This window comes from Phyllobates terribilis, unplaced genomic scaffold, assembly GCF_046119375.1.
Source record: "Phyllobates terribilis strain yellow unplaced genomic scaffold, ASM4611937v1 Scaffold_2__4_contigs__length_985480577, whole genome shotgun sequence".
Lineage (NCBI taxonomy): Eukaryota > Metazoa > Chordata > Amphibia > Anura > Dendrobatidae > Phyllobates > Phyllobates terribilis.
In genome coordinates, this window is record NW_027362762.1 from 329,392,550 (window position 1) to 329,464,164 (window position 71,615).

General features: G+C 46.0%; 1 protein-coding gene across 2 annotated transcripts; it reads right to left on the minus strand.

The window, feature by feature from the left end:
* Window positions 1-317: 317 nt before the first annotated feature.
* Window positions 318-33,066, minus strand: PLCXD1 (phosphatidylinositol specific phospholipase C X domain containing 1). Of its 2 annotated transcripts, XM_073664439.1 has the most exons (7): window positions 32,774-33,065; window positions 26,138-26,267; window positions 21,991-22,127; window positions 17,630-17,755; window positions 13,800-13,955; window positions 6,643-6,823; window positions 318-4,147 (listed from the first exon to the last, which is right to left on the minus strand). In XM_073664439.1, the coding sequence occupies exons 1-7, from the start codon at window positions 32,843-32,845 to the stop codon at window positions 3,882-3,884; spliced, it is 1,068 nt and encodes a 355-aa protein (XP_073520540.1). In that variant the 5' UTR covers window positions 32,846-33,065; the 3' UTR covers window positions 318-3,881. The 2 variants fall into 2 exon arrangements, with proteins under 2 accessions (XP_073520540.1, XP_073520542.1); XM_073664441.1 differs by lacking the exon at window positions 17,630-17,755 and having other exon boundaries at window positions 32,774-33,066.
* Window positions 33,067-71,615: the final 38,549 nt, after the last annotated feature.

Sequence of the window (71,615 nt, forward strand, 5' to 3'; positions counted from 1 at the left end):
ATGTCAGGTCAGCCCCATATATGAAATATATATTAAGTTAGGTTCCCAGCAAAGAAGGTCGCCTTGTGGATGACTGTTGACCACACATGAATTTATGCGCTAAGCATCTCATTTTTTAACTTTTCTTTTCTAGAACAGCAATGCCATTCCAATTTCATATATTTCATGTTTGCATACTATAGCGTTACAGAGTGCAGCTTTAATTTGTTAGTTACATATGGAAGTAGCTCTTTTAGCTTGCACCTGTTCACACCTGTTTTTCTGTTTGGAAGTGACAAAAAAAACACGATTGTTGGAAAAAAAAGTAAATTTATTGCTCTGCAGAAGTAGTAAAACATAAAACAATTATATAAATGCTGTATCAAAAGATGCAAAACTACGGTTATTGATACTGTACAATAAACAGCAATGTCAACAGCAAAAAATGTTTTTGTTAATGTGGTTATTTGGTTTAAAAACAGCAAACCTAAAAAAAAAAAAAAAAAAAAGGTACAGCATACCACACTGCTATTCTCCTTAAAAACATACACCTTTTAAGAAATATAGTTAAACATAAGTATGATTGTATTACGTCTGACTGTTACGGTCTGTGGCTTTGCTTTTTCAATACGTTTTTTTATTTATTTTTTTGCGATTTTCAAACATGCTCACTAGAAAGGTGCATAGATCGTAAATGTGAACAGCCATTGTTTTCACGGCCCAATGTCGTAACCTTCTGCGAATCGCCTGTTTTGTCAAAATGCTTAATAGAACCACAGAGGAAATGATTGAGAGATGTAGTGTTCAAAAATGATGGCCACTTGTGGGGTGTTTCTGTTGTTCAGGCACCTCAGGGGCTCTGCAAATATGACCTGGCATCTGCAATCTATTCAGCCAAATTTGTGCACCAAAAGTAAAATGACACTCCTTCCCTTCATAGCCCTACTGTGTGCCCAAACAGTAGTTCATGACCACATATGCGTATCAAATTGTGGAGTTACTTACCCTTAAAAAAATGAAAAATTTGTGGCTAAATTAGTGGAAAAAAATATTTTTTCACTTACACATTCCATTGTGTTAATTCATGTGAAGCAACTGAAGGGTTTACAAATTTTCTGATTGATGTTTTGAATATCTTGAGGGGAGCAATTTTTTTTTAAAATGAGATCACTTTTGTTTTTAAAGGGAAAGTGCCGTGATTTTAATTTTTGTATTAATAATTACTTCAAAGTGAACAGCTCTTGGAAATTCCCTTGGAAATATGAAAAATTACTGTCTTCTAGTGTCCTCACAATATAAAGAGGGTTGAAAAATTATACCGATGAAAGTAAAATGTGGTACATGGAGTTTAATAACTTTTTTTGTGTGTGGTGCAACTATCTGGTCTATTGTGCAGTCAGACTGCCGTATTAATCGTGCGATGATCGCATCGCAATCCTCAGACTGGCCGTCGGCTCCCCTGACCTGAGTGTGACAGCTGTAAAGAAATAAATGCTGTCACGCTCAAGTTAGTAGTGCCACCGGCCAGTCTGAGCATCGCGATGCAATCCACTCGTGAGTATTATGGCAGTCCTGCACCCTAAGGCTAAGTGCCCACGATGCAGAAATGCTGCGGAGCGTTTCTGCATCTGCCTGGCAGAAAAAAAACGCATCCGGATTTTACATGCGTTTTTTTTCTGCCAGGTAGAAGCGTTTGTGAAGCGTTTTGAACATGCGATTTCACATGCGGGTTGTGAAGCTCTTTTCCAAGCGATTTTAGCATCACGTGGAAAAGCAACCGGCATGGATTTATGTTGTGTGACCAAGTTACGATGCTGCAAATGCGGCATCAATAGTATAAAAAAATAAAAAATTATACTCTCCTTCCGATGGCCCCCGGTCTCCTCCGGCGCGTCTGGTGTCTTCGGATGCTCGCGGTGGTAAAAGGACCTTCCATGACGTCATTTAGTCATGTGACAGGTCACGCGACCGCTGACGTCATGGAAGGTCCTTTTACCACCGCGAGCAGCCGAAGAGCCAGCAGCACCGCCAGGAGCAGACAGGGGACCATCAGAAGGTAAGTATATGTTTTTTATTTTTTTTTATTTCTTTAACTACAGCTACTATGATACCCGGGTCTGGAGAAGTCTCCTCTTCTCCAGACCTGGGTACCATCCGCGCATTGAACCACATAATATCCGCATGCGGATGTTATGCGGTCCAATGCAAGTCAATGGCGGCGATTTCGCAAAATTAATAGTCGTGCTGCGGATTTTTCCGCAATGATAATCCGCAGCGGAAATTCCCGCAGCATGTGCACAGCACATCCGGATTATCATTGGGAAACATGGCAGACAACTTAACATGCGTTTTTAATGCGTTTTCGCGGCGGAAATGCAGCCGCGGAAAAGCATTAAATCCGCATCGTGGGCACGCAACCTTAAAGGCATAAAACTTCAAAGTTTGAAAATTAGTACTTTTTCTACATTTTCAGTAAATTTCAGATTATTCATCGATCAATGCAAAATATATTGACCTAAATTTACAACAAACCTAAAGTACAATTTGTCATGGAAAAAAAGCAGTCAAAGAATCACTGCGCTATGTAGAAGCATTCTTAAGTAATTACAATAAGGTGACACATGTCAGACTTGAAAATTGGGGCTTGGTCGTAAAGAGGAAAGACGTTAAAGGGAGAGTAGCCTCAGAAAATTACTTATAACACAAAACGCTGATTTAAATGATGATGATGATTATTTTTAATTTAGAATTTTTTTATTTTTATATTGCAAATTTTTATTAAAAAAAATAGTAATCTTGCAGTTTTCTCTCAGGAACAGTTTATAGCAAAACTCCATATTATCAGAGGCAGGATTACAATGTACAATGACAAAGAACACTATACACAATAGGCAATGTCAGAGTTGACACAATGACCTTTGCACATGCTCATTAGATACATCCGTACAAAAGTTAGGGTTGGGATCAAACCACTGTGGCTATGTACATGTGTTATTTCCTGAAACAATAGGAAGTTGGAGTCTAAGAAAGCCCCAGTGGCCAGTGAGAAAATGGCAAGATTTCTATTTTTTATATTGATTGATTGCGAGTTGTTTAAAAAAAAAAAATCATTTAATACAAAAACCGGATTAAAACAATAGGTTATTGTCTGATGATGGCTTCCCATTAGAGCACCATTCCAGCATTTTTTTTTTTTATTTCCACGCTGCAGTGGTGCCACTAATGTAGGTACCCTTATCCTGGTATTATATTTCCAGCAGCCATTACTGGCGCTACTCCAGGCCCGGAAGTTGGAAGGAACGGTCACAGGCTCTTATATTAAGTCTATGAGAGCTTACATTGAGTTGTGACTAGAGATGAGAGAACCTGAACTTAAAAGTTTGGGGATCGTACCAGACAGTTAGTGTCCGCAGCTAAACGCCGAACACTGACTTCTCCCGGAAGTCTGTTGCAAAGTGTAGAGTTCAGGGGGAAGTCTGTTGGGGGGAGCGAGAGAGAATTTTTTTTTTCCAGGTCCAAAGTTCGGAACTCCATTGTTTTCAATGGGGTTCTGGTTCAAGTTCAGGTATAGTCCTGGTACCGAACCGAACTTTGGACTAAAGTTCGGGTTGGGTACCAGAACTTGCACTTCCACAGGTCCGCTCATCCCTAGTTGTGACTTCCGGATCGCCCAGCAAACACTAGAGCAATCTGGCATGTCACAACCTGCAGAAGATCCAGAGAACCGTGGATAACAGATGAAGACAGCAGCTGGTAAGTATAAGACTAGGGGAGGGAACTTGGATTAGTAGCACCACTCCAGCGTTGCAATAAAAAACCCGCTGGAGTGGTGCTTTAATAGGTGATATTGCTATCCATACATACAGCGTATTTAACTGCATAGTGCAAAGTACTACACCATTTCAAGTCTTGTAGCTAAGCAGTGCATCAGTTCTGTCTAAAAGCTTCATATTGAGCTTAATCACAGCAGAAACAAAGTCATCAGATCCAATAAGATCTTCTGCAATAATATTGGTGGCATCACCGCTCCCTCCTGGATGTTGCTTCTGCACCCACTTATACAAAAATGGAAGTTTAGGCAAAGTCATGCTTTTCATGGAACCAAATGGATGTTTTAAGATGTAAGACCCATTCTCCGTTAAATTAAGACCAGCCACAAAAAATCCATCTGTAAAATATATAGTACAATTAGGATCAAAGATAAAAAACAGAATTTTTTCAGTTTTTTTTTACTGTATTATATACCATATTGATTATATAGTAATCTTTAGCAACTAGACAGATTCAGAATTTTCTATCAATGTTCTTTAGCTATTTTTAAATTGTTATCCCTTACCAAAGCCCAACATATGGGATTTCACTGCCTTGCAAGTGGATAAAACAGGTGGAATCTTTAGAGCATGTTCACACGTCGCGTTTTTTTCCCAGCAAAGTGGATGAGATTTCTAAAATCTCGATGACTATTCTATATATTTGTTTCTTGCAGATCTGCAGCATGTAAATGCTCTGAGTTGCAGTAGCTTAGGTATCCATAGTGACCTATATAGTGACAGTGGGTGGTTAATGGTCGTAACAATGGATATCCAAGCAACTTGCAATGGCCTCCACATGATGTAAGGAACATAGGTTATCAGGAGAACTATACTAAATTTCTAATTGGAGGTATTTGCCAATATTATTATTATTACACCTACTACATATTGGGATAGGATCTTGAAGATGGGAATACCCCTTTAATGTATTTAAACATGTAAAGTGAAAATGCAGGCGATAAAAATATTTTATGTAGAAAACTTTTTTCTTTTTTTAAATTAAGTTTGTTTTAGAAATTTATTCTTCGAAATGGAAAAGATACCCTGGGGATGGGGGAGGGGGTGACAGTAGAATAGATCTCATCATAGCAGATTTTTGTTTTGTGCTACGAAAAAAGGGAAATGGAAAAAACGACAATGCTTAAGAATCCAATCAGATTTTCCATGGTTTCACATTTTAGATTTTTGTGTGAAGTAGCACAGTTTTATGTAGCTGCAGGCCTAAATACACTTTCTAGACCTGCTTTTTAAGTGAATTTTACGTTTTGAAAACCAAAGATTCATTAATTTTTTAGGCTGTTTTTTTTTTGTTTCGCGATATATTGCAGTACGAGAACAATATACAGGGTGGGCCATTTATATGGATACACCTAAATTAAATGGGAATGGTTGGTGATATCAACTTCCTGTTTGTGGCACATTAGTATATGGGAGGGGGAAAACTTTTCCAGATGGGTGGTGACCATTTGGAAGGTGGCCATTTTGGGTCCAACTTTATTTTTTTCAATGGGAAGAGGGTCATGTGACACAAACTTATTGAGAAATTCATAAGAAAAACACTGGTGTACTTGGTTTTAACGCAACTTTATTATTTCATGAGTTTTTTTTACAAGTTTTGACCACTTATAAAATGTGTTCCAAGTGCTGCCCATTGTGTTGGATTGTCAATGCAACCCTCTTCTCCCACTCTTGACACACTGATTGCAACACCGCAGAAGAAATGTTAGCACAGGCTTCCAGTATCCGTTGTTTCAGATGCGGCACATCTCGTATCTTCACAGCATACACAATTGCCTTCAGATGACCCCAAAGATAAAAGTCTAAGGGGGTCAGATCGGGAGACCTTGGTCGCCATTCAACTGGCCCACGACGACCAATCCACCTTCCAGGAAACCGTTCATGTAGGAATGCTCGGACCTGACACCCATAATGTGGTGGTGCACCATCTTGTTGGAAAAACTCAGGGAATGTGCCATCTTCAGTACATAAAGAGGGCAACACATCATCATGTAGCAATTTCAGATATCCAGTGGCATTGAGGTTTCCATTGATGAAGAATGGCCCCACTATCTTTGTACCCCATATACCACACCATACCATCAAGTTTCGAGATGTGCAGCATCTGAAACAACGGATACTGGAAGCCTGTGCTAGCATTTCTTCTGCGGTGTTGCCATCAGTGTGTCAAGAGTGGGAGAAGAGGGTTGCATTGACAATCCAACACAATGGGCAGCACTTTGAACACATTTTATAAGTGGTCATAAACTTGTAAAAAACTCATGAAAGAATAAAGTTGCGTTAAAACCAAGCACACCATTGTTTTTCTAATGAAATTCTCAATAAGTTTGATGTATCACATGACCCTCTTCCCATTGAAAAAAATAAAGTTGGATCCAAAATGGCCAACTTCAAAATGGCCGCCGTGGTCACCGCCCATCTGGAAAAGTTTTCCCCCTCCCATATACTAATGTGCCACAAACAGGAAGTTGATATTGCCAACCATTCCCATTTAGTTTAGGTGTATCCATATAAATGGCCCACCCTGTAGGATAGAATAATATAGCGCAAAACAAAAAAACAGCTTAAAAAAAATTAAAAACTGGAAAAAAAAAATAGGCACAAATGCAATAATGAGTGTTTGTTTTTTTATGTTTTCAAAATGGACATGGGATATTGCTAATCCAAGGATGCCAAAAGGTGTCGCATAATATTCCCTAAAAATGTCAGAATACAGTGGATAAAATACTGAAACCCCCAAATTGTCTCTTTAGGCTAACAATAACGTTATATAAACACCTTAAAGACATGTAATTTGCAATCAGTCTAAGAATAGAAATGAAGAACCAGATACCTGGCCGCCCACTGTGTTTTTTCATCTCCAGAAAGTGCAGCAAGTAGTGTGTATTGGTTGTGTTTGCCCACCAGTACGGCATAGATGGCCAGAGGTAGTCAAATATCAGTGCCTGGGGATGATCATAGCACACAATGACTTGATAATTTTGCTTCCACAAGTTCCTCAGGGTTGGCCGTTCCTGGAAATTAGAGCGAACATTCATAAAAATATTCTTACAGATGTTTACAAGTTCACATTAATCTGGCTGACAACTTGCATTTTGCAGTAGCCTTAAGGCTATGTGCCCACGATGCAGAAATGCTGCATATTTTTTCCGCTTCTCCCTTGCAGGAAAAATGCATGCAGATTTTACATGCGTTTTTCCTGCCAGGTAGAAGCGTTTGTCAAGCGTTTTTGCATGCATTTCTGCATGCGGGTTATCAAGCGCTTTTCCAAGCAATTTTGGCATCACTTGGAAAAGTGCTTGACAAATTGTGACCAAGTTAGTTAAAAAGAATAAGAATGGTAAAAAATAAAGATTATACTCGCCTTCCGATGTCCTCCCAGTGTTTTCTCTGCTGCGTCCGGTGTCTTGGGCGACTCGCGGTGGTGTGAAGGACCTGCGTTGACACCATTGAGTCATGTGACAGATCACATGACTCAATGACGTCATGGCAGGTCCTTCACAACAACGCGACCCATACAGCAGACCAGACGGAGGGGAGAAAACACCGGGAGGACATCGGAAGGTAAGTATAATCTTTATTTTAAATCCTTTTTTTACAGTTTCTATGGTACCCAGGTCTGGATGAGTCTCTCCTCTCCTCCAGACCTGGGTACCATCCGCACATTGAACCGTGTGATATCCGCATGTACAGATGCAGTGATTGCGGATGTCACGCGGTCCAATGCAAGTCAATGGCGGCGATTACGCTGCGTGTCCGCAAAATTAATGGACATGCTGCATATTTTTCCGCAATGATAATCCGCAGCGGAAATTTCTGCAGCATGTGCACAGCACATGCGGATTATCATTGGGAACCATGGGGCACGTATTGCCTAGCATTTTTTAAGTGTTTTCACTGCGGAAATTCCGCGGCAAAAACGCATAGTGGGCACGCAGCCTTAGTGTTGTCACAATGTGGAACGTGCACCTTTTTCAAATAAAGAAATGGAAAATTGCATTATCTTCGTAAATATTTGTAGTGCAGAGTTTTTCTTACTCTGTCAAAGTTACTGACATTATACCAGAACCCATCATAGGTCAATGAGATCCGTTGGGCACTGTTGGAATAGGTCGTTCTACGGATTTGACATGGCTTTGAAGTTCGGAGTATAAACTTACAGGCTGACAATAAGATTAGTTGAACATTTAGTTGTGCCATTGTTACAGTATGATTTGTCATGGTCTCGGATATCTGTTATATATCTATTGATATCCACACAAAAAAAATAACTGTGAAAAATGGGTAATCTGTTATGAGGTACTGTTCTGCCTGGCTGAGTGCTTCATTTGCGGAAATGTGAATAAGGCTGTTTACAGATAATAGGAGGAAAATCTATAAAAGTGGAAACTCTGGATTCCTCAAGCAAACTGGTACATAAAAACTTGTAGATATTGCACTTCTGTGAATTATGCCCCCCACATTGAAAGGGAATCTGTCATCAGATGTTTGCCATGTAATCTCAGAGCAGCATGATGCAGGGGGTGATAACCTGATTCCAGTGATGTGTCACTTACTAAGCTGTGTGTTGCTGTTTTCATAATCGCCTGCTGATAAAACACTGATTTTATCACTACAGGACTAGGTGTCTCGTGCCTCCTAGTCAATTGCTTTGTGTAACCCCACCCCCACTGCTAATTAGCAGCTTACTGCCTATGCACAGTATACATAGAAAGCTGCCAGTCAATGGTGAGGGCTGGGTTATACAGGACTCGGTATGCTGAGCACGGCTAGATCTGTTGTAAAGAAAACTGTGATTATATCAAAATGACAGCATGCAGATCAGCAAGTGACACATTAATGGAATCAGGGTCTCTGTCCCTACATCATGCTGCTCTGTTTATATAGCATGTTTGTTGGTGGCAGGGCTGTGGAGTCGGAGTCGGTATAAAATGGACCAACTCAGACTCCTAAAATATATAATAAATTGGGTGCAGTAGTTCAATGCAGTTTGTGGGGAATATTTTTTCATATGAATTTGGGAAAGTTATCAAATGTCCTATAAATGGCTGTTCTATTCCTGATCTAAGGCTACATTCACACACAGCGTTTTTTGAGGATACGTTTTTCAGCTGCAAAAGCAGATCAGCTTTTTAAAAAACCGCATCACCTGGAAGGTTTTTGAGCTCATAGATAATGTTTTCAATAGCCAAAGCAGATTAGAAAAACGCCGAACAAACTGACATGCTCATTCTTAGTGAGGATCCGTTTTTGATCCCAAAAACAGATCCTCACAAAAACGATGTGTCTGAATGTCATATCTTGAAACCCACTGACTTTACTGGGATGCCCAGAGACACTGCATTTTACTGCAAAAAATGGATTCGCAAAAATGCTGTGTATGAATCATGGCCATAGCCAGCGAGGGGCAGCTGCCCCCACCCCTAGAAGCAGAGGCACGCACCTATCAAAACTCACTTGTATGCTGCAATGCTCCTGTCCTGCACTGGCTCCAGATTGCAGGGGGTAATCTCCCCTCCTCTGTCCTGTCTTCTGCCGTCTTCACCAGAGAGAGGAGGGGCGCCTGCCCTGCACAGGATCCAATTCCTGGGCCCCGAGCTGGAGAAAGTGAAAGTACTACTGCTCATCTCTGTCACAGGAAGGTAACTAATGCTAATATTGTAGGTGATTATTATGTGCTCTCTGTACAATGTGTGCGATATGTGCAATGTACTATTTGCTATCTGTAGCTGTCATCTGTCTATCACACTCTATCCCGCTATCCATCCATATGGCTATCTATCATCTATCTTTCCATATATTTATCTATCCATATCTGTCTATCCATATCTTATCTGTACCAAAAAGAATGAAAGCCGGGTAGCACACAGACTAGCACTCCTTTTTTTTTTTTTTTTTTAGCATCAGTCAGGTACACCTCATAGCTGCCCAAAAGGACGCCCAGGGCAGGCAATGCTCATCTTCAGTAACACATCAACATCAATTGATAGTTGGAATAAATAGACTGCATTCACCACATATTCTTAAGGTGCAGGCTTTATTTTCAAGTGTAGGGGTGTGCAGTATGAGGTTCTGCCCCCCCCCCCAGTTTTGATCCTGGCTACGCCCATGGTGTGAATGCAGCCTGAGGATCTAGGCTTTGTCTTAGCTAAGATAAGTCTGTCTGCACTGTATCCAGCACCAGTGAAGCTCCTCCTCTACAGACAAGGGTAAAAAGTAAACACACTCAGAAAGAAGGAAGGTCTGCACTCATCTCAGAAGAATTGCTAGAGTGAACAGGATAACAAGATTAAGGTAATTACTTCTTAAAGCATATTTAAACTTTCAATAAACTGTGCATAAATCAATAGTCCAGTATACTGTATGTTCTCTGTATGCTTGATGCTTGTTTGTTTTTTCTTTGAGCTCATATACTTTTGGGAAGCTAGGCTACTATACAATATACAGGGAACATACAGCAACAGGATTGATGAGGACTTATATGAGGACTTGTATAGGTATAGAAGCCAAAACATCAAGTTATTAGCTCTGTTATCAGTTTCTTTGTTCCTGGAGTATGATACACAACAAACTTGCTCCCTCCCTCCTCCCCTCTTCATAGACTGTGAAGCATTTAGTGAGCTGTACCCTAAGAAAAGCCTGAGATTGTAAATTCTAATAACATATTTTACAAACTTTATATTTGTCATCTGTACTATTGATTTATGCAAAGTTTGTTTTATTTCTATCTAAAATTATACAGTGGGGAAAGTATGTATTTGATACACTGTTGATTCCCACCTACAAAGAATGAAGAGGTCTGAAATTTTTAATCGTAGGTACAATTCACCTGTGAGAAACAGAATATACAGGAAACGTCTGACCTCTGTATTTGCAAACAAAGGTTTCTGTACCAAATATTAAGTTCTGTTTTTCTACTGTATCAAATACGTATTTCATGCACTAAAATGCATATTATTTAAATCATACAATGTGATTTTCTGGATTTTTTTAGTCTGTCTCTCACAGGTGAAGTGTACAATTGCAGACCTCTCCATTCTTTGTAGGTGGGAAAACTTGGAAAATTGTCAGTGTATCAAATTCTTATTTTCCCCACTGTACATGGTTCCCTGTTCTTGCTGGAATTATAATATACATTATTTTATAGGACAAAATGATTTTGAGAGTGAATTTATATGATTACAAAATGTCTAAGAAGCTCCCCATGAAGTCAGCTGTATTTGAGCATTTCAGTGACTCAAGATGAAAAATATTTTGGGTGTCAATGTATGACAAGTGACCCAGAGGAAAACAAATGCTGTGAAGCCAAAATCAGTGCATAGTCAGGCAGTGATACAAATGCTCCTACAAGCGCTTCCAATCTAAAAAAGACCTTTACAACGCTTCCACCCAGAAGTTTTCAAAGCTGTGACTGAGAAAGATAACAGCAGCACCAAGAAACCAGCGCCCAGTACTTCCCGCCAGGCAAAGGAGGAGGAAAGAGCATCTCAAACATCATTAACAAGATATTTTGTAAGTGACAAAGTTACTGTAACAATGACAGCAGATATGTTTAAAAGACCGCTCATACAGCTAATTGTGAAGGACGGTGTACCATTATCATTATTTGCACGACCAGCTTTTACAGCTCTTAATGGAGAAATGGCCCGCAAACTTGATGTTTCTCTGGAAAGAGAAAGTATTAGAAAATTAGTGATTGAAGAAGCAAACAAAAGGAAGATCTTAAAAAGACTCTCAAAAGACGTTTCATGTTTCTTAAAAAGGATGCCTGCACAGATCACGGAGTGAACTATTTTGCCATCAATGTTCGATATGTTTGTGACAACAAAGAAATTGTTACCAAGACACTGGCAGTAAAAGATCCTAAAGCTCATCACAGCAGCCAGTTTCTCCAGGCCTTAGTGGAAAAAGTTCTTTTTTGAGTTCGTAATCTTGCAGAACAGGTTCTTGCTATTGTAACGGACAATGCTTCAAACATGATAAGTACAATTAAACTGATGAATGAGAGTAATGAACAACAGCTAGAAGAAAATTTAGGATTCAGTATGTTTGAGATGGAAGGCCACAGTGCTGTTCATGTAACTGAGGAACAAACAGATTACAACAGAAGAACAGCAAAATTATACTTTAGAAATAGATGATCTTGTTGAAGCTGCTTCAAAACACTTTTCTATTCATCACATGCGCTGTGTTGTGCACACGCTGAAGCTGGCAATAAGAGATAGTCTGCAAGAGGGACATGCTGGAAATCTGATTGGAAAAGTGAGGAAATTGGCTATTGCTGCCAGAGCCCCTAAAATTGATTCCATCTCGAAGAGACGTGCTGGGAAAGGGGCAATTGTCGATCAAGCCACTCGGTGGGGCAGCACTTATTTAATGATTGAGCGATGGCTTGAACTAAAACCGTTTCTTATAGATATGGTGAACCCTCAGGTAACCCTAAATGAAGGTCAATGGACACAGGTGGCTGAGTTGCAGGAATTGCTTAATCACCCATTTACCGTGACTAAAAAATTACAAGCTGAGGATTTAACTCCTGGCATTTTCATAAGGGAGTGGAAGAACTTGCTATTTTGCCTGTCCCAAAGAGGAGGTTTAATCGCAGATGGCATTTCTGCTTCAATGAAACGGAGAGAGACACAGCTATTGGAAAATTAAAATTTTTCTGGCAGCTGTTTTATGTGGACCCAAGTCATCGTATACTGCTTGATGATCAACAGCTTACTAAAGGAAAAGAAGCTCTGACTGAGGTAGCAGTTAGGATGAGTGGCCTACAGGAGGACTGCCAGGCGCAAGAGGACTTGGGTCCTGACAGTGCTACTGCTGCCATATCTTCATCCTCATCAGATGAGGAGTTTGACTTTGACAAGTATTTGGATGACATGGAGCAGGCAAAGCGTTGCCGCAAGGAAAAAGATTTCACTCCGTCTCCTATAGCAAGCAGATTGACCATATTTCAACAAAATGTTTCACTTGCTCTCAAAGAAATAGAAAAATTCAACCGTTCATCAAAACTGACTGTGCATGAAGCAATTCCTTTATACCCGGAAATTGTTAGAGATGTTGCCCATGTGGTTACGGCTTTGCCTCCAACCCAAGTTAGTGTAGAGAGGTTGTTCTCTAGCCTTAAAATAATTAGGTCAGATTTGAGGTCATCTATGAAGGAGGATCTGATGGAGGCGATACTATTTCTTAGAACAAATTCATAGACTGCACAAATGTTATTTAGTATATCTTTGTTGAAAACTGTGTTTTGCCACTTACATAGTTTATTACATAGTGTGTATATATGTATGTGTGTGTGTGTGTGTGTGTGTGTGTGTATATGTGTATATATATATATATATATATATATATATATATATATATATATATATATGTGTATAATCGATATTACATAGTGTAGTCAATATTTACAATTTATTAGTTTTTTGTGTTCTAAAGTTGTATTCCAATAAATATATATTATATTCTATCTAAATATCTTGATTATTGTATCATAAAAATTATGAAATGTCTGATGTTCACATTGTACTACAATAAATTTTTCACTAAAATATAAGCAATATATGTGGGAGTTGGAGTCGCGGAGTCAGAGTCTGAGTAGGTGTAAGGGAAATTGAGGAGTCGGAGTCAGAGTCGCAGGTTTGGCTTACCGACTCCACAGCCCTGGTTGGTGGTCTAAATTATTCTCCAGGAGGTCAGGGTACTGCAACCGTAATTTGGGTACAAAAATGTACTAGCATCCTCGATCCACATTCACACTTGCCTATTTTGCATCACAAAAACCTGAACTGGATTCTAAACATAAAAACAACATACTACAACATTTATATTTCTATTGTATTGTATCCATTATTGATTTTGGGTACACTTTTTAAGCCAATCTGCTTTTTCTTCTCCTACTTTACTACATTCACCCCAGGCTTTTAGCAGTGAAGCTCCCTAACAGAACACATACAAGTTTAGGATTATAGTTCATGTTCGTACATGCTTTGGGCATAATTTGAGTCCAAATATCCTGTGTATGGAGTTAATTAAATACACATGATGCTGTGGGGACATGGACTGCAGATTATCACACCCAAGGATGAGGACCTCTCGCGGATTCTGCTGTAACCAGTCGGCAATCTCCAAAAGTGTTTCCTAGAAAAAATAAACAGTAAATTTAGATTTGTTTAGTGCACTTACTGTACGTAGTTTATATTTTCTCATATTAGGTTCCCACAATAAGTACTTGACGCTACATATATTCGCTGTGCCAAAAACGCAGTTTCAGCAAAGTAGATGTGATTTATAGAAATCTCATGCCCACTGCTTTTTTTCTTTTATGCTGCATAAACTGACCAGCGGTGCTTGTTTCAGAGTTTTATGTTCGGATTTTCTCTATAGAATTGCATTAGATGCTGAAAGCTAAATACTAGAAAGTTTCAAAAACAGAGCAGCTTAATTTAACATAAGACGAGACAAAAACTGTAGTGTCAAAAACACAATGGAAAAAAACCCCACAAAACCTAATAGGTACAGAAAATCTGCAACATAAACTCACTATATACTCATCATGGGAATGTAGCATTAAAGTGAACTATGCACATAATGAAACATTTATATCGGTGTGGACAGTCCATTTGAACAATGTTTAACAGACAAATGGCATTAATGGCTAAAAAAGATGTTGCATAACTGATGCAAACAGAAGCAGAAAAACCACAGCGACCGTATTAGGGGCCCGTGGGTTCCATTATGTCAATTTTTAGAATGGAAGAAAAAGTTCTGCATGCTGCGCTTTTTCTTCCATTCTAAAAACAAACACATAACGTAACCTAATTGGACCCCATAATAATCAATGGTGTCCAGCTGCTGCCGTTTGTATCAGTTATGCAACACATCTGTTTGTCTGTCCTGTTTTTATGTCCAAAGGCTGTGAACGTAGCCTAAATTGAAAGATTTATCATAAAGCACAATATTTGTTATAAAATACACATATAGTAAAAAAATTAAACCTACATTTGGATCCATTTTTTTTTTTTTATATAGGTTGAAATTGTAGGATGAAGATGGATAAAAATGGCAAGTCGTTGTTCACACCAGTCTTGATGAGGGAGCGTGTTGGAGTAAGGCGCATCTGATTTGTTCAGAGGTGCATGCCGCTTAATGAATCAAACACGTCTTAAAAGTAGTGTTCCCCTCACCACAAATCTTACTCTAGAGCAGGGGTCTCAAACACGCGGCCCGCGGGCCGCATGCGGCCCCTGAGGCTGCTTTATGCGGCCCGCAGGCACAGACCCCTTGACGATCCCGACCTGGTCCAGGAGGAGCCGCTGACAGCAGCGCTGAATTGCCGCACAGAGACTGTTTCCCAGCACTGCATTTCCAATGCCAGCCGCCGGCCAATCAGAGGCCAGCAGCTGATATCTGCGTGTCGGCGCAGCGAGTATGACGTCATTGCCATATGCAGATGTCAGCTGCTGGCCTCTGATTGGCCGGCGGCTGACATTGAAAATACTGTGCTGGGAGACAGTCTCTGTGCGGCAATGCAGCGCTGCTGTCGGCGGCTCCTCCTGGACCAGGTCGGGATCGTCAAGGGGTCTGACTCTGTGGTGCCTGCGGGCCACATCTGCAGGAAGGCCGCCGAGGGAACGGAGGACAGGTGAGAATCATCTTTTTTTTTTTCTATTTTATGTGTGTGAAGAACAGCACAGGGGGCACAGAGCCACAAGATGGGGACCTGGATGGGGCACATAGCCACAAGATGGGGACCTGGATGGGGCACAGAGCCACAAGAGGGGACCTGGATGGGGCACAGAGCCACAAGATGGGGACCTGGATGGGGCACAGAGCCACAAGAGGGGACCTGGATGGGGCACAGAGCCACAACATGGGGACCGGGATGGTGCACAGAGCCACAAGAGGGGACCTGGATGGGGCACATAGCCACAGGATGGGGACCTGGATGGGGCACATAGCCACAGGATGGGGACCTGGATGGGGCACATAGCCACAGGATGGGGACCTGGATGGGGCACATAGCCACAAGAGGGGACCTGGATGGGGCACATAGCCACAAGATGTGGACCTGGATGGGGCACAGAGCCACAAGATGGGGCACATAGCCACAAGATGGGGACCTGGATGGGGCACATAGCCTCAAGATGTGGACCTGGATGGGGCACAGAGCCACAAGATGGGGCACATAGCCACAAGATGGGGACCTGGATGGGGCACATAGCCTCAAGATGTGGACCTGGATGGGGCACAGAGCCACAAGATGGGGCACATAGCCACAAGATGGGGACCTGGATGGGGCACATAGCCACAAGATGTGGACCTGGATGGGGCACATAGCCACAAGATGGGGACCTGGATGGGGCACAGAGCCACAAGATGGGGCACATAGCCACAAGATGGGGACCTGGATGGGGCACAGAGCCACAAGATGGGGACCTGGATGGGGCACATAGCCACAAGATGGGGACCTGGATGGGGCACATAGCCTCAAGATGTGGACCTGGATGGGGCACATAGCCACAAGATGGGGACCTGGATGGGGCACAGAGCCACAAGATGGGGCACATAGCCACAAGATGGGGACCTGGATGGGGCACATAGCCACAAGATGGGGACCTGGATGGGGCACATAGCCACAAGATGGGGACCTGGATGGGGCACATAGCCACAAGATGGGGACCTGGATGAGGCACATTAGTACAAGATGGGCGCCAGGATGGGGAACGTTGCCACAGGATGGGGACCTGGATGGGGCACATAGCCACAGGATGGGGACCTGGATGGGGCACAGAGCCACAGGATGGGGACCTGGATGGGGCACAGAGCCACAAGATGGGGACCTGGATGGGGCACAGAGCCACAGGATGGGGACCTGGATGGGGCACAGAGCCACAGGATGGGGACCTGGATGAGGCACATTAGTACAAGATGGGCGCCAGGATGGGGAACGTTGCCACAGGATGGGGACCTGGATGGGGCACAGAGCCACAGGATGGGGACCTGGATGGGGCACAGAGCCACAGGATGGGGACCTGGATGAGGCACATTAGTACAAGATGGGCGCCAGGATGGGGAACGTTGCCACAGGATGGGGACCTGGATGGGGCACATAGCCACAGGATGGGGACCTGGATGGGGCACATTAGTACAAGATGGGGACTTGGATGGGGAACATTACTACAAGATGTTTTCCATTATTACTATATGATGCTAATTGTAAGACAATATTACTGTATGTGGCCAATTGGGGGAAATAAAATTGTAAAAAAAATAAAAAATAAAATAAAGCATGAAAAAATATTGGGCACTAAAAATGCTGTTTTATATGTAAACTAAAGTAAACACAAAAAAGTGCACGTTTATTATCGCCACATCCATAACGACCCAAGCCATAAAAAAATAAACACGGCAAAAATGTTCAAAAGGTGTATACAAAAAAAATGGTATCACTAAAAATGTCACATTGAACAAAGAATGCGGCCCCCCAAATTCAAATTTTTTCCATGTGCGGCCCATATACCCAGCCGAGTTTGAGACCCCTGCTCTAGAGACTGGAGGAAGATTTGTAGCTTAACGTGCCACCGATCACATGAATTAGACAAGCAGGCGTCCCAACGTTCATTTCGTTCCAGCTCCGTCCACTTTGGCGCAGCTAGTGTGAAAAGACGCATTGCTCAAAAATGTAACGATTTTTTTTTTAAAGTGTTTTCGGCAGATTTTTGGAGTAAACAGTTTAACGAATCGGGACTATGTGTGTGAAGTGAAAAGACTGAGACGTAGGAACAAATATGAAGAACTGCAGTCTGCCTTACTTCTACAGTCCGGGACGTATAAAGGCCATGTACAAAGTACAGATTCGAGAAGACATCAGGCCTGGGAGCTATTCGGAGATCCAGGTATCGGATTCCCGCATCCAGCTGCCCCGTAACGCTTACAGTCTATCAAACACAAAATATTCTGTAAAAATTATTATACAATCATATGTTATACAAAACAACTATGCGACAAAAGATACATCCATTTATTCCCATAAAGTACGGGGAAATCTAGATAAAATGCGCTTTCCCACATATAAAAACATTGTTTTTTACTGCTGTGTATTTTCTACATGCACCAAAATACGCAATAGCAATACTCTTCAATTTATTGTGTTTTTGCTGCAGTTTTCATTATGCGTTTTCTTATTTATCTGATTAGCTTTTGGTGGAGATTTGACGTATTGTCTTCCCAAAGCCATATCTTTCTTTATTTTTCAATTGATATATCCGGATGAGGGCTTGTTTTTTTCTGGGATGAGTTCTTTTTATCATTATCCTTCTATCATTTCACAGAACAAAATTCAGAGTGCAGAAAAATTGCAACTAAAACATTGGTTTTTGTTTTTACAGTATTTATTGTACCGTAAAAATGACCTGGCAACATGATTCCCCAGGTCAGTATGAATACGATGACACCAAATGTGACACATTTTTTTTTATTTAATTAAAGAAGTTGTCCACTACTTTTACATTGATGCCCTATCCGTAGGATAGGGCATCAATGTATGACGAGCCGGGGTCCCGCACACGGCACCCCCGCCGATCAGCTGTTATCGGTGGCGGCCACTGGCCGGAATGCTCGAATGGGAGGCGGATGTGCAGTACACCACGGCAGCCACTACCACTTGACGGCGGGGCCCCACAAGTGAGCACTTCTGGCCGGTGGCCGCCACAGCCCACATTGATAACAGCTAATCGGCGGTGGTGCCGCGTGCGGGACCCCGGCCGATCATACATTGATGCCCTATCCTGGACAACTCCTTTAATGAAAAAAATTATTGGAAATTTGAAAAAAATTAAATTATTTTTTTGTCAGCATTTTTCGAGACGTTTTCATTTTTACGTCAATGGATCTGCGAGGGGGCTTGTTTTGTGTGATGAGCTGATGACTATTGATATGTTCTGGTAGATATGATGTTTTCACTGCTTTTTAATACATTTTTTGATGGAGTTGTGTAGAATGAAAAAATGCAATTAAGGAGTTTGCCTGTTTTCTGTTTAAGGCATTTACCGATCGAATTCATTAATTTTAAATTTTGACAGATCAGACTTGTACATACCACATCTGTTTATTTTGTTAATTATGTTAATTTCTTTATTTTACATGGAGCAAACAGAGGGTGTTTCAAATTTTTATATTTTAATTTTAGATTTTAAAACCTTTTTTTAAAAAAATTGTAGTCCCTTAGGGGACTTGAACACACGATTGTCTGATATACTGCAATACTGTGCACTGCAGTATGTAGTGTATAGTGAAAGGTCTTAAAGGGGTTTTCCCATGAACAAAAGTTAATTTTAATCAATAGATATTGGAATGATAATAATTTCCATAATTGGATGTGTTTAAATAAAATGTTCCTGTGCTGAGATAATCTTATAAATGTTCCCCTGCTGTGTACTGTGTAATGGCTGTGACTGACCGTACAGGAACATGGTCTGATCATACCACAACACCTGGGCAGGCAAGGAAGCAAAAGAGTATACAGACAGGACAGCAGGGGAACACAATTGATTCTTTCTTTGAAGTAAAACATTGTTTAAAAACAGGCAGGGAAATGTTTTACCTCACAAGAAAGAATCCGCTGTGATCCCATGCTGTAATGTCTGTATACTCTCTTTTGCATCCTCCCCTGCCCAGGAGATGTGGTATGATCAGACTGTGTTCCTGTACAGGGAGACACAGCCATTACACAGTACACAGCAGGGGCGCATTTATAAGATTATCTCAGCACAGGAACACCTCGACTACCGGCGACATCATGAAGAAATACCCAAGAGGGTCGAAACATTTAATTGTCGCTTACTAGTCTATCTTCATGGCATCTTCTGAGAATTGTATATCACAATGAACACATTTTTTGTAAACTTGGAACAAAGTCAGTTCACCTGTAATCCCAATCATGGAAGTCAGGCACATCCTGTGCATTGAAACTTTGGAGCACAACAAGGTATATGGGAATTATGAAATCCAGCAGCCTGAATACCTTTTGGACACTTTGCATCATACAATTTGAGTGTACATTGAATTCTTCAGTATCTATGGCAGGCCCCTTCAGCAGACCCCCTAAATGCCATGGGAACCTATTGGCACCCTGTGACCGTCTCGTGGGGGATGGCGATGGAAGTGGAACATTGCGACCCCACTCCAGGGCCGCATGCTTTAAATGTTAGAGATTGACAGCGGCATTTAAAAGGTTAACAGCAGTGGGTGCAGCTCAGCTATGGTGGCTGCTGTAAGAGGCCATCCCATGCTGGGTATGATGTAGGGTCATCATACATGGGGAACCACTGTTACACACAGTGGGCATGAGTTTTCCTTAAATCACATGCACTTTGCCTCAGTTGTTAAATGCAGATGATTTTCTACACACAAAAAATGCAGCATTTATGCTACGTGGGATCATGGTCTAAATGCAAAGCTGGAAATAAAAATGTCTTTACTTTGCATCTTACTGTGGCTAAATTGACATCCACTGTCTTGGATCGATCATAGAATGTGTCCGATAAAATTAATGAAGCCCAACTCTATGATGTTCATATTAGATCAGGGGTTCATCATTCCGAGCTGTTCCCTCTTGTGTTCTGAAACTAGTATAATTAGACATTGTGAAAATAAGCCAGTTTGCAATTGACTTGCTTTTTTCTATACGCTGTCCTATCGCTGATAACAAGCCCCTGACCCCCAAGAGTTGCTGCTTCCAGCAATGCTCTTAATCACTGGCCAGTTATCCGGCCATGGGTTTGTTTAAAGGGAATTTATCAGTAGGATCAATCCTCCTAAGCTATCTATACGGGCATGCAGGTCATAGGAAGCTGAATAAAATGGTACCTTGATGTCCGCAATCCAATGTGTTATTCCAGAGAAATCCACGTTTTTCCTATATGTACATCAGTTGTTCAGGACTATGGGCCGGACATAAATCTCCCTGAGAATCTTCCCCCAAAGCTTATTTTAAATGAAAGGAGGCGTTACCAATGTGATGTGTAATGGCTGCTCTCTGATCTCCTGATCTCACTGCAGGAGTGTGTGATTATTAGGCTGGTGTCATACAAGCATATCACATGGCCGAGTGCTATGCAATGTTTTATCGGATAGACTCGGCCCAGTATTATTCTATGGGGCAGTGCAGATCTGCGATTATTTTCTCATGCTGATTCTGCATAAGAGAACAATAGCAGCATGCTGCCATTGGCACCGAGACTCTGCTCACAAGCACATATACAAGTCTATGAGCGCGTGTAAAACATCAGACTGCACTCATATGTCATCCCAGTGCAGTCTGATATACGCCAAGGTAATGGAGAGGGAGAAATTACTTTCTATGTCTCCTCCGCACCTGTGCTGCGATTATCTCATGCGAGAGGATCGGAGCACAGTGCACTGACACTCCGCTCACCCTCACAGCAGAGCAGGAGCCGGGTGCCATTAGCATATCGCATCCAATGCTCTCGCAGCAGATGCTATACACTCGTGTGATTCCAGTCTAACTGACAGCCTTGGATAATTCCTTTAAGCTGCCTATAAATCTTAAATAGCTGTTGGCTGAACATGTTCGACAAGCAATTATGCATTCGGTCTCCCCCGTATATGACGTTCAGTTCTCATAATACTGTGTTTTTAATTAGGAGAGGGGAGAAGCTACTGCCTGACAACTCAGGCAGCGCCTTATATCCAGTGGGAAGGGTTGGGCAAGAGTCAGGGGAGAGTCAGGAAGCCCCTTACACACTGAATGGTTGTCTGATCATGCGAATATTAATATAATATGAATGGGGACCATAGAAATGTAAACACAGACCAATAGGGAATCCCATAACTGACAATTCAGAAGTCTTAAAAAGGGGAAAGTTATCCTATAAGCTGCAGTTTATTTATCTTTTTTACCATTTTCCTTTAAAAATATATTTGGTAAAATACAAACTATGTACAGTAGATAAAGTGATAACCGTAAAGTGAAAAGAAATGGCTTAAAATACACATTTAATGTGAGGTTGGGCACCGTAAAACGGTGCTGAATCTGTAATACTAATGTATTAGCAACTGCTACAACACATTTGTTATAAAAGGGGTTATCCTCTTTTTTTTTTTTTTTTTTTTTTTAAGTATTGTAAAGAAAAAAACAATTGTGTTTACAGACCTGTGTAGCGCTCCATCTTAAAATAATGGCACGAGTGATATTAGGCACATATTTCTCTAAAAACAGCAGTAGTTTAGGAGAGCTAGGATCGACTGGGGATTTTTTATCTAAGCAATAAGTCATGGTGTCATGACTCCCTGAAATAGAGACAAAACAAATTATTAAGAACGTGAATTATAAAATGCCAACAAAATACATGATAATCTATTCCAATTTGCATGAAGAGAATGTGAGGACAGAATGTTTTTTAATTTTTAAAGTGAAACTGCACTTTCAGAAAACTTTAGACACTTCAGAACATTCAAATGGTGTAAGTAAAAGTGCAAAGACCCCTACGATCAGTAAATAGAAAATATTTTATGAAACAAAAAATCTAGCAAAGACCCAGGACTGTTGAGCAGCTAGAATCCTACATCAGAGAAGAATGGGACAACCTTCCTTTCCCAAAACTCCAGCAATTGGTCTCCTCACTTCCCAGACACAGTGGTAGACATGGGCCTGTCCCAACTTCCTTGAGATGTGCTGCTGTCATCAATTTCTAAATGAGTTAATTTTTTCAAATGAAATGGAAAAATGTCCGACTTTCCACTTCTGATTTGTGTTCTGATGTGAATAAAATATAAGAATTTTTGCAAATCATTGCAATCGTTTGTTCTTTATATTTTATACAGCGTCCCAACTTTTTTGGAATTGGGGTTGAATGATTTGTATATGGGCTAAGTTGCTTTTTATTATATTCTTTAAAGTGGGTACAGTAATACATTCATTCTGGCATTGCAAGTTTTTTTCTTTACAGAAGTTATGAAATGGGTTAAATAATTTTGTATTTTGATTGATCTCTTTTATGAAAGCAACAATATGAAATATGCATATATTTCTTTATTTGCAGATTAGGAAAAAGGTGATTACAAATAGTAAAAAAAAACATAAAAGTTATAAAACCTTTTTTTAATTTCTCATTTTATTTTTGGTCCACTCGGGGACTTGAGTCTTTGATTGTACTACATGCTGCTGCTTATATAGCAATTCACTCGGGAAAATAGGTAATATGCTAAAAAACGGCAACTGACCCTTCCGGTTTCTGTACAAACTAGAGATCCTGACCCGCAGTCCCTAATGGTTCCTGCGTGAGCAGAGATAGCCCTAACCACAAACTAGAAGATGGCAGCTTGGACCTAAACTGCCTGAAAGGTTTTTGAGTTGCATCATATTCCTCCTAAAGAACCGGAGGGCAGAGCAAAGTGTGAATTGCCTACAAAAGGGAAAGTGTGCTGAAAGAAGGAAAGATCCTAAAATGAGTAGAATAAACCACAAAATAAAGAATAAAGTACGTACTGTTAGATAATATGCCACCTACTTCCTAGAAAACAACAGAAGAAAGGTGCAGAGTAAAGTACACAAACAGCAAAGAGAAAACCCTTAGCTGGAATTTCACTGACTGGCTTTAAACAGCAACAGAATGTCTGAACATCCTAATGAAACTATCACTAGTAGGAAATGCCAGCAGGGAGGGGGAATATAAAGCTGCACCCAAAAGGTGATAGGGTAGACAAATGTTATGCTAAGCAGACTGTAGCCAGAATAACAGAACTAAAACACCAAGGAAAAAGTGTGTCTGCTGTGGCTTGGCGGACAGAGAAGCCGACAACCAAACACAGGCTCAAGGGTTCGAACCCAGGAGCATGACAGCTGCAATACCTTCATATTGAAGTATACAGTAAAAACAATGATCTCCTATGAAGGAGGCTGGGTGTCATGGATCTACCAAGATGGTGGCAATGAAGGCCTTCAGTCAGCCCCTAGCTGTCATGGTATTGTATGCATTGTGCGAGGAGAGGTGGTTATGGGCGGCAGAATGAACACTCACAGAGATCACAACAGTTAAATGCTGCTATCAGGTAGACAGCAGTGATTAAAACTAGCTCTGGTCTCTGCAGTTAGAGGCAGGTACATCTGGCAGCTGCTTTGTATGGAGTGGACTCTGTTTCTGATCCCACTCAAAGTGTGATGTAAAGGTAAGTCACATGTTGGCAAGGGGTTAAAAAAAAAATGTGGTTGGAAATTACACTATATATCACTGTCTATATATTAAAAATCATATGAACAATGGTTCTCAGATTACTTATATTGTGAATTAAATTTCAGTTGTCAGAAACTAAATATTTCAGACAAGATGGGGCTGAGATTAGCTAGAACAGTCAGCACTGGGACCAAATGTAGGTCACATTCTTTCATGCTTGCCGCTCAGGGATTTGCAGTCATTTTGTAAGCTTCAGTAATTATCATACATTTTCTTCTGTGTCATAACCCTTTATGAGATAATCCTTTAGATAAATGATAAAAAAAAATGCAATGAAAGGCTGACGACCAATGTGATGGTTGGGTCCGAATGTGCGTTACGTATACTACAGTATACACCAATTTACAGTTTATCAATCTAATGGTGAGTACCTTTGTGTGTACACCACATTACTACTGAGTAATGGCTTACAGCCTGTATTATACAGGTCAGTCACAGCTTCTGGGTGTAATTGGACACAGTCAGCAAGCTTGTCATCACACACAGATGAGATAACTGTTCAGAGGCTAAAACAGAACTATATCATAGCAGCTGACCAAACCTGTACAGCAGAATTTCAGAGGAAGATTTTAGTCTCTGAATATATCGCGTGCTTCCATTCCATTACTACATCCAAAGAAGTGGAAAATTAAACAACTGAAATAGAGAGTTATTATTATTTATTTAAAAGGAGCATGTCACAGAGAACGTGCCATCAGATCTGATAACAGCGAGTCATACAACATGAGGGGCTGAGCAGACAGGTAAATCAGGCTCAGATATAAAACTTCAACTTCAGACCACGTTCACACGTTCAGTATATGGTCAGTATTTTACAATACATCAGTATCTGTAAGCCAAAACCAGGAGTGGGTGATAAATACAGAAGTGGTGACGTGTTTCTATTATACTTTTCCTCTGACTGTTCCACTCCTGGTTTTGGCTTACAAATACTGAACGTGTGAACGTGGCCTTAGTCACTAAATCTCTGCACATTCTGAGCTTAGGAGTCAGTGATTGACAGCTATCTCTGTGTGCAGTATTATACAAGGAAGGCGGTCAATCACTGACCAGGACAGCCATTTGACTTCTAAGCCTAAAATGAGCAGAGATTTAAAGAAAAAAAAAAAGCAGGTTATAATGGAATTTGATTTACCAATGCACAAGACTGCTTGCTTGGCGATTGGCCAAAGCTTCTATAGATCACTCTACTGGATGATTAGAAGAACTGTACAAGGAGCACCTAACCGGTCCCAGCGGTTACCTGTACAGAGAGAGCCCTTCTACCTTTTTTCGTCATTGGTATCACACACTAATCCCACAATAGGCTACGTTCACACCACATTTTATAAACTGTGATGAATGATAGAAAGTCATTTATGCTAAACAGAGGCTCAGACTGATGCCTCACAGTCAGCCATAGACTTCTAAGTAAAAAAAAAAAGGATGGACGCAATTTATCAACGCAATTTCACCAGAATTCTGGCTTAAATTACTTTGAAAAGTCACAACATTTTGGAGCAACTCTTGAATTGTGCAAAAATTTTGCAACTTTTGGCATTTTGGCAGATGCTCCTGACGTGGAGTCAGGAGCATCTGACTCCACGTCCCCTCATCAAGTCTAGCAAGAAAATTGGTGCCTATTTGTTTCATGTTTTTTTTTTAACTGGACCCTGTGGGGTGAAAAATGTAGTTTACTGCATTATTGCATAACCTTTTTTTTTGCGGTATACTGGGCTATATACACATTTAGCACATATGTTGGGCACTTTCCAGGTGCATACACTAAATGTTAGTCAAAAACGTAGTGTGAATGGAGCCTTAAAATGACCTCAATTCTATATTTTAGGCATTCAAACATTGGTACAAGATATAGGAATGTTTTTCTGCATATCTAGCAATCTCCTATGATTATATATTCCTATCTATTACAGGTTGAAGTTACTGCAAATTACGTACACCTTGATGGCTAAAAATACTCCTCAGAAATGCTAAGTGGTGTATTTTTACCCTGCCGTAAAAGATGGGGTTTCAACATTACAAATAATAGAAAATGAAGCCAAGGACCAGTGATACACAAAATAATACCTGGAATTGATAGGTCATACAGGGGAATATCCCACAGGTCTTCACACAGATTGGACATCCATTGTTGGTTTTCAGCCATCTGATTGTTAAATTTCTGTAAAACATTTTCCATGTTGCATTTGTAATAGACCTGAAATTATAGGGAAATACGGTAGTAATAATAATAATAATACAAAAAAATTCTTATTGATACCAAAAGAATAGCCTCAGCTCACCAGGTCAGCCCAAATAAAAAGAAGTGATTAGCTGAGGACTAGAAACCTTAACTTCTATTCAAATATGCATTAAACACGTGTACGATACCCCCAATACAAGGTGGGTATTTAAAATTGCTCCTACAAGACTGGTGGATGCCTGTAACTACTGTACATGGGGTAAAAAAAGAATCCTAAGCACCAATTGACATGGGTATCCAGAGCAAGACTTAGTCATGTATCAATGATAGCACAAGATGACTAAAAGTCAAGGTAACAATTCAGAATGTCACTCATGTGGTGTAAAGGAAAGTACACAAGAACACAACAGTGCGGCATAAACATCAGATCAGTCTAAGGCCAAGTTCACAAGCGTGTACTTCACGTTCCGTGTATGAACCACAATGTCCGGACTGACCACAGGTCTCCTAACCCAAACTTACTGCCTCATACACACATATGAGGCTGTAATTTCAGGTCTGGATACCCGCCACCAGACGTGCATTGAGGTCCAAATATGGACCGTTAAATATGCTTGTGTGAACCCAGCCTTATTGCTCAAGTCGTTACGTCACTAAGGCCCCAGTGTATGTCAAGGGCTCCCCAAGATGCATGGTCCTCCACTGGACCCAATTAAATAGCCTATACCATGTCTCATATAAAAATCGCTTTCCCGACATGTTTCTATCCATATGACAGACTCATCATGGGACCTAAAAAAATCATTGAGACAAGTAAAAATAATTTAGAGAGAATCATGGAAACAATAGCATGGGGGTGCCAGTGGGAAAACTAGGTATGGTAGTGAGCAGGGCATATTGTGCAGTTACACCCACCGGTCTCGTAGGTGTAATATTATATACCCACCTCTTGGCTATCAATCGTGTTTGTCACTCCGGCGTTTCAGATAAAATATAGTTTATATCCAGCCGGTGATCACAATAAGAGACAAGACTAGTCGGGTCCCTCTCTTGGTGATTGACAGGTCTCTCCCATGAGTGTGGGGAGGGAGCTGTCAATCATCTGGAGCAGGGCAGGGAGAAGCCAGTGGGGTGGATCGACCTTATAACAGGATTTTTATGGATACATTGCAATTTTTAACATAGTTTAAACACGGATGCCACATGTATGACAACAACGATGGCATATGTATGACAACACCGATGAAAATACAGATGAAAATCATCCATTTTTTTCGGGATGAAAATCAGCTGATTTTTATACACCTTTATGAACTTAGCCTGAGAGTGGAAATTTCATTTCCCTCCTTTCAGAAAGAAGAACACAATGGAATGTGATACAACTGGATTGCAGTGAGCTAGACATGTAGCTACTCAGCTCACATTACAGTACTTATGCAAGTAAAAGGGGTTGTCCGGCCTTAGGCTACAAGTCTGCAGTCACTGTAAGTGCAGACTTGTTGTGAATCTTCACATCGCACTATGAGCTGTGAGGATTCTACGATGCCAGCGCTATTAGCAGCAGGCACATGACCGCAAGTAAGTGATATGCATAATGCGGTCACATGCCGACTAGATGTGTACGGCCTAGCTCAATGAATGTGAACTGAGCGAAGCTGCACATGTCTAGTCAGAATGTGGCCGGAAGTATGCAAATGGCATACATGCGGTCACATGACTGCCCAATCTTGGCACCAAACTAGAGGTCTAAGGCCGGACAACCTCTTTAAGGGGGTTATCAGGCATTACTTTAAACAGGTGGAGGCAGAGGGGGTTAAACTTAGGAATCCTAATAGTGTATAAAATATTCACCCAGCATTAAGGAAGGTGGGAAGCTGGGTAACAATGCACCCCTGCTTGAAAAGTTGGGAATAAACAAACAAACAAAAGGATTGAAAAGGTTGAAAAATGAGTAGTCGAGCAATCAGTCTGTTTTCATAGACTTAATTGGGCATCATTTCCCCCCCAATCGGGGCATTTGGATAATATAAAGCGGGGTTCCTCCTCTGCACTCTCACTCAGGTTGATCCTGCCCATTTATACATTACACGCTCACCTCTCCATCGATGATCAGCTGTAGTTACTGGGGGCTCTGAAGTCAGACTCATGTCATGTAAAAAGAAAAGTTGCTTCTTTGATGTGAATTCATCAAGGAATCCACACCAAAAGTTACACTAAAGTCAAAAGCCTGTGAAAAAGGGTGTGGAATAAAAACGCTATAAAAACCCCATCTGAAAAACTATGTAAAAAAACTGCATTTGATTTCTGATGTTGATTTTTCTTAAAGAAGCCCCCCATGAAGTTATGTTTTCAATGAATCTCTGTATATGTGTATGTAATGTAGTGTGAGTGTTAATATACTCACCCACCACCACGGTGTCCAGCTCTGTTCTGCTCCTCTTGTCCGTGCCCTCACCGCTCTGCAGACTGGCCAGGTGATGCTGCTCTGCGTGACCCGGAAGTAGCTTTTCCAATGTAAGTCTATGGAGAGTCAGAACGAGGCCTCATAGGCTTTCATTGTAAAAGAGGCTTCCGGCTCACACAGAGCATAGAATAAGCCGGCTGGTCACAATTATAGTAATGTCACTGAGAAGAGGAGCAGAATGGAGCTGGAGAAGGCGGTAGGTGAGTATATTACCACACTTACTACTCTACAGGGGCTTTTTTAAAAACCACATTAGATTTTCCACCTCATAGAAATCATGGTGTGACTGTATCCTTATGCTAAGTTCCCATGATGAGAATATGGTTTTTGATGTAGGTTTTATGCACCATTTCTGTGCCTATTAGGTAAATTAGGTTACTTGTGTTTTATTTCATTGCATTTCTTTACGTGTTTTTATTGCCTTTTTTCAGCTACAGTTTTTATCTCCTTTTAATACTTTATTGACACAGTCATGTGCGGGTTATGTGCGTTTTTAGTTGGTTTCTGCTATGGAAAAGCAATAAAAACATACATCGGCTTTTTTTTTACATGCAGATTTTCTCCACCTCATTCAAGTTTATGGCGAAAATCCACAAAGAAAACCCATAAAACCGCAGGAATAACTGATGTTGCAGATTTCAAAAAAACACTGCGGGTCAGTTTAAAAAGCACAGTGGACATAAGATTGTGAGAAATCCCATCCACTTTGCTGGAACTGTTTAAGGCTATGTGCCCACGATGCAGAAATGCTCAGGATTTTTTCCTGAGCGTTTCTGCATCTCCCTGGCAGAAAAAAACGCATGCGGATTGTACATGCGTTTTCCTGCCAGGGACATGCGGAAATGAAGCGTTCTTCACTTGCATTTCCGCATGCGGGTTGACAAGCGCTTTCCAAGCGATTTTAGCATCACTTGGAAAGTGCTTGTCAACTTGGTCACACTATATAAATCCATGCAAACGGCATGGATTTATATAGTGTGACCCGAGACAGTGGTTAAAAATAAAAAAAATAAACCTAATACTTACCTTCCGATTGCCCCACCAGTCTTGCTGCGCTCCTGTGCTGGCTGGCGGCAGATGGCAGTACGCTGTACTGAAAAGACCTGCCGTCACATGACTGTGACGTCACCCAGGTCCTTCAGTCCTGCGCGATTGCCGGCAGCCAGCACAGGGGAAGGAGTCCGGGGGCCGTCGGAAGGTGAATATAATCTTTATTTTTTATTTTATTCTTTTTTTTATGCTACCTGGGTGTGGAGGAGAGTCTCATCTTCTCCACACCCGGGTACCATCCGCACATTAGAAGGCGCCAATTACGCAAGTACAGATGCAGTCTTGCGGAATTGGCACATTCTAATGCAAATCAATGGCGGCGAAAACGCAGCGCTTCCGCAAAATTAATGGACATGCTGCGGATTTTTGAGCGCAGTATAAGGCTGTGTGCCCACGATGTGTTTTTCAAGCGTTTACGCTGCGGAATCTCCGCAGCGTAAACGCTTGGGAAACGCTTGGTAAACCTTCCCCCATGGTCTCCAATGCAATTCCACACTTTCAATGCCCATGATGCGGATTTTTCCGCAGCGTTTATGCTGCGCTCAAAAATCCGCAGCATGTCCATTAATTTTGCGGAAGCGCTGCGTTTTCGCCGCCATTGACTTGCATTAGAACGCAACAATTCCACAAGACTGCACCTGTACTTGCGTAATTGGCGCGTTCTAATGTGCGGAATGTGGCGCCCCTGAGGGTTCAGTCGCCACAGGGGTACTGCACCTCAGACCGAGGTGTGGTATCCCCTCTCCGAGGTAAGGAAGGAGCACCTCTCAGGACTCAGCCATCCATTCAACACTACACCACTCCTGTCCTGAAGGGGGGGCTTTAAGGCACCATAATGCTGCCCCAGCCGGGAAAGAGGAGATGGGGGGAACCAAAGTTAGGGGGAACCATGTAGTGGGTGAGGGTGGAGGACGCACTTAGAGGTTACACCACAAAATTCATATTTAATAAACGGCCATCTTGGGCTTATGGGTCTTTGATTGTGATCTTCATCACTGAACGTGGCTTTCTGTGTGAACCTGCAGCTGATTGAAGATACACGGTTCTCGTGCTCTGGCCTTGAGGCGAGGAGTGGGCTAGAGTTAACGGTTTACTCTACCCGGTCAAGGTCCCTACCTAAGAAGGCCTGGAGGGGAGCAGAGGAGATAAGAGCCACAGGTAAAAGGATCCCAGAGGGATGCAGACGGAGCGGCATACGCCACCTGTCCTCGCTATACTGGCCTAGTCAGAGGGATTCCTGCTGCAAAAGGGGTACAGGCCCCCGAAATCTGACTCTGTCACTTTAAGTCTTAGTCGGAGAAGCCCGGAGGCTCAGTGGATCCCACCGGGTAACGGACGGAGCGGAGCCGCCACCCGTACCCTTGTTCTGCGCATAGTCCAGAGGGAGACCCAGCCTTGTAACACGCACCACATACGGACAGGAGAGGACCTAGTGGGAAAGTCTAGGAACACTCCGGTGCAGTGGGTCCTGATTTATGCACCCGAACTACCCGGAGTGTGCTGAACCCCTTCCTGGTGGCCGCAGCGCGCCGTGAGGAGCAAGGAGAAGCCTTGCAGCTGACACCTTACAACGTTAGTAAAGCTTGAAAGACTGCATCCATTGCCTCCGGTCTCTTATTTCAGCGCGACACCACCCACTACGACCCCCCTGATCTGTCTTCTCTGCCCTGAGGCCCTGCTCCGCCTGTGGGGAGTAGTACCATCTTCTGCTGCCACTACATCCCGCCTCAGAGGACTGCCGCAGCGCTGGTGGCGAATCACCAGACTCCACAGGTGGCGTAGTCATTGAATCCACTCGATTACCACCGTCCCTCCTAGCCCTTATTTTTTGATTGTGACAACCCTGGGCACGGGCCGGGCCTAGGCCACGACTGCATCCACCTTCCACTTGGAGGCTCGGTTCCGAGTACCCCCCCCATCTCTCAGGGTGGGCTAGCGAGAAGCAAAGTAGGTGTCACACGGATGGTACCCGGGTGTGGAGGACAGGAGACTCTCCTCCACACCCAGGTACCATAAAAAAAAGAATAAAATAAAAAATAAAGATTATATTCACCTTCCGAAGGCCCCCGGACTCCCTCCCCTGTGCTGGCTGCCGGCAATCACGCAGGACTGAAGGACCTGCGGTGACGTCACAGTCATGTGACGGCAGGTCTTTTCAGTACAGCGTACTGCGATCTGACGGCAGCCAGCACAGGAGCGCAGCAAGTCTCGGGGGCCATCGGAAGGTAACTATTAGGTTTATTTTTAACCACTCTCTCGGGTCACACTATATAAATCCATGCTGGTTGCATGCGGAAATGCAAGTGAAGAACGCTTCACATCCGCATGTCCCTGGCAGGAAAACGCATGTACAATCCGCATGCGTTTTTTTCTGCCAGGGAGATGCAGAAATGCTCAGGAAAAAATCCTGAGCATTTCGGCATCGTGGGCACATAGCCTAAACGCTGCGGAAAAATAAGCATCATGGGCATTGAAAGTGCGGAATTGCATTGGAGACCATGGGGGAAGGTTTACCAAGCGTTTCCGCAGCGTAAATGCTTGAAAAACGCATCGTGGGCACACAGCCTAACGCTGCGTTTTTTGCACATAAAAATGTGCAGTGGAAAAAAAACGCACCAAATACTCATTGTGTGAATTAGTTCTACAGATCTGCCAATCTGCAGAATGCCATTATGTGCACAGATTAGGGCCAGAAAACTGCAGATTACTCAAATATGTTTAGGATGGGGCTAATCTGGGTACTAATCCGCCAACACATCCACAAGAGAGATCTGAGTGTCTGCCCTGATGGCACAGATTGGGAATGTGGCCAATCCTGACTGTCTGTACAGAGCCCAATGTTACCAGGGATCTAGTAATAAGTAAAGTTGTGAGCCACGATGAGGAGCTGGCAGGTGCCACATCCTGTCTGTGCCCCTAGATACAAAGTAGCACTGTATAACTAGCCACAGTGACCTAGGTGAGGGGTGGTAGCCACTGCCAGGCCCCCCTGGTGCGCAGAGTTTACCTGTACAATGCAGGACATGAGCGCTGCACTCAGCACGGAGACGTCTGGTCCCAGCCTCTGACCCCGGCACATCCCGGAGCCTGGACTGCACCACAGTCCTCAGCCATCCCCACACAAGCGACTGGTCCGTGCACCGGTCCCTCACTCCACCGAGGTAGTCCTAGAATTCACGACGCGTACGTACAGGAGGACATCAACGGTTCTCCCCCTAGAGACCGAACAATGGATCAGTCCGGCAGAGTGTCTATTGTAGCAATAGAGGAAGAACTGTGCATTACGTCTGCGGGGGGTGGAGATAAATCAGCTATGCACAGACTGGGGGATTTCTGGCAGTGTGTGAGGCGTGTAATAGGCTATGGGGGAGATTTGTCAAAATGATGCACTGAAACGATACTGAAGTTGGTTTCTTAGTGATCCGGATTAACAACAAAAATAAAAAATTGCAATAATAAAATATAATGCAGCGAGGTGCCCTGATGTGAATATGTTTAAAAGCAGCTACAAAATGTATAAAACTGGCGCAAAATGGGCATCAAAGTGGGCACTGAAGGACGTTATAGAAAGGGCTAAATGACTTTGGGCCACTGATCTCACACTGCAGACACATAGATCAGGGTGCCCCACATCACAGTCAGGTCACTCTATCCTGGCCCAAATGGATTATGGGCATCCGAACGGGCATCAAAGCGGGCAGACAGTCAATTTTGATGTTTTGAATAAGTAACAGGTGTTTTTCACGGGTTACATGACGTCGGGCCACTAATCTCATGCCACTATTACATACATAGTGATGGCCCACATCAAATTCAGGTCACTACATCCTGGCCCAAATGTGTTCCGGGCATCAGAACGGGCAGTAAAGTGTGAGAATAGCCAATTTTCACAGATTTGAATAAGTGGTATTTTTCAGGGGTTAAATGTCTTTGGGCCACTGATCTCACACCACCATTACATATAGAGTGATGACCTGCATCAAATTCAGGTCACTCTATCCTGGCCCAAAGGGGTTCTGGGCATCAGAACGAGCATCAAAGTGGGCAAATAGCCAATTTTCACAGATTTGAACAAGTAACTAGTGTTTTTCAGGGGTTAAATGCAGTTGGGCCACTGATCTCATGCCACCATTATATACATAGTGATGGCCCACATCAAATTCAGGTCATTCTAGCATGGCCCAAATGGATTCTGGGTATCAGAAAGGGCATCAAAGTAGGCAAATAGCAAATGTTCACAGATTTGAATAAATAATTGGTGTTTTTTCACGTGCTAAATGACGTTGGGGCACTGATCTCATGGCCCAAATGGGTTCTGAGCATCAGAACGGGCATCAAAGTGGGCAAATAGCCAATTTTCACAGATTTGAATAAGTAGCTTGTATTTTTCACAGGTTAAATGACTTTGGGCCACTGATCTCATGCCACCATTGCATACATAGTGATGGCCCACATCAAATTCGGATCACTCCATCCTGGCTCAAATGGGTTCAGTGCATCAGAACGGGCATCAAAGTGGGCAAATAGCAAATGTTCACAGATTTGAATAAGTGGTATTTTTCAGGGGTTAAATTACTTTGGGCCACTGATCTCACACCACCAATACACAAACAGTGATGACCCACATCAAATTCAGATCCCCCTATCCTAGCCCAAATGGGTTCTGGTCATCAGAACGGGCATCAAAGTGGGCAAATAGCCAATTTTCACATATTTAAATAAGTGGTATTTTTCAAGGGTTAAATGACTTTGGGCCACTGATCTCACACCACAGAAAAAAAACTCAAAAGGATTCCAGCAACCACCAATGATTAGAAGTTTAAAACATGACTTTTAATGAAAAACTATTAAAAAAAAGTTTTTTTGCAAAAACATATCAATGAAGTGGGAGAAGGGGTGACATGGGGTAGGGAGATAAAAAGGACGCGGGTCTACGCATTTCAAGCTGTGGAGCTCTTAGTCCTGACAATGAATGTGTCCAAATGGACTGAATTTATAGCAAACAGGAAAAAGGAGGAGATTAGCACATGGAGCACATGATTGTTTCAGGTGTGTGCTGTCTATTGGTGGTGTGTAGGTGAAACCAGGCTTTGAGACAATGTTTGGAAGCAATCCCTTACCAAGGCAGCTAGTTTAGCCAGTGTGAACATTGCCCTATATTTCCAAACATAAAATAATGGTGTAAAAGATGTCTAAATCTAAATACAGTCTTACTGTATAAGGGAGTAGACCGTAAATCTAACATTAGACTTCAGAAATTATTCGGTCACTATGATATTTGCCTGGAAATATCCGTGGAGGATCAATTGTTTAGTGTGGATATAATTGCTACATTGCAAAGAACCCTACATGTCTGAATAGGACTCAAGGAGATACGCTACGTTGGACGTAAACAACATTAAAAAGCCAACACCGTATGAAGGACTACAAACCTCATCGGTTCCAACATTATGGTGAGCTATAGGCATTTTGTTTGGGAACATAGACATAACATTTCTATAAAAATGGGCTTTCCTCCTGTCTCACCATGTGACAATTCAAAAAAAAAAAATCTACTGAGAACACCCAAGATAACCAATCCCATACGACTATGAAAAATAATTTCAGGGATTTAGAAAAACTATTGTCATAAAGATTACGTACATGATGAGACGCCACTACTCTACAAAAATATTTAGATCTAAATATGATCCCAAGAGGTCTAAGATTAAAAAAGAATTACACAACTAACTTCAATAGTGACTTTGAGAAGGAATGGTATAACATCTTTAATACTTGCTCATCTCATCTCATGCACCTCATTATTAAATATGAGCATATCAAACTCAAAGATTTAGAAAATATTATTTCCCAGCAACAGGAATCCATGAAAAAATTTGCTATAGAACTTGATTATACAACTCTCAAAGATAAACTGCAAAAAAACACTAAGTGAACATGAGGACGCCATCATAGCGATTAAAAAACGGAAATTTAACAGAGACCTCTCAAACTATAAGAGTAACCTAGTCTACACCTGGTAACAAGAAAGGAAAACCTACGCACCTAAATCTATCCTCAAAAACAACCGCTTTCACAAGAAACAACACCCTTTTCATGTCAGTTTTAGCATATCCGAGTGGGATTCTTCAGATGCTACATCTGACGGCGCAGACACAAGTGGTTCAGAATTGATTTGTTTTCCAATAACAACAAAACCAATGGAATATCCAACCAAGTTAGGCCTCGCATGCATCAATCAACACAGTCAAAAAACAACCAGGGCACTGGGCAGGCAAAAAACACCTTAAGACCCCTTTCATATTACACGAGAAGTAGAATATACTAAACTGTGACTCCATACCAACCCCTGGGATGGACACTTATACAGTGGTGAACTTATCTGCTACAATTCTATCTGCAGAACAACTTAAAGTTTTAGCAATGGGCTTACATTTTGTCCCCTCTAGAAAAGCAGACTTGTTCATCACATTACTGGATATTAACAAATTTATGAGACTACTCACTGTAAAAAAGCATTTTTTTGACACAGACAATGAATGCCCCACAGAGGACACAGCTCCAATCAGAATGCCAATACCAACAATACTTCTATCATGCCTGCTCCTACCTTCAATTTTCAGATTTTCAGGAACAATGTGCTGTGTCTACAGTACAGTCCAAAAGTTTGGACACACCTTCTCATTTAAAGATTTTTCTGTATTTTCATGACAATGAAAATTGTACATTCACACTGAAGGCATCACAACTATGAATTAACACACGTGGAATTATATACTTAACAAAAAAGTGTGAAAAAACTGAAAATATGTCTTATATTCTAGGTTCTTCAAAGTAGCCACCTTTTGCTTTGATGACTGCTTTGCACACTCTTGGCATTCTCTTGATGAGCTTCAAGAGTTAGTCACCGGCAATGGTTTTCACTTCACAGGTGTGCCCTGCCACGTTTAATAAGTGGGATTTCTTGCCTTATAAATGGGGTTGGGACCATCAGTTGTGGTGTGCAGAAGTCTGGTGGATACACAGCTGATAGTCCTACTGAATAGACTGTTAGAATTTGTATTATGGCAAGAAAAAATCAGCTAAGTAAAGAAAAACGAGTGACCATCATTACTTTAAGAAATGCAGGTCAGTCAGTTCGAAAAATTGGGAAAACTGTGAAAGTGTCCCCAAGTGCAGTTACAAAAACCATCAAGCGCTACAAAGAAACTGGCTCACATGAGGACCGCCCCAGGAAAGGAAGACCAAGAGTCACCTCTGCTTCTGAGGATAAGTTTATCCGAGTCACCAGCCTCAGAAATTGCAGGTTAACAGCAGCTCAGATTAGAGACCAAGTCAATGCCACACAGAGTTCTAGCACCAGACACATCTCTTCAACAACTGTTAAGAGGAGACTTTGTGCAGCAGGCCTTCATGGTAAATCAGCTGCTAGCAAACCACTGCTAAGGACAGGCAACAAGCAGAAGAGACTTGTTTGGGCTAAAGAACACAAGGAATGGACATTAGACCAGTGGAAATCTGTGCTTTGGTCTGATGAGTCCAAATTTGAGATCTTTGGTTCCAACCACCGTGTCTTTGTGTGACGCAGAAAAGGTGAACGGATGGACTCTACATGCCTGATTCCCACCGTGAAGCATGGAGGAGGAGTTGTGATGGTGTGGGGGTGCTTGCTAGTGACACTGTTGGGGATTTATTCAAAATTGAAGGCATACTGAACCACCATGGCTACCACAGCATCATGCAGCGGCATGTTATTCCATCCGGTTTGCTTTTAGTTGGACCATCATTTATTTTTCAACAGGACAATGACCCCAAACACACCTCCAGGCTGTGTAAGTGCTATTTGACCATGAAGGAGAGTGATGGGGTGCTATGCCAGATGACCTGGCCTCCACAGTCACCAGACCTGAACCCAATTGAGATGGTTTGGGGTGAGCTGGACCGCAGAGTGAAGGCAAAAGGGCCAACAAGTGCTAAGCATCTCTGGGAACTCCTTCAAGATTGTTGGAAGACCATTTCCGGTGACTACCACTTGAAGCTCATCAAGAGAATGCCAAGAGTGTGCAAAGCAGTCGTCAAAGCAAAAGGTGGCTACTTTGAAGAACCTAGAATATAATACATATTTTCAGTTGTTTCACACTTTTTTGTTAAGTATATAATTCCACATGTGTTAATTCATAGTTTTGATGCCTTCAGTGTGAATATACAATTTTCATAGTCAAGAAAATACAGAAAAATCTTTAAATGAGAAGGTGTGTCCAAACTTTTGGTCTGTACTGTACATTTGTCTTCCCTACATTGCGCCCCTGACTACAGATATGTACCCCACCATTTATATACAATCAGCCACACACCATTAAAAATATAAAGTGATAAACTAGATGTGTGTCTCCCATTAACTATAATTTCCTGCACCCAATAAATATAAATTAATTAGACTCTCCCCGAATTAATATCAATGATATGTGCACATGTTGTGCTTTTGTCGCAGCAAATATGCAACATTTTACAGTAACAGCAAATGGAATGAGAATACTGAAGTCTCATGAACACGCTGCAAGTTTTTTCTTTGCAGCAGATTCAAATAATGTAAATTCTTTAAGTTTTTGCAGTATATTTCACCCATTCTAATGAGTGGAGAAAAATTTGCAGCAAAAACTCCTTTAAAAAGCAAGGCAAAACCGCATATTTTATGCAGCGTTTTTCCTGCCAACACATCAGGATTTGCAGCAGAATTTTCTACTGCAAATCCTGAATGTGTACACATAGTCTTAGTCCCAGACCCGTGTCCAACCCCCCCTATTCATTATAAGTCCCTGATAGTGTCTTCTCCCATCTCATAATTCATAATGACGTTATCAGGGCCTTATAATAAATTTGCGCTTGAATGTTTAGTCCTTGACAGCGCTTTCTCCCATCCCACAATTCATGATGACACTATCAGTGACTTGGCATCCTCCCCCACCACGCAATTAATTTTAAATCCATATCAAACGTCCTCCTCCCCCCTAAACTTGTTTATTATAGGTTCTTGAAGTCCCACTTCCATCCCTTAATCCCATCCCATCCCTCCACAAACAACCTCTCATCGTCCTTTCCTCAGTGTATTGTTCCCTATACTGTAGTTTATTGTTCCACAGCATATTGCCTCCCCAGTGTATTGTTCACCCAATGAATTGCCTGCCCGGGGGTATTGCCTACCCCAATGTATTGCCTCCTCAGTGTGCTGCTCCCCCACTGTATTGACTCCTCAGTTTATTGTGCCCCCAGTGTGTTGCCTCCCACAGTGTGTTGTCTCCCCCAGCCTTTTGCCTCCCCCAGTGAGTCGCCTCCACGAGTGTGTCGCCTCCCCTATAGTGTGTTACCTCCCTCAGTTTTATGCATCCCCCAGTTTTATGCCTCCCCAGTTTTATGCCACCCCAGTGTGTCGCCTCCCCAGTTTAATGCCTTCCCAGTTTTATACCTCCACAGTTTTATGCTCCCCCAGTGTGTCGCCTCCCCAGTGTATCGCCACCCAGTGTGTTGCCCCCCCAGTTTTATGCCTCCCCAGTGTATTGCCTCCCCCAGTTTTATATCCCCCCCAGTCTGTCGACTCCCCCAGTTTAAAGCCTCCCCAGGGTAACACCTCCCCCAGTTTTATGCCTCCCTAGTGTAGTGTGTCGCCTCCCCGAGTTTTATACCCCCCCAGTTTGTTGCCTCCCTCAGTTTTATGCCTCCCCCAGTTTATGCCTCCCTAGTGTGTCGCCTCCCCCAGTTTTATGTCTCCCCCAGTTTTATGCTTCCCTCAGTTTTATGCCTCCCCAGTGTGTCGCCTCCCCCAGTTTTATGCCTCCCCCAGTGTGTCGCCTCCCCCGGTTTTATGCCTCCCCATCAGTTTTATGCCCCCCCACAATGTGTCACCTCCCCCAGTTTTATGCCCCCCAGGTTTATATCCCCCAGTTTTATGCCCACCCAGTATGTTGCTTCCCCCAGTTTTATGCCCTCCCCAGTATTTCACCACCCAGTTTTATGCCTCCTGCAGTTTTGAGCCTCCCTCAGTTTTATGCCTCCCTAAGTTTTATGCTCCCAGTGTGTCGCCTGCCCAAGTGTGTCGCCTCCCCCAGTTTTATGCCTCCCCCAGTCTGTCGCCTCCCCCCAGTTTTATATCCCCCCCAGTCTGTCGACTCCCCCAGTTTTAAGCCTCCCCAGGGTAACACTTCCCCCAGTTTTATGCCTCCCTAGTGTAGTGTGTCGCCTCCCCGAGTTTTATACCCCCCCAGTTTTATGCCTCCCTCAGTTTTATGCCTCCCCAGTGTGTCGCCTCCCCCAGTTTTAAGCCTCCCCCAGTGTGTTGCCTCCCCCGGTTTTATGCCTCCCCATCAGTTTTATGCCCCCCCACAATGTGTCACCTCCCCCAGTTTTATGCCCCCCAGGTTTATATCCCCCAGTTTTATGCCCACCCAGTATGTTGCTTCCCCCAGTTTTATGCCCTCCCCAGTATTTCATCACCCAGTTTTATGCCTCCTGCAGTTTTGAGCCCCCCCCAGTTTTATGCCTCCCTAAGTTTTATGCTCCCAGTGTGTCGCCTCCCCCAGTTTTATGCCTCCCCCAGATGTATGCCTCCCCGTGTGTCGCCTCCCCCAGTTTTATGCCTCTCCCAGTTTTATGCCTCTCCCAGTGTGTCGCCTCGCCCAGTGTTTGCCTCCCCCAGTTTTATGCCTCCCTAGTTTTATGCCTCCTCAGTGTGCTGCTCCCCCACTGTATTGACTCCCCAGTTTATTGCGCCCCCAGTGTGTTGCCTCCCACAGTGTGTTGTCTCCCCCAGCTTTTTGCCTCCCCCAGTGAGTCGCCTCCACGAGTGTGTCGCCTCCCCTATAGTGTGTTACCTCCCTCAGTTTTTTGCATCCCCCAGTTTTATGCCTCCCCAGTTTTATGCCACCCCAGTGTGTTGCCTCCCCAGTTTTATGCCTCCCCAGTGTGTCACCTCCCCCAGTTTTATATCCCCCCCAGTCTGTCGACTCCCCCAGTTTTAAGCCTCCCCAGGGTAACACCTCCCCCAGTTTTATGCCTCCCTAGTGTAGTGTGTCGCCTCCCCGAGTTTTATACCCCCCCAGTTTGTTGCCTCCCCCAGTTTTATGCCTCCCCCAGTTTATACCTCCCCAGTGTGTCGCCTCCCCCAGTTTTGTCTCCCCCAGTTTTATGCCTCTCCCAGTTTTATGTCTTCCCCAGTGTGTCGCCTCCCCAGTTTTATGCCTTCCCTGTTTTATGACTCTTTCAATTTTATGCCTTCCCCAGTTTTATGCCCCCCCCAGTGTGTCGACTCCCCCAGTGTGTCGCCTTCCCAATGTGTCACTTCTCATTTTTATGCCTCCCCCAGTTTTATGGCTCTCCATTTTTATGCCTCCCCAGTGTATCACGTCCCCCATTCTTCTGCCCTCCCCAGTGTGTGGCCTCCCCAGTGTGTGGCCTCCCCCAGTTTTATGCCTCCCCAGTGTATCACCTCCTCCAGTTTTATGCCTCCCCAGTGTGTCGCTTCCCCCAGTTTTATGCCCCCCCCAGTTTGTCGCCTACCCCAGTTTTATGCCTCCCCCAGTTTGTTCCCTCCCCCAGTTTTATATCTCCCCCAGTTTTATCCCCCCCAGTGTGTCGCCTCCTCCAGTTTTATGCCTCCCCCAGTGTGTCACCTTCCCCGGTTTTATGCCCCTCCATCAGTTTTATGCCCCCCAGTGTGTCGCCTCCCCCAGTTTTATGCCTCCCAGTTATGTGTCCTCCAGTTTTATGCCCCCCCAGTGTGTTGCCTCCCCCAGGTTTATGTCCCCCCCAGTTTTTCGCCCCCCAGTTTTATGCCCCCCCAGTTTGTTGTCTACCCCAGTTTTATGCCTCCCCGGTTTATGCCTTTTCAGTGTGTTCCCTCCCCCAGTTTTATGCCTCCCCAGTGTATCACCTCCTCCAGTTTTATGCCTCCCCAGTGTGTTGCTTCCCCCAGTTTTATGCCTCCCCCAGTTTGTCGCCTGCTCCAGTTTTATGACTCTCCCAGTGTGTTGCCTCTCACAGTTTTATGCTCCTCCATCAGATTTATGCCCCCCAGTGTGTCGCCTCCCCCAGTTTTATGCCTCCTAGTTTTATGTCCTGCAGTTTTATGCCCCCCCAGTGTGTCGCCTCCCCCACAGTGTGTTGCCTGCCCAAGTGTGTTGCCTCCCCCAGCTTTATGCCTCCCCAGTGTGTTGCCCCCCCCAGTTTTATGCCCCCCCAGTTTGTCGCCTACCCCAGTTTTATGCCTCCCCCAGAATATGCCTCCCCAGTGTGTTCCCTCCCCCAGTTTTATGCCTCCCAGTTACAGTACAGACCAAAAGTTTGGACACACCTTCTCATTTAAAGATTTTTCTGTATTTTCATGACTTTGAAAATTGTACATTCACACTGAAGGCATCAAAACTATGAATTAACACATGTGGAATTATATACTTAACAAAAAAGTGTGAAACAACTGAAAATATGTCTTATATTCTAGGTTCTTCAAAGTAGCCACCTTTTGCTTTGATGACTGTTTTGCACACTCTTGGCATTCTCTTGATGAGCTTCAAGAGGTAGTCACCGGAAATGGTTATCACTTCACAGGTGTGCCCTGTCAGGCTTAGTAAGTGGGATTTCTTGGCTTATAAATGGGGTTGGGACCATCAGTTGTGTTGTGCAGAAGTCAGGTGGATGCACAGCTGATAGCCCTACTGAATATACTGTTAGAATTTGTATTATGGCAAGAAAAAAGCAGCTAAGTAAAGAAAAACGAGTGGCCATCATTACTTTAAGAAATGAAGGTCAGTCAGTCCGAAAAATTGGGCAAACTTTGAAAGTGTCCCCAAGTGCAGTTGCAAAAACCGTCAAGCGCTGCAAAGAAACTGGCTCACATGAGGACCGCCCAGGAAAGGAAGACCAAGAGTCACCTCTGCTTCTGAGGATAAGTTTATCCGAGTCACCAGCCTCAGAAATCGCAGGTTAACAGCAGCTCAGATTAGAGACCAGGTCAATGCCACACAGAGTTCTAGCAGCAGACACATCTCTACAACAACTGTTAAGAGGAGACTTTGTGCAGCAGGCCTTCATGGTAAAATAGCTGCTAGGAAACCACTGCTAAGGACAGGCAACAAGCAGAAGAGACTTGTTTGGGCTAAAGAACACAAGGAATGGACATTAGACCAGTGGAAATCTGTGCTTTGGTCTGATGAGTCCAAATTTGAGATCTTTGGTTCCAACCACCGTGTCTTTGTGCGACGCAGAAAAGGTGAACGGATGGACTCTACATGCCTGGTTCCCACCGTGAAGCATGGAGGAGGAGGTGTGATGGTGTGGGGGTGCTTTGCTGGTGACACTGTTGGGGATTTATTCAAAATTGAAGGCATACTGAACCAGCATGGCTACCACAGCATCTTGCAGCGGAATGCTATTCCATCCGGTTTGCGTTTAGTTGGACCATCATTTATTTTTCAACAGGACAATGACCCCAAACACACCTCCATGCTGTGTAAGGGCTATTTGACCAAGAGGGAGAGTGATGGGGTGCTACGCCAGATGACCTGGCCTCCACAGTCACCAGACCTCAACCCAGTCGAGATGGTTTGGTTTGAGCAGGACCGCAGAGTGAAGGCAAAATGGCCAACAAGTGCTAAACATCTCTGGGAACTCCTTCAAGATTGTTGGAAGACCATTTCCGGTGACTACCTCTTGAAGCTCATCAAGAGAATGCCAAGAGTGTGCAAAGCAGTCATCAAAGCAAAAGGTGGCTACTTTGAAGAACCTAGAATATAAGACACATTTTCAGTTTTTTCACACTTTTTTGTTAAGTATATAATTCCACATGTGTTAATTCATAGTTGTGATGCCTTCAGTGTGAATGTACAATTTTCATAGTCATTAAAATACATAAAAATCTTTAAATGAGAAGGTGTGTCCAAACTTTTGGTCTGTATGTATGTGTCCTCCAGTTTTATCCCCCCCCAGTGTGTTGCCTCCCCCAGGTTTATGCCCCCCCCAGTGTTTTCACCCCCCAGTTTTATGCCCCCCCAGTTTGTCGCGTACCCCAGTTTTATGCCTCTCCAGTTTATGCCTCTCCAGTGTGTTCCCTCCCCCAGTCTTATGCCCCCTCAGTGTGTCGCTTGTTCCAGTTCTATGACTCCCCCAGTGTGTCGCCTCCCACAGTTTTATGCTCCTCCATCAGATTTATGCCCCCCCAGTGTGTCGCCTCCCCCAGTTTTATACCTCCCAGTTTTATGTCCTCCAGATTTATGCCCCCCAGTGTGTTGCCTCCCCCAGTTTTATGCCCCCACCCAGTGTTTCACCCCCCCCAGTTTTATGCCTCCTGCAGTTTGGAGCCTCCCGCAGTTTTGTGCCTCCCCAATTGTTAAGCCACCCCCAGTGTGTCGCCTGCCCCAGTGTGTCGCCTCCCCAAGTTTTATGCCCCCCCGGTGTTTCGCCCCCCAGCTTTATGCCTCCTGCAGTTTGGAGCCTCCCCCAGTTTTATGGCCCCCCCCAGTGTGTCGCCTTCCCCAGTATGTCGCCTCCCCCAGTTTTATGCCTCGCCCAATGTGTCTCCTCCCCCATTGTGTTGCTTCTACCCAGTGTGTCACTTCCTCCAATGTGTCGCCTCCCTGAGTTATATGCCTCCCCAGTGTGTCGCCTCCTCCAGATTTATGCCTGGCCCAGTTTTATGCCTCCCCCAGTTTTATGCCTAACCAGTGTCGCCTCCCCAACTTTTATGCCTTCCCCAGTGTGTCAACTCCCCCAGTTCTATGCCTCCCCCAGTGTCTCGCCTCCCTCAGTTTTATGCCTTCCCGTTTTATGCCTCTCAAGGTTTATGCCTCCCCAGTGTGTCGCCTCCCCAGTATTATGCCTCCCCAGTGTGTCGCCACCCAAGTTTTATGCCTCCGTAGTGTGTCACCTCCCAAGTTTTAGATCAAAGAGCCTCGGCACTCAATCGTCCTTTTGCAAGAGAAAATTTATTGACTTTGTGAAATAAATCTGTACACAGAAATAACACCAAAACGTTTCGGTCTTAGCGACCTTCTTCAGTTGACGGGTAATTCTGCGAGAGATGTGAGCAACAAGTGGGTCCCAATAGGGCTGCCTGCTGAGAAGCGCGTGGGGGCATGGACATCACAACACGGTCTCCACCGCTAGTTGGAGACCGCGTTGTGATGTCCATGCCCCCACGCGCTTCTCAGCAGGCAGCCCTATTGGGACCCACTTGTTGCTCACATCTCTCACAGAATTACCCGTCAACTGAAGAAGGTCGCTAAGACCGAAACGTTTTGGTGTTATTTCTGTGTACAGATTTATTTCACAAAGTCAATAAATTTTCTCTTGCAAAAGGACGATTGAGTGCCGAGGCTCTTTGATCTGATATACCAGGGTTCGTGCACACTCATAGGGAGTGCAGTGATTTCTATCTTTACCTCCCAAGTTTTATGCCTTCCCAGTGTGTCACCTCTCCAGTGTGTCCCCTTCCCAGTTTTATGCCTTGCCAGTTTTATGCCTCCCCAGTGTGTTGCCTCCCTAGTGTGTCGCCTCCCCAGTGTTATGCCTCCCAGTGTGTCGACTCCCCAGTGTGTCCCCTTCCCAATTTTATGCCTTCCCCAATTTTATGTCCCCCCATGTGTCGCCTCCCCAATGTGTCACCTCCCACAGTGTGTCGCCTCCCTACTTTCTCGCCTCCTTAGTGTGTCGCCTCCCCAGTTTTATGCCTCCCTAGTGTGTCGCCACCCCAGTGTGTTGCCTCCCCAGATTTATGCCCCCCAGTGTGTGACCTCCCCAGTGTGTCACCTCCCCATTGTGTCGCTTCTACAGTGTGTCGCCTCCCCCAGTTTTATGCCTCCCTGGTGTGTGGCATTCCCAATGTGTTGCCTCCCCAGTTTTATGCCTCCACAGTGTGTCATCCCCCAGTTTTATGCCTCCCCAGTGTGTCACCTCCCCCGTTTTATGCCTCCCCAGTTTTTCACCTCCCCAGTATTATGCCCCCCCAGTTTTATGTCTCTCCCATTTTTATGCCTCCCCAGTTTTATGCCTCCCCTAGGTTTATTCCTAACCAGTGTGTCAACTCCCCAGTTTTATGTCTCCCCAATGTGTCTCCTCCCCAGTTTTATGCCTCCTCAGTTTTATGCTTCCCCCAGTTGCCACCTCCATTGTGTCACCTCCCCCAGTGTGTCGCCTTGCCAGTGTGTTGCTTTTCCAGAGTGTCACCTACCCAGTGTGTCGCCTACCCAGTTTTATGCCTCCCCAGTTTCATGCCTCCCAAGTGTGTGGCCTCCCCAGTGTTTCATCTCCTCAGTTTTCTGCCTCTCCAGTTTTATGACTCCCCAGTGTGTCGCATCCCCAGTGTGTCAATGCCCCAGTTTTATGCCTCTGCAGTTTGTTGTCTCCCTAGTGTGTCGCTTCCCAGTTTTATGCCTCCACAGTGTGACGCCTACCCAGTTTTATGCCTCCCCTGTTTTATGCCTCCTCAGTGTGTCGCCTCCCCAGTTTTATGCCTCCTGTGTTTTTGCCTCCCCACTTTCATTCCTCCCCAGTGTGTTGCCTCCCCTGTGTGTCGCCTCCCCAGTTTTATGCCTCCTGTGTTTTTGCCTCCCCACTTTCATTCCTCCCCAGTGTGTTGCCTCCCCTGTGTGTCGCCTCCCCCACTTTTATGCCTCCCCAGTATGTTCTCTCCCCCAGTTTTATATCTCCCCCAGTTTTATGCCCCCCAGTGTGTCATCCCCCCAATTTTATGCCTCCCCCAGTGTGTCGTCTCCCCCGGTTTTATGCCCCTCCATCTGTTTTATGCCCCCCCAGTGTGTAGCCTCCCAGTTTTATGTCCTCCAGTTTTATGCCCCTCCAGTGTGTCACTTCCCCCAGTTTTATGCCCCCCCCCCAGTGTTTCGCCCCGCAGTTTATGCCTCCTGCAGTTTGGAGCCTCCCCCAGTTTTATGTTCCCCTAATGTGTCGCCTCCCCCAGTTTATGCCCCCCCCGTGTTTCACCCCCTCAGCTTTATGCCTCCTGCAATTTGGAGCCTCCCCCAGTTTTATACTCCCCCAGTGTATCTCCTGCCCTATGTGTCGCTTCCCCCAGTTTTATGACTCGCCCAGTGTGTCTCCTTCCCCATTGTGATGCCTCTACCCAATGTGTCACCTCCCCAGTGTGTCGCCTCCCCCAGTTATATGCCTCCCCAGTGTGTCGCCTCCCCCAGTTTTATGCCTCCCCTAGTTTTATGCCTCCCCACAGTGTGTCACTTCCCCCAGTGTGTCACCTTCCCAGTGTTTTGGCACCACCATTGAACAAGCGGTGGACACCGCGTTCACACTGGACTGCATACAGGTCAGCACACCACAGCCATTGCCACGCACGTACCATTTCTGAGTTATATTACAAAGTATACATTGACAGTTTTCAGTTCAGCAACCATAGTGGATTTTATCCACCCTCATGACCCTTGCCTTGTACACTGATGAAGGTCCCGAGGGACCGAAACGTTTGTCTATTCTATTATACCTACTTCATTAAAAACTCTATATAATTTTTCACTAAAATCTTGAGTGCCAGGTTTTTCTAATATATTCTACCCAATGTGTCACCTCCCCAGTGTGTCACCTCCCCCAGTTATATGCCTCTCCAGTGTGTCGCCTCCCCCAGTTTTATGCCTCCCCTAGTTTTATGCCTCCCCACAGTGTCTCACTTCCCCCAGTGTGTCAACTTCCCAGTGTGTCGCTTCCCCAGTTTTATGTCTCTCCCTGTTTTATGCCTCACCAGTGTGTCGCCTTCCCAGTTTTATGCTACCCTGGTGTGTCGCCTCCCCAGTTTTATACCTCCCTCACTTTTATGCCTTCCCCACTTTTATGCCTCCCCTAGTTTTATATCTCCCCAGTGTGTCGCCATCCAATTTTATGCCTAATCAGTTTCATGCCTCCCCCAGTTTTATGCCTTCCCATTTTATGCCTCCCAAGGTTCATGCCTCCCCAATGTGTCGCCTCCCCAGTTTTATGCCTCCCCCATTTTATGCCTCCCCCAGTTTTATGCCTCCCACAGTTTAGAGCCTCCCCCAGTGTGTTACCTCCCTCGGTGTGTCGCCTTCCCCAGTTTTATGCCTCCCCCATTTCATCCCTCTCCCAGTTTTATGCCTCCCCAGTGTGTCACCTCCCCCAGTTTTATGCCCCCCTCCAGTGTTTCACCCCCTCAGCTTTATGCCTCCTGCAGATTGGAGCCTCCCCCAGTTTTATACCCCCCCAGTGTGTCACCTGCACCATTGTGTCGCCTCCCCCAGTTTTAAGCCTCACCCAGTGTGTCTCCTTCCCCATTGTGATGCCTCTACCCAATGTGTCACCTCCCCAGTGTGTCGCCGCCCCCAATTATATGCCTCCCCCAGTTTTATGCCTCCCCGCAGTTTGTCTCTTTCCCGAGTGTGTCACCTTCCCAGTGTGTCGCTTCCCCAGTTTTATGTCTCTCCCTGTTTTATGCCTCACCAGTGTGTCTCCTTTCAAGTTTTATGCTTCCCTGTTGTGTCGTCTCCCCAGTTTTATGCCTCCTTCACTTTTATGCCTACCCCACTTTTATACCTCTCCCGGTTTTATGCCCCTCCATCAGTTTTATGCCCCCCCCCAGTGTATCGCCTCCCCCAGTTTTATGCCTCCCCCAGTTTTACGCCTCCCCGCAGTGTGTCACTTCCCTCACTGTGTCACCTTCCCAGTATGTCGCTTCCCCAGTTTTTTGTCTCTCCCTGTTTTATGCCTCACCAGTGTGTCGCCATCCCAGTTTTATGCTTCCCTGGTGTGTGGCCTCCCAAGTTTTATGCCTCCCTCACTTTTATGCCTTCCCCACTTTTATGCCTCCCCCAGTTTTATATCTCCCCAATGTGTCGCCATTCAGTTTATGCCTAACCAGTTTTATGCCTCCCCCAGTTTTATGTTTTCCCATTTTTTGCCTCCCAAGGTTTATGCATCCCCAATTTGTCGCTTCCCCAGTTTTATGCCTCCCCCATTTTATGCCTCCCTCAGTTTTATGCCTCCCCCAGCGTGTTGCCTCCCTTTGTGTGTCGCCTTCCCCAGTTTTATGCCTCCCCCATTTCATGCCTCTCCCAGTTTTATGCCTCCCCAGTGTGTCACCTCCCCCAGTTTTATGCCTTTCACAGTGTGCCGCTTACCCCAGTTTTATGCCTCCTCCAGTTTCATGCCTCCCTCAGTTTTATGCCTCCTCAGTGTGTCTCCTCCCCAGTTTTATGCCTCCCCCAGTCTGTCACCTGCCCCAGTGTGTCATCTGTCTAGTTTTATGCGTCCCCCAGTTTTATGCCTCCCCAAGCATTATACACCCCCAGTGTGTCACCTGCCCCAATGTGTCACCTCCCCCAGTTTTATGCCTCTCCCATTTGTCGCCTCATCCAGTTTTATGCCTCCCCAGTGTGTCACTTCCCTATTGTGTTGCCTCCCCCAGTGTGTCACGTCCCCATTGTGTTGTCTCCTCCAGTTTTATGCCTCCCCAGTATTTCATCTCCCCAGTTTTATGCCTCCCCAGTGTGTCTCCTCCCCAGTTTTATGCCTTACCCATTTTATGACTACTGCAATTTTATGCCTCCCCCTGTTTTATGCCTCTCTAAGTGTGTTGCCTCTCCTAGTGTGTCGCCTTCCCAGTGTGTTGCTTCCCCAGTTTTATGCCTCGCCCAGTGTTTCGCCTCCCCCATTGTGTTGCCTCCCATAGTATGTCACCTCACTCCTGAAGTTTTATGCCCCCCCAGTGTGCCGCCTGCCCCAGTGTGTCACCTCCTCAGTTTTATACCTCCCCCAGTTTTACTCCTCCCCAATGTGTCGACTCCCCAGTGTGTCCCCTTCCCAGTTTTATGCCTTACCCAATTTTATGCCCCCCCATGTGTCAGCTCCCCCAATGTGTCGCCTCCCACAGTGTGTCGCCTCCCCAGTGTGTCGCCCCCCCAGTTCCTCGCCTCCTTAGTGTGTCATCTCCCAAGTTTAATGCATACCGAGGCTTATGCCTCCCTAGTGTGTCGCCTCCCCAGTGTTTTGCTTCCCCAGTTTTATGCCCCCAGTGAGTGACTTCCCCAGTGTGTCGCCTGCCCCAGTGTGTTGCCTCCCCCAGTTTTATGCCCACCCCCAGTGTTATGTCTCCTGCAGTTTGGAGCCTCCCCCAGTTTTATACCCCCCCAGTGTGTCGCCTACCCCAGTTTTATGCCTCGCCCTGTGTGTCTCCTCCCCCTTTGTGATTCCTCTACTCAATGTGTCACCTCCCCAGTGTGTGACCTCCCACAGTTAATTGCCTCCCCCAGTTTTATGCCTCTCCGCAGTGTGTTACCTCCCCCAGTTTGTCACCTTCCCAGTATGTCGCTTCCCCAGTTTTATCTCTCTCTCAGTTTTATGCCTCACCAGTGTGTCGCCTTCCCAGTTTTATGCTTTCCCAGTGTGTCGCTTCCCCAGTTTTATGCCTCCCTAGTTTTATGCCTCCCCAGTTTGTCGCCTTCCCAGTTTGTTGCCTGTCCAGTTTGTCGTCTCCCCAGTTTTATGCCTCCCAGTGTGTGGCGTTCCCAGTGAGTCGTCTCCCCCAGTTTTATGCCTCCCAAAGTGTGTCGTCTCTCCCGGTTTAATGCCCCTCCATCAGTTTTTTGCCCCCCCAGTGTGTCGCCTCCCCCAGTTTTAAGCCTCCTCTGTGTTTCGCCCCGCAGTCTATGCCTCCTGCAGTTTGGAGCCTCCCCCAGTTTTATGTCCCCCCTAATGTGTCGCCTGCCCCAGTGTGTCTCCTCCCCTAGTTTTATGCCTCCCCGCAGTTTGTCACTTCCCCCAGTGTGTCACCTTCCCCGTGTGTCACTTCCCCAGTTTTATGTCTCTCCCTGTTTTATGCCTCACCAGTGTGTCGCATTCCAAGTTTTATGCTTCCCTGTTGTGTCACCTCCCCCGTTTTATCCCTCCCTCACTTTTATGTCTTCCCCAGTTTTATACCTCCCCAGGTTTTATGCCTCTCCATCAGTTTTATGCCCCCCCAGTGTGGCGCCTCCCCCAGTTTTAAGCCACCTAGTTTTATGTCCTTCAGCTTTATTCCCCCCCAGTGTGTCACTTCCCCCAGTTTTATGCCCCCCCCAGTGTTTCGCCCCGCAGTTTATGCCTCCTGGAGTTTGGAGCCTCCCCCAGTTTTATGTCCCCCCTAATGTGTCGACTGCCCTAGTGTGTTGCCTCCCCCAGTTTTATGCCACCCCAGTGTTTCACCCCGTCAGCTTTATGCCTCCTGCAATTTGGAGCCTCCCCAAGTTTTGTACCCTCCCAGTGTGTCGCCTGCCCCAGTGTGTCACCTCCCCCAGTTTTATGCCCCGCCCAGTGTGTCTCCTTCCCCATTGTGATGCCTCTACCCAATGTGTCACCTCCCCAGTGTGTCGCCTCCCCCAGTTATATGCCTCCCCAGTGTGTCGCCTCCCCCAGTTTTATGCCTCCCCTAGTTTTATGCCTCCCCACAGTGTGTCAATTCCCCCAGTGTGTCACCTTCCCAGTGTGTCGCTTCCCCAGTTTTATGTCTCTCCCTGTTTTATGCCTCACCAGTGTGTCGCCTTCCCAGTTTTATGTTTCCCTGGTGTGTTGCCTCCCCAGTTTTATGCCTCCCTCACTTTTATGCCTTCCCCAGTTTTATGCTTCCCCCAGTTTTATATCTCCCCAGTGTGTCACCATCCAGTTTTATGCCTAACCAGTTTCATGCCTCCCCCAGTTTTATGCCTTCCCATTTTATGCCTCCCAAGGTTTATGACTCCCCAATGTGTTGCCTCCCCAGTTTTATGCCTCCCCCATTTTATGCCTCCCCCAGTTTTATGCATCCCACAGTTTAAAGCCTCCCCCAGTGTGTTGCATTCCTCGGTGTGTCGCCTTCCCCAGTTCAATGCCTCCCCCATTTCATCCCTCTCCCAGTTTTATGCCTCCCCAGTGTGTCACCTCCCCCAGTTTTATGCCCCCCTCTAGTGTTTCACCCCCTCAGCTTTATGCCTCCTGCAGTTTGGAGCCTCCCCCAGTTTTATACTCCCCCAGTGTGTCGCCTGCCACAGTGTGTCGCCTCCCCCAGTTTTAAGCCTCGCCCAGTGTGTCTCCTTCCCCATTGTGATGCCTCTACCCAATGTGTCACCTCCCCAGTGTGTCACCGCCCCCAGTTTTATGCCTCCCCAGTTTGTTGACTCCCCCAGTTTTATGCCTTCCCTAGTTTTATGTCTCCCCGCAGTTTGTCACTTCCACCAGTGTGTCACCTTCCATGTGTGTCGCTTCCCCAGTTTTATGTCTCTCCCTGTTTTATGCCTCACCAGTGTGTCGCCTCCCCAGTTTTATGCCTCCCTCACTTTTATGCCTTCGCCACTTTTATACCTCTCCCAGTTTTATGCCCCTCCATCAGTTTTATGCCCCCCCAGTATGTCGCCTCCTCCAGTTTTAAGCCTCCTAGTTTTATGTCCACCAGTTTTATTCCACCCCAGTGTGTCACTTCCCCCAGTTTTATGCCCCCACCAAAGTGTTTCGCCCCACAGTTATGCCTCCTGCAGTTTGGATCCTCCCCCAGTTTTATGTCCCCCCTAATGTGTCGCCTCCCCCAGAGTGTCGCCTCCCCCAGTTTTATACCCCCCCCCAATGTTTCACCCCCTCAGCTTTATGTCTCCTGCAGTTTGGAGCCTCCCCCAGTTTTATATCCCCCCAGTGTGTCGCCTGCCCCAGTGTGTCGCCTCCCCCAGTTTTAAGCCTTGCCCAGTGTGTCTCCTTCCCCATTGTGAGGCCTCTACCCAATGTGTCACCTCCCCAGTGTGTCGCCTCACCCAGTTATATGCCCCCCCAGTGTATCGCCTCCCCCAGTTTTATGCCTCCCCGCAGTGTGTCACTTCCCTCACTGTGTCACCTTCCCAGTATATCGCTTCCCCAGTTTTATGTCTCTCCCTGTTTTATGCCAGACCATGGTGTCACCTTCCCAGTTTTATGCTTCCTGGTGTGTCGCCTCCCCAGTTTTATGCCTCCCTCACTTTTATGCCTTCCCCACTTTTATGCCTCCCCCTGTTTTATATCTCCCCAGTGTGTCGCCATCCAGTTTTATGCCTAACCAGTTTTATGCCTCCCCCAGTTTTATGCTTTCCCATTTTTTGCCTCCCAAGGTGTATTCCTCCCCAATTTTTCACCTTCCAAGTTTTATGCCTCCCCCATTTTATGCCTCCCTCAGTTTTATGCCTCCCACAGTTTAAAGCCTCCCCCAGCGTGTTGCCTACCTCGGTGTGTCGCCTTTCCCAGTTTTATGCCTCCCCCATTTCATGCCTCTCCCAGTTTCATGCCTCCCCAGTGTGTCACCTCCCCCAGTTTTATGCCTTTCACAGTGTGCCGCTTACCCCAGCTTTATGCCTCCTCCAGTTTCATGCCTCCCTCAGTTTTATGCCTCCTCAGTGTGTCGCCTCCCCAGTTTTATGCCTCCCCCAGTCTGTCACCTGCCCCAGTGTGTCATCTGTCTAGTTTTATGCCTCCCCCAGTTTTATGCCTCCCCAAGCATTATGCACCCCCAGTGTGTCACCTGCCCCAGTGTGTTACCTTCCCCAGGTTTATGCCTCTCCCATGTGTCGCCTCATTCAGTTTTATGCCTCCCCCGTGTGTCACTTCCCCATTGTGCTGCCTCCCCCAGTGTGTCACGTCCCCATTGTGTCGACTCCCCCAGTTTTATGCCTCCCCAGTGTGTCTCCTCCCCAGTTTTATGCCTCCCCAGTGTGTCTCCTCCTCAATTTTATGCCTTACCCATTTCATGACTACTGCAATTTTATGCCTCGCCCAGCTTTTTGCCTCTCTAAGTGTGTTGCCTCTCCTAGTGTGTCGCCTTCCCAGTGTGTCGCTTCCCCAGTTTTATGCCTCGCCCAGTGTTTCGCCTTCCCCATTGTGTTGCCTCCCATAGTATGTCACCTCACTCCTCAAGTTTTATGCCCCCCCAGTGTGCCGCCTTCCCCAGTGTGTCGCCTCCTCAGTTTTATGCCTCCTCCAGTTTTACTCCTCTCCAATGTGTTGACTCCCCAGTGTGTCCCCTTCCCAGTTTTATACCTTACCCAATTTTATGCCCCCCCCATGTGTCAGCTCCCCCAATGTGCCGCCTCCCACAGTGTGTCGCCTCCCCAGTGTGTCGCCCCCCCAGTTTCTCACCTCCTTAGTGTGTCTCCTCCCAAGTTTTATGCATACCCAGGTTTATGTCTCCATAGTGTGTCGCCTCCCCTGTGTTTTGCTTCCCCAGTTTTATGCCCCCCAGTGAGTGACCTCCCCAGTGTGTCGCCTGCCCCAGTGTGTTGAATCCCCCAGTTTTATGCCCACCCCCAGTGTTATGTCTCCTGCAGTTTGGAGCCTCCCCCAGTTTTATACCCCCCCAGTGTGTCGCCTGCCCCAGTGTGTCGCCTACCCCAGTTTTATGCCTCGCCCAGTGTGTCTCCTCCCCCTTTGTGATTCCTCTACCCAATGTGTCACCTCCCCAGTGTGTGACCTCCCACAGTTAATTGCCTCCCCAGTGTGTCGCCTCCCCCAGATTTATGCCTTCCCCAGTTTTATGCCTCTCCCAGTTTTATGCCTCCCCGCAGTGTGTCACCTCCCCCTGTGTGTCACCTTCCCAGTATGTCGCTTCCCCAGTTTTATCTCTCTCTGTTTTATGCCTCACCAGTGTGTCGCCTTCCCAGTTTTATGCTTCCCCAGTGTGTCGCTTCCCCAGTTTTAAGCCTCCCTAGTTTTATACCTCCCCAGATTGTCGCCTTCCCAGTTTGTTGCCTGTCCAGTTTGTCGTCTCCCCAGTTTTATGCCTCCCCAGTGTGTGGCGTTCCCAGTGAGTCGTCTCCCCCAGTTTTATGCCCCCCCAGTGTGTCGTCCCCCCAGTTTTATGCCACCCAAAGTGTGTCGTCTCTCCCGGTTTTATGCCCCTCCATCAGTTCCCCCCCCCCAGTGTGTCGCCTCCCCCAGTTTTAAGCCTCCCCAGTTTGTCGCCTTCCCAGTTTGTTGCCTGTCCAGTTTGTTGTCTCCCCAGTTTTATGCCTCCCCAGTGTGTGGCGTTCCCAGTGAGTCATCTCCCCAGTTTTATGCCTCCCCAGTGTGTCACCCCCCCCGTTTTATGTCTCCCCAGTTTTTAGCCTCCCCAGTTTAACGCACCCCAGTTTTATGCCTCCTCCATTGTTATGCCTCCCCAGTTTTATGCCTCCCCCAGTTTTTTGCCTCCCCAGCTTTATGCCTCCCCAGATTTATTCCTATCCATTGTGTCGCCATCCCCAGTTTTATGCCTCCCCCAGTTTTATGTCTCCCTAGTGTGTATGCTCCCCATCTATATGCCTCCTCAGTTTTATGCTTCCCTCAGTTGCCTCCTCCATTGTGTCACCTCCCAAAGTGTGTCGCCTCACCAGTGTGTTGCCTTTCCAGTGTGTCACCTACCCCGTTTTTTTCCTCCTCAATATCATGCCTCCAAAGTGTGTCGCCTCCCCAGTGTTTCATCTCCCAGTTTTATGCCTCCCCAGTTTTATGCCTCCCTATTGTGTCATATCCTCAGTGTGTCAATGCCCCAGTTTTATGCCTCTGCAGTGTGCCGCCTTCCCAGTTTTATGCCTCCACAGTGTGTCGCCTACCCAGTTTATTCCTCCCCAGTTTTATGCCTGCTCAGTGTGTCGCTTCCCCAGTTTTATGCATCCTGTGTTTTGCCTCCCAACTTTTATGCCTCCCCAGTTTGTCGCCTACCCCAGTTTTATGCCTTCCCCAGTTTATGCTTTCCCAGTGTGTTCTCTCCCCCAGTTTTATATCTCCCCCAGTTTTATGCCTACCCAGCGTGTTACCTCCCCCAGTTTTATGCCTCCCCAGTGTGTCGCCTCCCCCAGTTTTATGTCCTCCAGTTTTCTGCCCCCCAATTTGTCACCTCCCCCAGTTTAATGCCCCTCCCAGTGTTTCACCCCCAGTTTATGTCTCCTGCAGTTTGGAGCCTCCCCCAGTTTTATGCCCCCCCTTAGTGTGTCACCTGCCCCAGTGTGTCGCCTCCCCCAGTTTTATGCCCCCCTCCAGTGTTTCACCGCCTCAGCTTTATGCCTCCTGCAGGTTGGAGCCTCCCCCAGTTTTATGCCCCCCTAGTGTGTCGCCTGCCCTAGTGTATCGCCTCCCCCAGTTTTATGCCTCACCCAGTGTGTCTCCTCCCCCATTGTGATGCCTCTCCCAGTGTGTCGCCTCCCCCAGTGTGTCGCCTCCCCCAGTTATATGCCTCCCCAGTGTGTCGCCTCCCCCATATTTATGCATGCCCCAGTTTTATGCCTCCCCCAGTTTTATGACTACCCAGTGTCGCCTCCCCCAGTTTTATGCCTTCCCCAGTGTTTCACCTCCCCCAGGTTTATGCCTCCCCCAGTGTGTCGCCTCCCCAGTTTTATGCCTCCCCAGTGTGTCGCCTCCCCAGTTTTATGCCTCCCCAGTGTGTCTCCTCCCCAGTTTTATGCCTTACCCATTTTATGACTACTGCAATTTTATGCCTCCCCCAGTTTTATGCCTCTCTAATTGTGTTGCCTCTCCTAGTGTGTCGCCTTCCCAGTGTGTCGCTTCCCCAGTTTTATGCCTCGCCCAGTGTTTTGCTTCCCCCATTGTGTTGCCTCCCATAGTATGTCACCTCACTCCTCAAGTTTTATGCCCCCCCAGTGTGCCGCCTGCCCCAGTGTGTCGCCTCCTCAGTTTTATGCCTCCCCCAGTTTTACTCCTCCCCAATATGTCGACTCCCCAGTGTGTCCCCTTCCCAGTTTTATGCCTTCCCCAATTTTATGCCCCCCCATTTGTCAGCTCCCCCAATGTGTCGCCTCCCACAGTGTGTCACCTCCCCAGTGTGTCACCCCCCCCAGTTTCTCACCTCCTTAGTGTGTCTCCTCCTAAGTTTTATGCATACCCAGGTTTATGACTCCTCCAATTTTATGTCTCTCTCTGTTTTATGCCTCCACAGTATGTCACCTTCCTAGTTTTATGGCTCCCTGGTGTGTCGCCTCCCCAGTTTTATGCCTCCCTCACTTTTATGCCTCCCCCACTTTTATGCCTACTCCAGTTTTGTATCTCCCCAGTGTGTCGCCATCCACAGTTTTATGCCTAATCAGTTTTATATGTCCCCCAGTTTTATGCCTCCCCCAGTGTTATGCTTTCCCATTTTATGCCTCCTGAGATTTATGCTTCTCCAGTGTGTTGCCTCCCCAGTTTTAAGCCTGCCCAGTGTGTCGCTTCTCCAGTGTGTCCCCTTCCCAGTTTTATGCCTTGCCAGTTTTATGCCTCCCCAGTGTGTCGCCTCCCCAGTGTGTTGCATCCCTATTGTGTCGTCTCCCCAGTTTTTTGCCTCCCCAGTGTGTCGACTCCCCAGTGTGTCCCCTTCCCAGTTTTATGCCTTCTCCAATTATATGCCTCCCCCAATGTGTCGCCTCCCCCAATGTGTCACCTCCCACAGTGTGTCGCATCCCCAGTGTGTCTCTTCCCTAGTGTGCCTCCTCCCCAGTTTCTCACCTCCCTAGTGTGTCGCCTCCCCAGTTTTATGCCTCCCCAGTGTGTCGCCTCCCCAGTGTTTTGCATCCCCAGTTTTATGCCTCCCCAGTATGTCGCCTCCCCAGTGTGTCGCTTCCCCAGTTTTATGCCTCCCCAGTTTGTCGCCCCCCAGTGTATCGCCTCCCCAGTATGTCGCCTCCCCAGTGTGTTGCCAGCCCAGTTTTATGCCTCCCCAGTGTGTTCTCTCCCCCAGTTTTATATCTCCCCCAGTTTTATGCCCCCCCAGTGTGTCGCCTCCCCCAGTTTTTCGCCTCCCCCAGTGTGTCGTCTCCCCCGGTTTTATACCCCTCCATCAGTTTTAAACCCCCCTGTGTGTCACCTCCCCCAGTTTTAAGCCTCCCAGTTTTATGTCCTTCAGTTTTATTCTCCCCCAGTGTGTCACTTCCCCCAGTTTTATGCCCCTCCCCCAGTGTTTCACCCCCCAGTTTATGCCTCCTGCAGTTTGGAGCCTCCCCCAGTTTTATGCCCCCCAATGTGTCGCCTGCCCCAGTGTGTCGCCTCCCCCAGTTTTATGCCTCACCCAGTGTGTCTCCTCCCCCAGATTTATGCCTGCCCCAGTTTTATGCCTCCCCCAATTTTATACCTACCCAGTGTGTCGCCTCCCCCATATTTATGCCTGCCCCAGTTTTATGCCTCCCCCAGTTTTATGCGTACCCCATGTGTCGACTCCCCCAGCTTTCTGCCTTCCCCAATGTGTCACCTCCCCCAGTTCTATGCCTCCCCAGTGTGTCGCCGTCCTTAGGTTTATGCCTCCCCAGTGTGTCGTCTCCCCAGTTTTATGCCTTCCCTGTTTTATGACTCCTCCAGTTTTATGCCTCTCTGCAGTGTGTCACCTCCCTCAGTGTGTCACCTTCCCAATGTGTCACTTCCCCAGTTTTATGTCTCTCCCAGTTTTATGCCTCCACAGTGTGTCGCCTTCCCAGTTTTATGCTTCCCTGATGTGTCGCCTCCCCAGTTTTATGCCTCCCTCACTTTTATGCCTCCCCCAGTTTTATGCCTCCGCCAGTTTTATATCTCCCCAGTGTGTCGCCATTCAAAGTGTTATGCCTAACCAGTTTTATGCCTCCTCCAGTTTTATGCTTTCCCGTTATATGCCTCCCCAGTTTTATGCCTCCCCAGTGTGTCGCCTCCCCAGTTTTATGCCTCCCCAGTGTGTCGCCTCCCAAGTTTTATGCCTCCATAATATGTTACCTCCCCAGTTTTATGCCTTTCCAGTGTGTCGCCTCTCCAGTATGTCCCCTTCCCAGTTTTATGCCTTGCCAGTTTTATGCCTCCCCAGTGTGTCGCCTCCCCAATGTGTTGCATCCCTAGTGTGTCGCCTCCCCCGCCCCCATTTTTTGCCTCCACAGTGTGTCGACTCCCCATTGTGTCCCCTTCCCAGTTTTATGCCTTCTCCAATTTTATGCCACCCCCAATGTGTCGCATCCCCCAAAGTTTCGCCTCCCACAGTCTGTCGCCTCCCCAGTGTGCCTTTTCCCCAGTGTGTCTCATCACCAGTTTCTCACCTCCCTAGTGTGTCATGTCCCCAGTTTTATGCCTCCCCAGTTTTATGCCTCCGCAGTGTGTCGCCCCCCCAGTGTGTCGCCTCCCCAGTTTGTTGCCTATCCAGTTTGGCGCCTCCCCAGTTTGGCGCCTCCCCAGTGTGTTGCATCCCAAGTGTGTCATCTCCCCAGTTTTATGACTCCCGAGTGTGTCACCTCCCCCGATCTTTGCCTCTCCAGTTTTTTGCCTCCCCAGTTTTATGCCCCCCCCCAGTTTTATGCCTCCCCAGTTTTAGGCCTCCCTCAGGTTTATTCCTAACCAGTGTGTTGCCTCCCCAGTTTTATGACTCCCCCAGTTTTATGCCTCCCCAGTTTTATGCCCTCTCAGTTTTATGCTTCCCCCAGTTGCCTCGCTCATTGTGTCGCCTCCCCCAGTGTGTCGCCTTGCCAGTGTGTTGCCTTCCCAGTGTGTCACCTACCAAGTGTGTCGCCTACCCAGCTTTATGCTTCCCCAGTTTCATGTCTCCCAAGTGTGTCGCCTCTCCAGTGTTTTATCTCCCCAGTTTTATGCCTCTCCAGTTTTATGCCTCCCCAGTGTGTCGCATCCCCAGTGTGTCAATGCATCAGTTTTATGCCTCCGCAGTGTGTCGCCTCCCTAGTGTGTCCCCTTGCCAGTTTTATGGCTCGACAGTGTGTCGCCTCCCCAGTTTTATTCCTCCACAGGGTGTCACCTACCCAGTTTTAATCCTCCCCAGTTTTATTCCTCCCCAGTGTGTCGCCTCCCCAGTTTTATGCCTTCTGTGTTTTGCCTCCCCACTTTTATGCCTCGCCCAGTTGTCTGACGCCCCAGTTTTATGCCTTTCCAGTGTGCTGTCTCTCCAGTTTTATGCCTCCCCAGTTTCATGCTTTCCCCAGTTGCCTCCCCCATTGTGTCGCCTCCCCCAGTGTATCGCCTCGCCAGTGAGTTGCTTTCCCAGTGTGTCGCCTACCCAGTGTGTCGCCTACCCAGTGTGTCGCCTACCCAGTTTTATGCTTCCCCAGTTTCATGCCTCCCAAGTGTGTTGCCTCCCCAGTGTGTCACCTCCCCAGTTTTATGCCTCCCCCAGTGTGTCACCTCACCAGTGTGTTGCCTTCCCAGTGTGTCACATACCCAGTGTGTCGCCTACCCAGTTTTATGCCTCCCCAGATTCATGCCTCCACAGTGTGTCGCCTCCCTACTTTTATACCTCCACAGTGTGTCACCTACCTAGTTTTATGCCTCCCCAGTTTTATGCCTCCCCAGTGTGTTGCCTTCCCAGTTTTATGCCTCCTGTGTATCGCCTCCCCAGTGTGTCGCCTCCCTAGTCTGTCGTCTCCCCAGTTTTATGCCTCCCCAGTGTGTCGACTCCCCAGTGTGTCCCCTTCCCAGTTTTATGCCTCCCCCAATTTTATGCCTCCCCCAATGTGTCTCCTCCCCCAGTGTGTCGCCTCCCCAGCATGTCTCTTCCCGAGTGTGTCGCCTCCCTAGTGTGTCGCCTACCCAGTTTTATGCCTCCCCAGATTCATGCCTCCACAGTGTGTCGCCTCCCTACTTTTATACCTCCACAGTGTGTCACCTACCTAGTTTTATGCCTCCCCAGTTTTATGCCTCCCCAGTGTGTTGCCTTCCCAGTTTTATGCCTCCTGTGTATCGCCTCCCCACTTTTATGCCTCCCCAAGTTTTATATCCTCTCCAGTTTTATGCCTCCTCAGTGTGTCGCCTCCCCAGTTTTATGCCTCCCCAGTGTGTCGCCTCCCCAGTGTGTCGCCTCCCCAGTTTTATGCCTCCCTCAGTTTTATGCCTCGCCAGTTTTATGCTTCTCCAGTTTTATGCCTCTCCAGTGTGTCACCTCCCCAGTGTGTCGCCTCCCAAGTTATATGCCTCCCAAGTGTGTCGCCTCCCCAGTTTTATGACTCTCCAGTGTATCGCCTCCCCAGTGTGTCGACTCCCCAGTGTGTCCCCTTCCCAGTTTTATGCCTCCCCAGTGTGTCGACTCCCCAGTGTGTCCCCTTCCCAGATTTATGCCTCCCCCAATTTTATGCCTCCCCCAGTGTGTTACCTCCCCCAATGTGTCTCCTCCCCCAGCGTGTCGCCTCCCAAGCGTGTCTCTTCCCCAGTGTGTCGCCTCCCTAGTGTGTCGCCTCCCCAGTTTTATGCCTCCCCAGATTCATGCCTCCACAGTGTGTCGCCTCCCTACTTTTATACCTCCACAGTGTGTCACCTACCTAGTTTTATGCCTCCCCAGATTTATGCCTCCCAAGTGTGTTGCCTTCCAAGTTTTATGCCTCCTGTGTATCGCCTCCCCACTTTTATGCCTCTCCCAGTTTTATATACTCTCCAGTTTTATGCCTCCTCAGTGTGTCGCCTCCCCAGTTTTATGCCTCCCCAGTGTGTCGCCTCCCCAGTTTTATGCCTCCCTCAGTTTTATGCCTCCCTCAGTTTTATGCCTCGCCAGTTTTATGCCTCCCCAGTGTGTCGCCTCCCCAGTGTGTCGCCTCCCAAGTTCTATGCCTCCCAAGTGTGTCGCCTCTCCAGTTTTATGACTTTCCAGTGTATCGCCTCCCCAGTGTGTCGCCTCCCTAGTGTGTCGTCTCCCCAGTTTTATGCCTCCCCAGTGTGTCGACTCCCCAGTGTGTCCCCTTCCCAGTTTTATGCCTCCCCCAATTTTATGCCTCCCCCAGTGTGTTGCCTCCCCCAATGTGTCTCCTCCCCCAGTGTGTCCCCACCCCAGCGTGTCTCTTCCCCAGTGTGTCGCCTCCCCAGTTTTATGCCTCCCCAGATTCATGCCTCCACAGTGTGTCGCCTCCCTACTTTTATACCTCCACAGTGTGTCACCTACCTAGTTTTATGCCTCCCCAGTTTTATGCCTCCCCAGTGTGTTGCCTTCTTAGTTTTATGCCTCCTGTGTATCGCCTCCCTACTTTTATGCCTCCCCCCGTTTTATATCCTCTCCAGTTTTATGCCTCCGCAGTGTGTCACCTCCCCAGTTTTATGCCTCCCCAGTGTGTCGCCTCCCCAGTTTTATGCCTCCCTCAGTTTTATGCCTCGCCAGTTTTATGCCTCTCCAGTGTGTCGCCTCCCCAGTGTGTCGCCTCCCAAGTTCTATGCCTCCCAAGTGTGTCGCCTCCCCAGTTTTATGACTCTCCAGTGTATCGCCTCCCCAGTGTGTCGCCTCCCTATTGTGTCGTCTCCCCAGTTTTATGCCTCCTCAGTGTGTCGACTCCCCAGTGTGTCCCCTTCCCAGTTTTATGCCTCCCCCAATTTTATGCCTCTCCCAATGTGTTGCCTCCCCCAATGTGTCTCCTCCCCCAATGTGTCTCCTCCCCCAGTGTGTTGCCTCCCTAGTGTGTCGCCTCCCTAGTGTGTCGCCTCCCCAGTTTTATGCCTCCCCAGTGTATCACTTCCCCACTGTGTTGCCTCCCCAGTTTGTCATTTTCCCAGTTTTATGCCTCCCTAATTTTATGGCTCCCCAGTCTGTCACCCCCCCCCCAGTGTGTCTGTTAGAACCCTCCTGTTAGTTTTTTTCTATTTTGTGGTCACGTGACCTGCTGCCTATTTATTCCAGCTCCGCCGTTCTGGCTTTGCTGGACTTCAGTGTTACTTTGACTCTTAATCTAGCCAGGTGCTTTGTACCTTTCTCTATAGTTTGCTTGGTCCTTGGACCTCTAAGTATTTTTGTCTGTTTGTCTTTTTGCTCCGCTACAACTTCTGCTAGCAGGTGTCCAATTTTGTCCCAGTCTTTAGTACTTTTAGGGACCCCTCCCTTATATCTATAGGTCTGCATTCAGACTAGCTGAGGACGAAGGCGGGTCTGTTCACAAGGAACAGGTTGCCCGCTGCATCGTAGGGAATCAGCTTAGTCCTATTGTAGGGACAGTTTTCCTATCTTTCCTTAGTTCTTTTAGCAGATCATAACAGTAAGTCCAGTCAAAAATCAAAAAAAAATAAAAAATCCTAAGGAAAGAGATCCGGAGGTCAGCATGGTGTCTGTTCAGGAATTGGCTCAACGGCTGCAGGGATTGTCTCTTGAGGTGGCCGAGCTCCAGCAACACGTGAGTAGCTGTCCTGGAGCGCATTTTGTTGAACCGAAGGTAGGACTGCCTGATTTTTTTTATGGTAAACAACAAGATTTTTTTCCCTTTAAAAATGCTTGTTTATTATATTTTCATTTGAGACCCAGGTCCTCTGGGAATGAATCACAGCGCATTGGGTTTATCATGTCACTTTTGCGCAAGGAACCACAGGGATGGGCCTTTTCTCTCCAACCTAATGATCCGTGTTTTAGATCAGTGGAAGATTTTTTTTCTGCTATGGTGTTGTTGTATGGTGATTCTGATTGAGTCTCTTCTGCTGAGACACAACTGAGATGCTTAAAGCAGGGGTCAGGTGATGTTGAGAATTATTGTACACACTTCAGAAGGTGGTCTTCTGAAGTGAGATTGAATGATTCGGCGTTAAAATGTTTGTTTCTTGCTGGTTTAAGTGAAAGGGTTAAGGATCTGCTGATTGCTTTCCCTGCACCTCGAAACTTGCAAGAAGCCATGCAATTAGCTATGCGGGTGGACAGGAGACTGTGTGCCAGGGCTAATGAGGAGAAAACTCCTGCTATGGCAGCTCCTAGTCATCAGAGGGTCTGCTCGGACGACGGAGAACCGATGGAGATTGGGGCGATGTCACTCCGCTCTCAGGAAAAAGACCGCAGGTTTTCCAAGGGATTGTGTTTTTATTGTGGTAAATCTGACCATTTTGTTAAGAACTGTGAGCTTCTGTTGAACAAAGAAAAAAAAAAGGTCAGTTACGCCCGTATTGCTTGTTTAAACTCTAAGGGAGTATTTCTTTCAGGGAGTACCTCATTGCAGGAGGAGTTGATTGAATTTCAGGTATTTGTGGATTGTAGTTCTACACTGAATGTGATTGATAAGGGCTTTTTGGAAAAACTTAAATTGAAACCCAAACCTTTGTCATCTTCTATTTCTGTGGTTGCTGTTGATAACACTCATTTGAAATGTGTTACTCACAAGGTTTTTGAATTTCCCCTCACTATTAATGGTATTTACCAAGAGAATTTGGATTTAGTGGTATTAAATAATTCACCTTCTCCAGTAGTTTTCGGTTTGCCTTGGTTAAAACTGCACAATCCTTTACTGGACTGGTCTACTAATGAGATTAAATCTTGGAGTCCTAAGTGTTATGATAAATGTTGTAACGGTCGCATTGCTGCTGTGGAAAGAGGGGAATTACCGGTACCTATTCAGGGTTTTTGGAAGGTTTTTTCAGAGGAGGAGTCGCAAATTCTACCTCCTCATAGGGACTATGATTGCACCATTGAGTTTGTTCCTGGTGCTACTCTTCCCAAGAGTCGGTTATTTAATCTTACTATCCCTGAAAGAAAGGCCTTGGAGGAATACATACAGACGAGTTTGGCTGCTGGTCACATTAGACCTTCTAAGTCACCTGTGGCTGTTGGATTTTTTTTTGTAAAAAAAAGGACGGCGGTTTACATCCATGTTTGGACTTTCGCGAAATTAATAAAATTGCTGTACGCAATTCCTACCCACTGCCGTTAATTCCTGACTTGTTTAACCAGTTAGTGGGGGCCAAGTGGTTCTCTAAAATTGGTCTCCGGGGGGCATACAATTTGTTGCGAATGAAGGAGGGTGATGAATGGAAGACTGCTTTTAACACCCCGGTGGGTCATTTTGAGAATCTGGTTATGCCTTTTGGTCTTACCAATGCACCAGCGTTTTTTCAGAACCTTATTAATGACATCCTGAGACCTTTGATTGGTAAGAATGTGGTGGTGTATTTGGATGACATTTTGATTTATTCGCCAGATCTGGAGTCTCATTGGCAGAGCGTACGTGAGGTATTGCAGTTATTAAGTGACAATTCACTTTTTGCTAAGCTGGAGAAATGCGAGTTCGCTGTGCAGAGAATTAGTTTTTTGGGCTACATTATCTCCAGCGAGGACTTTGAGATAGACCCGGTGAAGGTTCAGGCTGTGCAAGAATGGCCTAGGCCTATTAGTTTAAAATCGATACAGAGATTTTTGGGTTTCGCCAATTATTACAGAAAATTCATTAAGAATTTTTCTACAATTGTTAAGCCGCTGACCGATCTCACCAGGAAAGGTGCGAATACGGTCCAGTGGACTTCTGAGGCCATTGAAGCTTTTGTGTATCTCAAGGAGAGGTTCAGTTCTGCCCCCATCCTTATGCAGCCTGATGAGACCAAGCCTTTTTTGGTCGAGGTTGATGCTTCTTCGATGGGGGTCGGTGCGGTTTTGTCTCAGGAGAACAAGGATAGGGTTCATCCCTGTGCTTTTTTTTCGAAAAAAATTTCTGAAACAAAACTTAATTACGATGTTGGTAATCGGGAATTGCTGGCTATCAAACTCGCATTTGAACATTGGCATCATTTCTTGGAAGGTGCTAAGTTTCTCATTCAGGTTATCACTGATAATAAGAATCTGATCTATCTAGATGCTGCCAAGCGCTTGAATGCCCGTCAGGCTAGGTGGGCTCTTTTTTTTTCGCGGTTTAATTTTTCTGTTACTTACATCCTGGGTACTAAGAATGTTAAAGCTGATGCTTTATCTCACAGCTTTTCTCCCATGGTTGGTACCGAGGAGGAGGAGAGCATTTTACAGGAAGGAGTTGTGATAGCAGCATTGGACTCCGTTTTGGAAGATGGGATTCTGAAAGCACAGGAGGATGCCCCATCTAACACTCCCCATGGGAGGTTGTTTGTACCTACAGTCATGGCCAAAAGTTTTGAGAATGACACCAAAATTATATTTTCACATGATCTGCTGGCCTCTGGTTTTTATTAGTGTTTGTCTGATGTTTATATCACATACAGAAATATAATTGCAATCATATTATGAGTACCAATAGGTTATATTGACAGTTAGAATGAGTTAATGCAGCAAGTCAATATTTGCAGTGTTGCCCCCTCTTCTTCAAGACCTCTGTAATTCTCCCTGGCATGCTCTCAATCAACTTTTGGACCAAACCCGGACTGATAGCAGTCCATTCTTGCATAATCAATGCTTGCATTTTGCCAGAATTTGTTGGTTTTTGTTTGTCCACCCGTCTCTTGATGATTGACCACAAGTTCTCAATGGGATTAAGATCTGGGGAGTTTCCAGGCCATGGACCCAATAGCTCTATGTTTTGTTCCATGAGCCATTTAGTTATCACCTTTGCTTTATGGCAAGGTGCTCCATCATGCTGGAAAAGGCATTGTTGGGCGCCAAACTGCTCTTGGACGGTTGGGAGAAGTTGCTCTTGGTGGACATTCTGGTACCATTCTTTATTCATGGCTGTGTTTTTAGGCAAGACTGTGAGTTAGCCGATTCCCTTGGCTGAGAAGCAACCCCACACATGAATGGTTTCAGGATGCTTTACAGTTGGCATGAGACAAGACTGGTGGTAGCGCTCACCTCTTCTTCTCCGAATAAGCTGTTTTCCAGATGTCCCAAACAATCGAAAAGGGGATTCATCAGAGAAAATGACTTTGCCCCAGTCCTCAGCAGTCCACTCCCTGTACCTTTTGCATAATATCAGTCAGTCCCTGATGTTTTTTCTGGAGAGAAGTGGCTTCTTTGCTGCCCTCCTTGAAACCAGCCCTTGCTCAAAGAGTCTCCGCCTCACAGTGCATGCAGAAGCACTCACACCAGCCTGCTGCCTTTCCTGAGCAAGCTCAGCACTGCTGGTAGTCCGATCCCGCAGCTGAAGCAGTTTTAAGATACGGTCCTGGCGCTTGCTGGTCTTTCTTGGGCGCCCTGGAGCCTTTTTGACAACAATGGAAGCTCTCTCCTTGAAGTTCTTGATGATGCGATAGATTGTTGACTGAGGTGCAATCTTTGTAGCTGCGATACTCTTCCCTGTTAGGCCATTTTTGTGCAGTGCAATGATGGCTGCATGTGTTTCTTTAGAGATAACCATGGTTAACTGAAGAGAAACAATGATACCAAGAACCAGCCTCCTTTTAAAGTGTCCAGTGATGTCATTCTTACTTAATCATGACTGATTGATCGCCAGCCCTGTCCTCATCAACACCCACACCTGTGTTAATGGATCAATCACTAAAACGATGTTAGCTGCTCCTTTTAAGGCAGGACTGCAATGATGTTGAAATGTGTTTTAGGGGTTAAAGTTCATTTTCTGGGCAAATATTGACTTTGCAAGTATAGTAATTGCTGTTAAGCTGATCACTCTTTGACATTCAGGAGTATATGCAAATTGCCATTACAAAAAATGAAGCAGTAAACTTTGGAAAAATTACTATTTGTCTCATTCTCAATACTTTTGGCCATGACTGTAGAACCTTTAGGAGAGAGTTGCTTGTGGAGTATCATGAGTCTCGGTTGGCAGGTCATCCAGGAATTTCTGAGACTAAGAGACTGGTAAGTCGCAGTTTTTGGTGGCCTGGGTGGCAGAAGGAAATCATTAAATGGGTGCGTCAATGTACGGTGTGTGCTAGATCAAAGGCTTCACATGCTCCTGCTGCGGGGTTGCTTTGCCCTCTGGAGGTTCCTAGTGCACCTTGGACGCACCTTGCAATGGATTTTATTACTGACCTTCCTGTGTCCGAGGGTTTCACTGTCATCTGGGTGGTCGTGGACCGTTTTAGCAAGATGTGTCACTTGGTTCCTTTCATTAAACTACCCTGCGCTAAGACACTCGCTAAGGCTTTTGTCAAGGAAATTGTCAGACTCCATGGCGTTCCCACCGACATTGTTTCTGATAGGGGACCTCAGTTTGTGGCTCATTTTTGGCGTGCTTTTTGTGACAGGTTGGGAGTCCATTTGTCATTTTCATCTGGGTATCATCCTGAGTCTAATGGACAGACAGAAAGAAAGAACCAGGATGTTGAGCAGTTTTTGCGTTGTTTTGTGGCAGACAATCAAGAGGGGTGGACGGAGTTTCTGCCACTTGCTGAATTTGCTCTTAACAACCATACTTCCTCTTCTGCTGGGTGTTCTCCGGTTTTTTGTTGTACTGGGTGACATCCGTCGTTTGGTTCGTTCTCCAAATTGGTGTCAGCTGTGCCGGAAGAGGAGAATTTTTCCGGTGATTTGGAGAGAGTTTGGACTGATGTACGTTGTAACCTTCAAGAGGCTAACAAAAATTCTAAGAAGTATTTTAACAGGAAACGTCAAGAGGTTTTGTTTACGGTTGGTGACATGGTTTGGTTGTCCTCAAAGAATCTGCGATTGAGGATTCCTTCTAAGAAATTGGGTCCGAAGTTTGTGGGACCATTTAAGGTGCTTCAGGTGGTTAACCAGTCTGCTGTTAGGTTGGAGGTTCCCTCCTCCTGGAAGTTTAATCCGGTGTTTCATGTTTCCTTGTTGAAAAAAGATGATGTATCGGATAGGGATGCCACTGTCACAGTTCCTCCGGTGGTGGAACACGGTGAATATGAAATTTCTCGTATCCTGAATTCCAGAAGGCATAGACGGAGATTGCAGTATCTCGTCGCTTGGAAAGGTTTCGGTCCTGAGGATAACTCCTGGGTAAGGGCAGATGATGTCTCTGCTCCTAGACTTATCAAAGCGTTTCACAGGAGGTTTCCTGATAAGCCTGGGCCTGGAGGATCCGGAGGATCCTCATAGAAGAGGGGGTACTATTAGAACCCTCCTGTTAGTTTTTTTCTATTTTGTGGTCACGTGACCTGCTGCCTATTTATTCCAGCTCCACCCTTCTGGCTTTGCTGGACTTCAGTGTTACTTTGACTCTTAATCTAGCCAGGTGCTTTGTACCTTTCTCTATAGTTTGCTTGGTCCTTGGACCTCTAAGTATTTTTGTCTGTTTGTCTTTTTGCTCCACTACAACTTCTGCTAGGAGGTGTCCAATTTTGTCCCAGTCCTTAGTACTTTTAGGGACCCCTCCCTTATATCTATAGGTCTGCGTTCAGACTAGCTGAGGACGAAGGCGGGTCTGTTCACAAGGAACAGGTTGCCCGCTGCATCGTAGGGAATCAGCTTAGTCCTATTGTAGGGACAGTTTTCTTATCTTTCCTTAGTTCTTTTAGCAGATCATAACAGTGTCACCTCCCCAGTTTGTTGCCTGTTCACTTTGTCTCCTCCCCAGTTTTTCGCCTCCCCAGTTATATTCCTCCCCAGTGTGTGGCGACCCCAGTGTGTCACCTCCCCAGTTCTATGCCTCCACAGTTTTATGTCTCCCCAATGTGTCACCTCCCCAGTTTTATGCCTCCCCAGTGTGTCATCTCCCCCGTTTTATGCCTCCACAATTTTTCGTCTGCTCATTTTTATGCCCACTCCAGTTTTATGCCTCCCCCATTTTTATGCCTCCCCAATTTTATGGCTCCCTAGTTTTATTCTGAACCAGTGTGTCACCTCCCCAGTTTTGTGCCTCCCCCAGATTTATGTCTCCCCAGTTTGTCTCCTCCCCAGTTTGTCTCCTCCCCAGTTTTATGCCTCTCCAGTGTATCGCCTCACCAGTTTGTCACTTTCACAGTTTTATGCCTCTCTAATTTAATGTCTCCCCAGTCTGTCGCCCCCCCAGTGTGTCACCTCCCCAGTTTGTTGCCTGTTCACTTTGTCTGCTCCCCAGTTTTTCACCTCCCCAGTTATATGCCTCCCCAGTGTGTGGCATCCCCAGTGTGTCACCTACCCCGTTTTTTGCCTCCCCAGTTTTATGCCTCCCCAATGTGTCACTTCCCCCATTTTATGCCTCCCCAATTTGTCGCCTGCTCAATTTTATACCCACTCCAGTTTTATGCCTCCCCCATTTTTAAGCCTCCCCAGTTTTAAGGCTCCCCTGTTTTATTCTGAACCAGTGTGTCACCTCCCCAGTTTTGTGCCTCCCCCAGATTTATGTCTCCCCAGTGTGTCTCCTCCCCAGTTTTATGCCTCTCCAGCGTATCGCCTCACCAGTTTGTCACTTTCCCAGTTTTATGCCTCCCTAATTTTATGGCTCCCCAGTCTGTCGCCCCTTCCAGTGTGTCTACTCCCCAGTTTGTTGCCTGTTCACTTTGTCTCCTCCCCAGTTTTTCGCTTCCCAAGTTATATGCCTCCCCAATGTGTCACCTCCCCAGTTTTATGCCTCCCCAGTGTGTCACCTCCCCCATTTTATGCCTCCCCAATTTGTCGCCTGCTCAATTTTATGCCCACTCCAGTTTTATGCCTCCCCCATTTTTATGCCTCCCTAGTTTTATGGCTCCCCCAGTTTTATTCTGAACCAATATGTCGCCTCCCCAGTTTTGTGCCTCTCACAGATTTATGTCTCCTCAGTGTGTCTCCTCCCCAGTTTTATGCCTCCCTAGTTTTATGCTTACCCCAGTTGCCTCCCCCCTTGTGTCGCCACACCCAGTCTGTCTATTTCCCAGTTTCTTGCCTACCCAGTTTTAGGCCTCCTCAGTGTGTCGCCTCCCCAGTGTGTCACCTCTCCAGTTTTATGCCTCCCCAGTGTGTCGCCTCCCCCAGTTTTAAGCCTCCCCCAGTGTGTCGTTTCCCCCGGTTTTATGCCCCTCCATCAGTTTTATGCCCCCCCCAGTGTGTCGCCTCCCCCAGTTTTAAGCCTCCCTGTTTTATGTCCTCCAGTTTTATGCCCCCCACAGTGTGTCACCTACCCCAGTTTTATGCCCCCCCCCAGTGTTTCGCCCCCCAGTTTATGCTTCCTGCAGTTTGAAGCCTCCCCCAGTTTTATGCCGCCCCAGTCTATCGCCTCCCCAGTTTTATGCCTCGACAAGTGGGTCTCCTCCCCCATTGTGATACCTCTACCCAATGTGTCACCTCCCCAGTGTGTCGCCTGCCCCAATGTGTCGCCTCCCTCAGACTTATGCATGCCCCAGTTTTATGCCTCCCCCAGTTTTATGCCTACCCAGCGTGTCACCTCCCCCAGTTTTGTGCCTCCCCCAGATTTATGTCTCCCCAGTGTTTCTCCTCCCCAGTTTTATGCCTCCCCAGTTTTATGTTTACCCCAGTTGCCTCCCCCCTTGTGTCGCCTCACCCAGTCTGTCTATTTCCCAGTTTGTCGTCTACCCAGTTTTATGCCTCCCAAGTGTGTCTCCTCCCCCATTGTGATGCCTCTACCCAATGTGTCACCTCCCCAGTGTGTCGCCTCCCCCAATGTGTCGCCTCCCTCAGACTTATGCATGCCCCAGTTTTATGCCTCCCTCAGTTTTATGCCTACCCAGCGTGTCACCTCCCCAGTTTTATGCCTTCCCCAGTGTGTCACCTCCCCCGTTTTATGCCTCCTCAATTTGTCGCCTGCTCAATTTTATGCCCACTCCAGTTTTATGCCTCCCCCATTTTTATGCCTCCCCAGTTTTATGGCTCCCCCAGTTTTATTCTAAATCAATGTGTCGCCTCCCCATTTTTGTGCCTTCCCCAGATTTATGTCTCCCCAGTGTGTCACCTCCCCCAGTTCTATGCCACCCCCAGTGTGTCGCCTCCCTTAGTTGTATGCCTCCCCAGTGTGTCGCCTCCCCAGTTTTATGCCTTCCCTGTTTTATGACTCCTCCAATTTTATCCCTCCCTCAGTTTTTTGCCACCCTGCAGTGTATCACCTCCCTCAGTGTGTCACCTTCCCAGTGTGTCGCTTCCCCAGTTTTATGTCTCTCCCAGTTTTATGTCTCCACAGTGTGTCGCCTTCCCAGTTTTATGCTTCCCTGGTGTGTCGCCTCCCCAGTTTTATGCCTCCCTCACTTTTATGCCTCCCTCACTTTTATGCCTCCCCCACTTTTATGCCTCCTCCAGTTTTATATCTCCCCAGTGTGTCGCCATTCACAGTTTTATGCCTCTCCCAGTTTTATGCTTTCCCGTTTTATGCCTCCCAAGATTTATGCCTCCCCAGTGTGTCGCCTCCCAAGTTTTATGCCTC

What these genes read in the sequence shown, in the direction of transcription:
- PLCXD1 (XM_073664439.1), bottom strand. Translation starts at nt 32,845, where the DNA reads ATGTGCCGGGGTCAGAGGCTGGGACCAGACGTCTCCGTGCTGAGTGCA. An exon ending in GTATGACCTATCAATTCCAG is followed by an intron (nt 22,128 to 26,137) that starts GTATTATTTTGT and finishes TCTCTATTTCAG; the next exon opens with GGAGTCATGACACCATGACT. An exon ending in ATACGTCCCGGACTGTAGAA is followed by an intron (nt 13,956 to 17,629) that starts GTAAGGCAGACT and finishes TATTTTTTCTAG; the next exon opens with GAAACACTTTTGGAGATTGC.